Below are 72,089 nucleotides of genomic sequence, written 5' to 3' on the forward strand. Positions count from 1 at the left end.
ACATTAACACTTGTCCATATAACACGTACTGATTTTCCAAATCATATACACATTGTGTGTGTATATATATATATACATGTATATATATATATATATATATACATATATATATACATATATATATACATATATATATATATACATATATACATATACATATATATATATATATACATATACATATATATATATATATATATATATATACATAGATTTAGGATCGGGTGAGAACGAACACTCAGTGAGAACGGTGAGAACGACCTTATTACCTCACACCTAACTAAATCTCCTAATAACATACAGAATACCAAATCTAATACGAAGTACTACCTATCTCAATCCACCACCACCAACAAACAGCGACCACCACGACCAGCCACCACCACCAACAGACGACGCCAACGATACAACCACCACCAACATACGTCGGCGAGTCTGTTGCACGTTAAGGAACTCCATGATGTCGGCGACGTAATCAGAATTCGCGCACCTGCACAACCACTAACAGCAACAACTCAAACGACGACAACCAGGCCACCACCCCTACCCGTCGTCGACAACAAGCCACAACATCAGATCGACATCAACCACCATTTTCCGAATCCCTGATTTGCGACCAAATTTGCGGCGCCATTTACAATGACCACCGTTGTCACCCTTATTCCCATCCCACATCGCTCCTATTATGCATCCTAAATTGCCGGTGTAACTGATTGGAAACGAGAGAATCGTCCGTCGTGATTCAGTGTGGCAGAACAAGATGAAGATTGCGGATGAGTTGGTTTTTGAGGTGTGAGAGATCTGGAATGTGTAATTAAAAAATGGGGTGTGCGTGCTTATTGTGGATTTGAGAAGTTGGAGATGCCGGCAATTTCTCGCTCCAGACTGTCCGATAACATCGTCGGCGAGTTGTTTCCCAACTATTTCAATGTATCTACTATAATATTTTATGTATCCAGCCACTATTTTAATGTATCCAATATAGATACACAAAATTAGTTATTAGGTACATTAAAATTAGCTTGAGATACATCAATAAAGAAACCAGGTACACTAATTTCGTGTAGCGTAAATTGATTTTGCAGCGAATTTTGTAGCTCAAAGTGACGATGGTTAGGAGGATAAAACAAAGTTGATGTTGAAGAGGATGGAGTGTGATCCAGGAAACCTTCCACCGCCGGCGAACACACGTGACAGCGGCGTGACATCTGAAAATCCAGGAAACCTTCGTCGAATACCGGTGACCAACTCCGACACCGCATCACCGGACTTACCAGAAATCGCCGACGACATCAATTGGTTCACCTGACGAGATCGACGACAGTAGCCGCCTAAACAACCCCAATTTATCCGATGGAAAACATTGACATTGGACATGGAGAAAAGAAATGGGCGAGCTGACGCGGCCTCTGATGAGTGTTAGGTTGTCGAAAGTTGAGATTAATGGTGGTGGTGGACTGGTGGTCGTGAATCAGGGAGAGGGAGATGAAGCTGATATCAATGGTGGTGAATTAGAAAGAGTGAGAGGAATGGTATAAAGGGATTAGATGAGGGGAGAGAAAATGTAAGGTTGGGTTTTGATTTGGGGGCAGTAAAACATACGCGCGAGTTTGTTATTAAGTTCAATAGTTAGTTCGTTCTCACCGTTCTCACCGAGTGTTCGTTCTCACCGGATCTTGACTCTATATACATATATATATATATATACATATATATATATATATATATATATAATACATAAATATTATTACCTCTTTTTCTTCCTCCTCCTCCTATGCTTCCTTTATGACTTCTTGAACCATATCCAACTCTTTTTCTGATGGCTTTTCCTCAGTTTCCAACATTCTTATCATCAACCTGGGTATTTTATGTAGCTGTGTAGTAGAAATTAATGTCAGCATAGTTATAAATTACGTTGGTTCAAATACAGTATTTATAGATTACTTTCTTGGAATCATCACCACTTCGAGTAGTTTTCCCAAAATACTTAGTGATACCAACATGTGTCGATACCCCTCTCACACGACCTGGATGCTCTACTTTGCCGATTTCCCTAGCAAGAATGTCATCACGTCCTTCAGGCTTCCATTTTCCTTCCTGTACCCCCTTCTCACAGATCCTCTACATACACATAAAACCATTAAGTAACACACAATTACATAACTCCGATTACCAGTGGTAAGAGTGACATATTTATTCAAACTTACAATATTCTCTTTGATGTCCTTATCATATTCAGTTTCTGTCTTTCCATTCTTAGGAATGTGACCTTCCTCCCAAGCGTCGTGACGACTGAATTTTCCAAGCTTTGCCTACAATTCATTCATCACATTGATATCCTCTCAAAATATGTATGATTACTATGAACATATATAATATCCGACTAAAACACCTAATAGTCTAATACTATAAGAATTATGTACTTACAAGTTTCTTCTTAATCAATATATAACCATCTCAGGAGCCCTACAAGACGGTCTTTTTCTTTGAAATGTTCGCCTTGTTCCTCTCACTCATAGCCTTCATCAAATAAATTGTATCAAGAAACGTAAGCATGACCAAACACTAAACTAAGTATACTTCTTTAGTTATTATTATTAAGTTATCTTAAACTTGTCAGACTGCCCATAAGCGATATAGCTATCCCAATGATTTTGACTGACATACGGATAATTCTTTTTTGGTGGGTTCTAGTTCATCTCCCCGGTTTCCGTGTTGAACAAGTGCTTCTCAGCAATCTTTAACTTCCAAGAACCGAGGGCTTCCCCTGTCTTTGTTTTTAGGTACTTATCATACTTTTCGGGGACAACGTAAGCTAACTACATATATGATGAGCATAGTTGGTACAAGTGTTTCGGCTAATACACATATCAAGTAGTAACTTAATTTCATCAAAAACATTTATTATTGTATATACATAACTTTATTCTGTTTATTAGCATGGTATTCCGTATTTTACTCAGTTCACTGATACGCGGCGTACCGAGAGGCACATACTGTCTTACACAACAACCAATCCAACTCGTAAAATACCCGGCATACTCACCATATGGAAGCCCCGTATCTTTATCCCATTGTAAAGGATTAGGTATCTTTGAATTTATTGCTTCCAGGGAAACCCTGTGGCGCATTGGACCCGCAGTGTGTTGCAAATTTTTCTCATCACCTGAGTCATTGCCTAACGCATTTCCATCGTTTCTTTTTTGATTTTGGACCATATCTAAAGCAGAAATTAATAAACAAATAATAACAATGCATACTTATAATAATAAACAAATCTCTAGAGAGGATGGTTTATTACTTCATTAAAGAGGAGAATTCCGATTGATCTGGCGGCAGCAATGGTGACGATGACGATGACTGCGATGGCGATGGGGTAGTCTGGTGGTTGAGGGGAAGCTCAATGTTTGAGGATATTATGTGGGGGAGGGGAAGCTCGCAGTATATATGTGTGAATAATGACACTTGTAGGACCTTGTTTATCGGAAAGTAATAAACACGGTAGAAGAAAAACTGTTGTATTTTGTTCCTAAACAGACAACGGTTTTGTATGAAACCTTAATTGATTAGTAATATCTACAACGGGTTTGAAATAACCGGTATCTGTAATATTTTCATGTTGTTTGATTTTTCTGCCAAGAAATAAAGCATCATTTTTATATACATAACAACGGCCTAAATCGTTTTATTTTATATTTCATTGTGTTTGATTTTGCCCCCATGAAATAAAGCATCATTTGGTATATGCCAGCTAATTACAACATGTTTCTTAGAAAATCTTGCTTATTTCCATTAATTTAAAGGATTACAAGTTTACACATAAAGAGTACAAAATAACAATTAGAAGAAGAAATTTGACAATTAACTTAAGTAACGCCTCATTATTTTTGAGTTCTACGATATCCATGGTTAACTTCTTGCATTCTTCTTTTGCCTTCGATATTTCACTGTCATTTCCCCGCTTCGATTCTTCAAATTGATATAGTACACTTCTCACTTGAGTAATCTCGATATCCATGCTCTTTTTCTCATTCACTAACCAGTTTATAACCTTCCTCTGCCACTCAGTCATTGGTTCATCAACCCACTTGAATTAATTGCATCCACGCATTTTAGTCTTGAGATTATAGATTTTGCAAGTAAGAAACTTTCTTCCCGGATTTTGCAAAGTCCAAGAAGTCCGCAATGCTGCCGAAACTGAGCAATCACATGTCCCTGTTGAAATAAAGGAAGAAGAAGAGCTACCACTTGATATAATTTGAGTAATAAGAGAGAGAGAGAGAGAGAGAGAGAGAGAGAGAGAGAGAGAGAGAGAGAAAGAGAGAGAGAGAGAGAGAGAAATGAAGAAATAAAGGAAGAAAGAAGGTTATTTAAAATAATGTTATTCAGCAATTGCATAATTTAACACGGTTCTTATAAGAACCGTTATAATTATCTTATTAATATCTTCCAATTTCCATTTATTTTTAGAGGTGTTTGTGATCTAACACGGTTTCTATGCACCACCGTAGTCATTATATTATATGTTATTGTTTCATTCATTTGTCTGTTCGCAAATTATTTAAACTCTATGTTAATAAGCATTTGCATGTAATAAAGAGTAGAACAATATAATAAAACGAGCATATTATACAATGGCGTAAAAAAAACAGTACAATAAGGGGAAAAAAGGAAACACAATAAAAAATAAAAAACAACAAAAACAAACAACTAACTAATTAGTATATTAATCAAACACCCTAACAAGAGTTTGATTTCGAGGTGGGTACTGAGGATAAACATGATTATAAATGAAACGTACTACATCGGCATCAAGACGGGGATCAAAATGAGGCACTTCTTTGTCTTCCCATGATTTCGGTACATTAATAAAATTGTACGGAATGAGCCTTCTCATTAGATGAGTGTCCTCAGCGGTGGCAACCATAACTGAAGCCCAGCGTGAACATAACGATCCTTAGGGTCGTCGCTCTAATAGTCACTTTTGCCCCTTTGATGGTCACGTGATGCATACCTTGCAGCGAGTTGTTTTGCTTGGCGAAAATCGTCAAGACCATCCCCTCGAAACACGATCAGAACATATCCAAGAAACCCAAGACCAGACCAAGCCGGGTAGATTGCCCTAACATTTGAAAACCCATTCTCAATGAGGATGTCCCTCAATGGGTTAAGAGACTTAGAAGATGGATTCCCAGGCCAGTAGCATCGCGTATGACTGGGAGATTGTGAATTATGCACGTAATCGGGTTGATATAGTGGGTTACCGATTGCTGAGGAGGTGCGACTACGGATGATGAAGACGACGACATTCTTTTAATTATGATATTTATGTATATGTAGATTATTTAAAAAGTGAAGTAGAAAGGTTAGTAATAATAAAGTGATTCTTATTGTTACTGGAAATGTGATGCTATTTATAGTATAATAAAAAGCTATAATTATTTGGATTAATTTCATCTATACGTTTCATTCAAAATTGTAATAATTGTTCATGCATGCACGAGGTGAATAATGGTAAAACAAACAATAATAATAGGGCATGCATTGGTAAAACCACAAACTTTTCAGCTTTCATAGTGGATCTGTATTTACAACGGTTATAAGAAAAACTGTTGTTTATTGGTGTAATATGACAACGGGTTTACAATAACCGTTGTTGATCTATGAAATATGATAACGGCTTAACAAAGAACCGTTATCATTTTGTTATACATACGGTCAAACAATCAATACTACAACTTTGAGTTAGAAAAAGTAAAAATTACAGGGCATTCATTAGTCAAATCAAAAACACTAGAAAATCACAGATAATTAAACAATTTGTTTTAAAACGGGTTTTGTCCAACCGTTGTTGGTATATGTAATATGATAACGGCTTAACAAAGAACCGTTATCATTTTGTCTTATACATATGGTCAAACACGCAATACTGCAACATTGAATAAGAAAAAGTAAAAATTACAAGGCATGCATTAATCAAATCAATACTGTTGTGTTTTTTATTCATTGGACATCGGTTTTTTGATAATCTTTTTATTGCTACTAATTGGACAACAGTTGTTTGATAACCGTTGTGTTTTTAATCATTGGACAACGGTTTTTTGATAACTGCTGTAAGTTAATATGTTTAACACGGTAGAGTTTACCAATTCTTATTTAACTTGTACCGTTTCCAATACAACCCAAACTCATTATAAGTAGAAATATAATTTTTCACAATCTTAACTTGTATCGTTTGCACTTTCCAATTCTTAACTTGTTAAGTCCTCCATTAATTTTCCACATCGATTATGTCGTCAAGTTCATCAACTTATAGTGGTTCATGTTATTCATCCGCTGATGATGATGATGAAGCATCATATGAACCTCTTGTAGGACCTCTAAGTAGATTTATGTACGCTAAACCCTTTACGTGCATCATTCACAATCTCCCGTATATAGAGGGCGGGCATGGAAAGGTTATACTCTCGTATAGCCATGACTGGTTAATAGGACTGATTCGGTTAGCCGGATTGAATTTGGTTCAAACTATCTACCCGGACAATGATGCGCATCATGGCTTCGGGCGGTGCGCCCTCATCGAGTTTGGCGGGGGTGAGGAGCAGGAATGCTTTCGTCAGGCTCGCAAACTTGAGCGGGCATTCTATAACAATGACTCTTCGAGACGCTGGTTTGATCAGGATGAACAGCAGGTAGGCCCATATTTATGGGCTGCGAATGAATCTGACCGTCTCCTACTATTTCCGATTCTGCACCGCCAAGGTCGCATTGCCGAGCAGTGGACAGTACCGTTGCAATGGGAAAACAACTGTGTGGATTGGCCTAAAGGTGAAAGAGTCATATATGGTGATATTGTCTCTTAATTCTAGAGGATGGGATAACAAAAAACATACTCCCTCCATTCAACTCCACACTACACATTTGCTTTTTCACGTTTGTCAACGCTTGTTTTACGCGAATGTTTTTCTTTATCTTGATATTTTAATGTACTACTAAAAGCTTAAGTCATTATAATAAAATTTTGATATTTTTCTGGTGATATTATCTCTGAATTTCAGAGGATGGGGTAACAAAAAACGTAACAAAAAACATAAATAATTAAACTTTAATTCAAACCACCACCATAATCCAAATACAACTTACAATGCCAGATAATAATTAAAGACTTAATTATTAGAATCTGATGAAGTATTAGGATACTCATTATGAATTTCGGTATAGAGCAAACCGTAGATCGGCCCTTCATTATCACCGGGAAGCGCAGGTGGAATGGCCTCTCTCTCCCATGACATAGGCACGGTGGCAGGAATGTGATGCTTCCTCCAATGTTTCAGCAGATGATGATCAAGATGGGTCGCAACCTATAGATAAGGGCCTTGTTGTTTATCATCCGAATAGAAGTCCTCTTTCCCCGTATATTCCCCCGCAAATCTAGCCCCTAATTTCCTTGCCTGATGAAAACTATCATGGCAGTTGGCTTCGTCAAACATGATAAAAGCGAAGCCTACAAAATCTTGCTTGTTTGTAGACACAGGGTACACTTTTTTTAACCGCGGTGAAACTGGAGTTATGAAGCATTTGCGTCAACCACCGAAGATTAGGGTTTAAACCCTTTTTATTCACACCATAATGAACCGGGAGATTATGGAGAATGCAAGTAAAAGGCTGTGCGTAACAAGAATGTGATTGTAGCTCCGATACACCAGCCATATTTTTTTTAGAGAGAAATTTAGAAAGAACTTAAAGAGTAAATGTTTGATAATTTATAATTTGACCTAAAACATTATGAAGACATATTTATAGAATTATTTTGGTCAAATTGAATATTATTAGTCAAATTGAATATTTATTAAATTTCAGTTTTGAATGCAGTAATCAAATTTAAAAATCTAATCAAATACTAACAACGGTTGAATTTAAAAACCGTTATCTCATAATAGAAAATAATAACGGTTAACAAAAATCCGTAGCTATAACATAACAACGGGTAACAAAAACCGTTTCTGGTGTTAATTTAGTAACGGTTTTCGAAATGTCGATATCTTAATCTGGTAACGGTTTTCTAACAACCGTTGATAAGAGTGATTCTATAATGAGTTTTTGGAAACCGTTAAAAGTTTTTTAAATCGGTTTGTTAAGCAGCCGCTGTCCAATTATAATAACAATGGTTTTCGAGGGAAACTGTTATTCCTATTAGCGCGGTCTAGGTTTCCGCCAATATTTGGAAAACGGTAATCTAAGTATCGTTATTAAATGCATTAAAACCGTTGTGATAATCTCCTTATTGATTGCCAGATTTGGCGTAGTGGTAGTTCGGATCGATAGACTCTTCAAACAATTAAAATAGGCCCGCTATAATGCACCCATGGCAATTTCAGTGTAAGCCAGTTCATCACGCTGCTACGTTCACTGCTTCATGTTACTACCACGAATTTTATCAAATGCACGTAACCATTTACACATGTATGACGTCATACTCATTTAATCCCTTCCATTCTCATGTCAATACCATTGTTAATTCACTATATCACAAATCCACGGTAACCTCTACTGTAACACCCCCAAACTCCAAGTGCCTTACCAGGACCACTTAAGGTATGAGAACGTCACCCTCTCGATTACCCGAGGCAATGATAATCAAATGACAATAAAGAAACATACATAAAAGTAAATACGGTTTAAATAAGATTACATGTCAACTCCAAAACTGGCAAACCTAAATACAAAGTACTCAAAAGGGTCTACTGGTAAAACTATCAAAACTATGAAATATCGTCTGACACAGCGGAAGACTCTTCTAACTGCCACGTGATGACTCAACCCAGCTATCCCATATGCGTCATATCAAACCTGCTCAATAACTGCTCACCATCCCCGAATGGATCACCACAATTTTTAAAACAAACAACGGGGTCAGTACTAATTACACAACACAAAATGCAAGCAATCAAATTTATGCTAGTGTCACAATTGATGGGGTTTGTCGCAAGTCGGAGAATTGGAATTAAGTCCAAAATGCAAGCAATCAAATTACGAGAATTGTCACAATCCAATTGGTCAAAGCAGAATTTTATTAGCATTTTGTCGCAATCCAAGGTCAACTTGCAAAAATCATAATCAACTTGACCACAAATAAACATTACAACATTACCCAAGCTTATGTCAAATTTACAACTTTCTCCTTGACTCAATAAACTCATCAACTTCACTTCCTCTTCACACTACCCATCACCATCACATATAAGGATATGCCTTTGTCACAAGACCATACCAATTATAAGGTGGCACCCTCCACATTATAAGATCCGGCTAACTCATGCACAACGACCAATACATATGTAAAACAATGCATTAAGAAGCAAAAGAACACCTCTGAAACCAACATGACATGCGAAGGGGTCAAAAGGTAAGCATCTGGAAATAACAGGGGTACTAGGTCGAGTGCCCACTCTACTCGACCGAGTATGGGGAGATCAGAACCTCGTACAACAGGTATTCAGGCTGCTTGTCTGAGTGAAAAGGTGCACTCGGTCGAGTATGGGATACTCGGTCGAGTACAAGCTGTACTTGGTCGACTATAGGGTACTCGGTCGAGTACATAGTGTACTCGGTCGAATACCCTACTGATGAGAGTGTCATTGAGGCTCTCAATCAAACACATTTATAATTTTCAACAAACAACTAGTTAGTGGTTAAGTCGAGGTCGATCCATGGGACGGTGTGCTTTGGGTTCTAAGTCTATCTATCTCAATTTATGCTAGTGTCACAATTGATGGGGTTTGTAGTTGTGTTCTAAACTAATGAAAGTAATAAAGTGAAATAAACAATAAACTAGAAGATGTAAACAAATGACTAAAAGTACTAGGATGTCATGAGGTCATAGGGGATTTATGGTGTTGATCATACAAAATGTTTACAAAGTTGCAAGCAATTAATGTTGTGGAGGAATTGAGTTGGTTTATGTCTTACGTTTCATAGGAAGAGTTGGATCCCAGAGCCGAATCGATTAGATTGTACAACACCTACAAGTCGACTTACTTTCCTCCTATTCAACTTCTATGCATGGTCTAACAAGACTCGAGTTGGTTTATATCTTACAAGTCTTGTTGAGTAGATAAGAGATGGGTAAAAATGCAAGGATTCATAGGCTTAGCATTTCATCAAACATAACATGTGCATAGGTTGACATCACAACAAGCAAGCAATTTAATTATGAAAACATATTAGATTAAGCATGATTAATCCCATGTTGGTTTCCCCTAATTACCCACTAATCCTAGTGAAGAGACTACTCACTTATTATCATGGTAAACATATCATTAGTGGTGTCAATCATCACAACAACTGTAAACATGATAAGAGAATGAGGAAATAAACAATAAAGAGTAAAAGGGTAAAAGAATTATACCAAACTTGAGATGATCCAAATAATAATGCAAAGAATAATAGAAGTATTTGATGATTGATGGAAGGTTGTCAATCTCCCAATAAACCCAAATGATCTTCTAATTACCCAATAATAAACATGAACAATAATTAAGGAAAGATTAATGTGTAATTTGTGGAAAGATTAAAGGATAATCTATTCTAGTCTACTCCTAATCTAATCTAAGATATATGATCTATTCTAAGGAAACTTGGTGGTTTGATTATTACAAATGGAGTATATATAGTGGTACATCATTGGTGATGCGTGTCTTTTATATGATGTTTTACATCCCATTTTACACGCATTTCAGAGCTCATTCTTGTAGTTTATACTACATTTCTCCCTATTTCCGTCTACTTCCGTATTTTTGTACATTATTGCAGAAATGTGAAGAATCCAACGGAAATCAAGCTAAATCCGTCCCCGAGTATCCTGCATTTCATTTTGACGTGAAGTATTCACCCGAGGAACGAGCTTGGTGCGCAATTCAAGGCCCAAAAGACAAGTCCACGAGTTTTAAGAAGTCATGTAGCAGCTTGTTCAGTCGATCGACCACTCCCATAAGTCGATCGACCAATGTTCGGGTTCCAGAAGCTACTGTACAGTGAGGACCAGTCGATCGACCACCATGATCAGGCGATCGACCAGGCTGCTGTTTCAGACGAGAATTAAAGGACCGTGAATCTTGACGCCCAAAGTTATGCTAGATTTAGGAAATAAAGTTACGTTAGTTGCTATATAACGTAACCTAGAAACATTCAGTTTTGGATCTAGTTTTTACCTAAGTTTTATTATCAGTTTTACATTAAGTTTTACATACGGTTTTAGGAAGAATTAGGGTTTGGAATATTGTAAGCATTGGAATTTTCGCTCTTGTTCTTAATCATTCTTCTGCTATTCTCGGTATTCTTCTGCCCTATTTCAATTCATCTATCTCGTTATTAGATTAGAATTGCTTGTAGCTTCCCAAACCATCTTTATTGTTGCATGTTAACTGTTTGCCCTATCGCTTTAATTATGAATTCAACTCTTTTATGCCCTAGTGTTATTGTTAGTATCACTTTCAGCATGAGTAGCTAAATAGTTTGTACTAGGATGTAGGCGATTTATGGCATAGGCGGCAATAGATTACACATGGACTGAACCCGCGTGTTGGTCGATCGACCACCCTACCCGGTCGATCGACTGACCTCGTGAGCTTTATTTCGTTTTAATTGATTTTAATGTTGTATTTAACGAATCGAATGCATGCGACCGGTTAGATACCTTATTTGTGACTGACCCATTAGATCGAAAGATAGGGAAGGTTGTTAGATCACCAATTAAATCGACTAAACTGTGCTAAGATCGAAAGATAGGTATAGTTTAGACCGTTAGTCACTTTTCAGGACGAGAGTCAGTATTAGTGATATTAGGGACCTATAGCGAGATCGAAAGATGCTATTTGTTAAGAGTGGACCGAGAGGACCTCTTGTTTCCCGCCTCACTTGTGTTCGTTTCAGACCCGTTTAATATGCTGCCGCCGAAGCTTTAATGAACCGATCATCCTAGTACCCCCTTCTTTATCTGTTAAACCATCTTTTTAGTTTATTATCTTTATTTGTTCTTAGCTATAGACCATCTCAACTCAACCCCCACAATTGTTACCTTAGACTGAATATAAATCAACTAGAATTTACATCTGCCTCGTTGTGGTTCGACCCCTGTTACCACTAGCCTAGGTTAGTCTTAATAGGAAATTATAAATCTTATTTTTGGTACTCACAACGACGGGTATCAAATTTTGGCGCCGTTGCCGGGGAAGCAATAGTCCTAATTTTAGTTGTTTTAATTTTAGTCTTTCTTAGTTTAAGGGACTTCTGTTCCTTAAACGTTTCTTATATTCTTTTTGTAGTTTCCTCTTATGCGCAGGTCACAGGGTGGTGAACTAGTGCCATTTGACCCTGAGATAGAGAAATCTTTGCGCGAGTTGAGACGAACACAAAGAGTACTACCGACAGAGGAAGAGCTGAGTACTCTGTCAAGCTATTACGAGAACGATCTGTTCGAAGAAGACCCACAGTCTTCACCCGTTTCCACTTCTTCAGCCGAGACAGTTACTTCCAGTCATGGCCGAGGAAGCAAGTATAGCTAGTCATTCTGAGCCGACAGCTGAAAACTTATATAAGGGGTTCGAATTACCAGGAGATGCCAGGAAGTTCGAACCAAAGCCTTCATACATTAGCATGGTTGAGAAGAACCAGTTCGGGGTAGCTGCCAATGAAGATGCAGCTAAGCATATGGAGACCTTTATTGACTACTGTTGTTCCATACCCCCACCAGCCGGCGTGACCCAAGACCAGATCAAGGAGACCATGTTCATCTTCTCCCTTCGTGATGCTGCAAGGGAGTGGTATAGAGATTTGGAGCGAACCGTTCAAGGGATCACCGATTGGAATTCATTGGCATTGGCATTCTACAAGAAGTACTTTTCTGCTTCAAGAACGATTGCTATTAGAGCTCAAATCACGGGCTTTAAACAAGGGCCGGATGAGAACTTCCACGAAGCATGGGTCCTTTTTAAGAAGTTGGTGCGAACCATACCGCACCAGCTTGTTTAATCATTTCTATAATGGGTTGTACGACGATCAGAGGGCCATTTTGGATGCTGCAGCCAATGGTCGATTTGCTGAGAACTTGGGAGCAACCAAGGGGTGGAAGATCATTGACGATCTAGCTACCTACAAGGCCGAGTATGGGAATTCCAGAGGGAACCAGAGGAGAGCTGCTGAATCTTCCTCTGTCGCTGCGCTTGAGGCTCTCACTGCGAGATTTGATAAGTATGAACTAGGAGGAGCTTATAAAGGAGGGATGTACCAAGTAAATGTTGTGTCAGACGGTCCTTTCGTCTATGAAAGGTGTGGAGCTGAGGGACATGTCTCGAAAAACTGCCCTAGTCCCTTTGAGTCTTGTGCTGCCTTTCAACACTATAGGCAGACCAACACCTACTATGAGCCGAATACCCATCCAAACCTGAGTTGGAGGAGCCAAAATGTCCTGAACCCAACTCAAGCTCCGCCAAAGAAGAACCCTATGTGCCCCCTCATCAAAAGCAAAGAACAATATCGAAACCTCTCTATGTGCCGCAGCAGCAACAATCGCAGAATTCTGAATTTTCCGAGCTTAAGAACTTGTTGCTAAAGGAGTCCCAAGCAAGAGAGGCCGGGATGAAGCTACTAGAGAGCCAAATTGCTCAATTGGCTAGCAAAAGCAACACTCGAGCTCCCGGACACTTGCCGACCCAAACTGACCAAAAGGAGACCTTAAATGCCATCACTTTGAGGAGCGGGTCCACCCTTGAGGGTCCTGCCATGGTCGAGGACGCTGTTGAAAAAGATGAGCCGGAAACAAGTCAAAAGAAAGCTTCAACGAATAAATCAAAGAAACAGCCGTCTACCAGGTATATCAGTCGATCGATCGATATACCCGATCGATCGATCAAGCACGGGTTCTGAGCTTCGGATTTGTACATCTCGGTCGATCGATCGAGGACGGTGGTCGATCGACCGAGATCGGCTAGCGATCTTGAGGAATTTCGTCCTTTAATGCCAAATAATCTGCGAGACCACTTGTTTCGGGGTACCACAGTCCCGAAAACTTTAGGACAAGACCCGAATGCTGATGGGTCAGTCCTGGCTCCGAAGTTCGATCCAATGTCGGTTAATGGTTCTCATTTGAGACGATCTGAGGAAGGGTCGAGCTTCAACAAAGAGAAGGTGACGGACTTCCAGCCAAAGTCCAAGGATGCCGGCACGCGTAATTTAGAGGAGAGGGCTAAGGTACTTCTTACAGCCCCTTACCCGGAGAGGCTAGTGCCGACCAAGGAACAGTATCTTTCAAAAATTTGAAAAAGTTATCCGTAGTCCAATGTACGGTTCCTTTTCACGAGTTAGTTAACCAAGTGCCCGCTTATACTAAATTTATGAAACAACTTTTGTCCAAAAAGCGGTCACTTGAAACGGTGCACACTGTCGCACTTACTAAGGAGTCTTGCTCTTATCTGTCTCACACTGCGCCCCTTAAGTTAGAGGACCCGGGCAGTTTTTCTGTTCCTTGCAACATAGGTACCTTCTCAATTGAGAAGGCATTGTGTGATTTAGGAGCTAGTATAAGCGTCATGCCCTTGAGTCTAGCTAGGAAGCTTAAGTTGACCCGGTTTGCTATCACAGACATGACAGTTCGGATGGCTGACCGATCTGCGATCGAGCCTATAGGAGTCCTAGAGGACATACCCGTCCAAATAGGGAAGTTTTTCTTCCCTGTTGACTTTGTTGTCCTTGACATGCCTGAGGATGCCCATATACCAATCATCCTAGGTAGGCCGTTTCTGCACACTGCTGGTGCAGTTATTGACATAGGCTCTGGAACTTTGACCTTCAAAGTTGGGAAACATTCTATCATTTTTGCCCAACCTGCTAAAAAGAAGGACCCCATGTGGCTGTTACTTGTAATACGGTTTCGAAAAGAAATCGTACTTTGTGCTTCCGACTTACCCGTCTCTATTACTACTCTGTGCTAACCCCTCCGCCCCAGATTAGGAGCAAAAAGGAGGAAGAATCTGTTGTTTTAGATAATGCAGGAGCTGGTTTGGGGAAGGAAGTGCTACAAGTTGTGCCAGCTGTAAAGAAGCCGATCATTCAAAGAGGAGGCCTTGGTTGCTTGAGCTATGGAATTGATGAGATAGTTGATGACGAGCCAGTTAAAGCCAGAAAGTTTGATCTGGATTTTAATGAGCCCGAAGAGATCCTTGACTGGGGAGATAATGAGAATGTTAATCCGTTGAGTCATACGGATGTGGAAGCTAAGAAGGGTGCAGCCGCTCAGATAAGCACCATTGAGGCTACCTCTAGTAGCCAGAAGCCGACGAAGTGGGCCATACCGTGGTCCTTCTTGATCAACTATTAGTTGATCGAGTTCGTTATAAACTTCATTTTATTTGCTTTGTTAAGACAATTTTTATTGCTTTTGTGTGCGCGAAAACTTCTCATTTTATTTCGCTTGTTTAGGATTTTTAAGTACTTTAGATTTTATTCTGGGTTTTGCGCAGTTTTGGGCGCGTTTTATTGTGCACTTGCAGGTATTTAGAGCTTGATTAGCTCAAATCATTGAGCAATTACGAAGAAATATGAGGTTGCAGCAGTGTTTTCAGTCGATCGACTGGGTTAAGTGGTCGATCGACGATCCTGCAGTTCCGAGCGACACTTTTCATGTTTGCCTGGTCGATCGATCAGGTTAAGTGGTCGATCGACCGGCTTTTCTTCTTGTACTTATTCACGACCTCTCCCCTGCTGTGTTTGGTCGATATGCGGACTTAAGGGAGTTTTTTACTCCACTTTATTTTCCGTCCAATTTATTTATTTCTTCTGATTTTCTCATTTGTGCACAATCTTACCGTTTCAAAAATTGTTTTCTCGGTTTTATGCGTGGTTTTGTTTGTCCTTTCAGGTACTTATTAGTAGCACTGCTGGCTACTGAAACCTCCTAGCTCACGCTGGTTTGGGGAGGTTTCCTTTGCTGCGCTTAAAGTCTTGTGAGTTCCTGATTTCTTTACTTCATGTCGTTATATTTTATTTCTTTTCTCGCAAATTCCCATTTCTCTTTCTTCATTACATGATTTTGCACAATGGGGACATTGTGCGATTTGGTTTGGGGAAGGGTTTTGCGTCGCATATCATTTGCTTGCATTCACGTTTAATTCTGTTTTGCATTGTTTTATTCCATTTCATCCGTTTATACAAAAATTCAAAAAAAAATTGCAAAAATTCAAAAAAAATTGCAAAAATTCAAAAAAATTGCAAAATTTCAAAAATTTCCAAAAAAATGCACGTTTATTTTAGCATATAGGTCGGGTCGGAACGGTAGTATTTCCATGATGATTTTGCATTTGCACCTGTTTTGCCTGAGCCTTGCTTGATTAACATGTTATTAGTAGAATCATATATGCATAGTCTACGAGTTTTCGTTACATTCTTGCTGAACTTGAGACTTGACTTAGATTTTTGGCAAGCTACATCATATTTCTGAGATTTAGAGCCTATAACTGGTGTTATCTGTGACCAGTTCATCTAGGAATGTGAGTAGTACTCCTTATGAGACATGTTTCCTTAATTTGCATAAATATGAACTTGATCTGCTTAATACCTGTATGCATTCGGTTTGCGGTTTGTTGACACATGTGGTAGAGGTTTCCCTTTTCTCGTTTTACCCATAAACTCCACACTGCCGAAAATATCCCTTTTTGTCCCATTTACTACATCCTACATATAGCATGTCCTTTGTCAAGCTAGTAGTTTAGTTTTTGGGATTGTTACTCGTTTTTGGTGGCATATGCTCTGTTGAGATGATGATTGGAAAATGAGAAAAGAAAGAAAAAGAAAAAAAAAGAAAAAAAAATGATTCGAAAAAGAAAGAAAAAAGAGGTTCTGTACTGTCCAAAGCCGTCGATCGACTGACAATTATAGTCAATCGACTGAAGATCCGAGAAAGAAAATCAATTCGCATAATTCAAGCCTTTATCTTATGGCGATTTTTGCTCCCATGTTGCATTAGTATCTTATGGGGAGTTTATTGATTTAGTATTTTGGAGATTGTGAGTTTTGTGCTTGCTATAGCACCGTTTCGCTTGATTATGAGCAAGAAGTTGGATGTTGCCATTTGGTTCCGATTTGGTACTAGCTTGATCATCTGTACCTCCACTTTACCATAAAATGCTTTGCCTCTTCTTACCCATACCTCACATATCCCATATATACCTCGGCATGTGTCATTGGTCATCTGTTTGGTTGGAATGCATATGTACGGTCATAGAGATCATTTTCATATTTTATTGCTGGCATGTTTTCCTAAGTCGTAGTTAGGTGAGAGTCACTACAAAATTAATTCTTTCTATCTTACATATATTCACCTGTACTTATTGAGTGATTTGAGTGACCCGTGAGAGCCCAATTTGATAAGTCTCTACAGTTGACGGTTCAGCGGTTGTTGACGGCTTCATAACTCGTTTGCATGATTCATTTGCTAGTTGATTGTTGGTTGTGCATTAAATTGGTTTAGGCTTAACAGGTTGCATTTCGCTCTGAGATTGAACTCGTTCCATTAGGTCATTAGATCAAGTCTAGTTCTTGCTTGGGGACAAGCAAGGGTTTGGTTTGGGGAAGTTTGATGCGTGTCTTTTATATGATGTTTTACATCCCATTTTACACGCATTTCAGAGCTCATTCTTGTAGTTTATGCTACATTTCTCCCTATTTCCGTCTACTTCCGTATTTTTGTACATTATTGCAGAAATGTGAAGAATCCAACGGAAATCAAGCTAAATACGTCCCCGAGTATCCTGCATTTCATTTTGACGTGAAGTATTCACCCGAGGAACGAGCTTGGTGCGCAATTCAAGGCCCAAAAGACAAGTCCACGAGTTTTAAGAAGTCATGTAGCAGCTTGTTCAGTCGATCGACCACTCCCATAAGTCGATCGACCAATGTTCGGGTTCCAGAAGCTACTGTATATTGAGGACCAGTCGATCGACCACCATTATCAGTCGATCGACCAGGCTGCTGTTCCAGACGAGAATTAAAGGACCGTGAATCTTGAAGCCCAAAGTTATGCTAGGTTTAGGAAATAAAGTTACGTTAGTTGCTATATAACGTAACCTAGAAACATTCAGTTTTGGATCTAGTTTTTAACTAAGTTTTATTATCAGTTTTACATTAAGTTTTACATACGGTTTTAGGAAGAATTAGGGTTTGGAATATTGTAAGCATTGGAATTTTCGCTCTTGTTCTTAATCATTCTTCTGCTATTCTCGGTATTCTTCTGCCCTATTTCAATTCATCTATCTCGTTATTAGATTAGAATTGCTAGTAGCTTCCCAAACCATCTTTATGGTTGCATGTTAACTGTTTGCCCTATCGCTTTAATTATGAATTCAACTCTTTTATGCCCTAGTGTTATTGTTAGTATCACTTTCAGCATGAGTAGCTAAATAGTTTGTACTAGGATGTAGGCGATTTATGGCATAGGCGGCAATAGATTACACATGGACTGAACCCGCGTGTTGGTCGATCGACCACCCTACCCGGTCGATCGACAAAACCTCGTGAGCTTTATTTCGTTTTAATTGATTTTAATGTTGTATTTAACGAATCGAATGCATGCGACCAGTTAGATACCTTATTTGTGACTAACCCATTAGATCGAAAGATAGGGAAGGTTGTTAGATCACCAATTAAATCGACTAAACTGTGCTAAGATCGAAAGATAGGTATAGTTTAGACCGTTAGTCACTTTTCAGGACGAGAGTCAGTATTAGTGATATTAGGGACCTATAGCGAGATCGAAAGATGCTATTTGTTAAGAGTGGACCGAGAGGACCTCTTGTTTCCCGCCTCACTTGTTTTCGTTTCAGACTCGTTTAATATGCTGCCGCCGAAGCTTTAATGAACCGATCATCCTAGTACCCCCTTCTTTATCTGTTAAACCATCTTTTTAGTTTATTATCTTTATTTGTTCTTAGCTATAGACCATCTCAACTCAACCCCCACAATTGTTACCTTAGACTGAATATAAATCAACTAGAATTTACATCTGCCTCGTTGTGGTTCGACCCTGTTACCACTAGCCTAGGTTAGTCTTAATAGGAAATTATAAATCTTATTTTTGGTACTCACAATGACGGGTATCAATTAGGTTAAGCAAGGGTAGATTAGTAAATAACAATGCTAAATGTTGAGTTGAGGAAGTGCTCCTCTCCAAGGAGATGAGCATCTCCGTTTTGGTGGTCTCCAAGGAATATGCTCGGATCACGTAGCAAGGAAAAGCTTTCTGTCAAGCAATACGCTCGTCCCGAGCTGAAAACGAGCATCCTGAGCCTCAACCCGAACGGGTTGAATTTGTCCCGAGCGGGTTGACTTCCTTCTCGTCATCCTTGATTTTTTAGCCTATGATCCTTCTATATACTCTTTATTCCTACATCCTTGGTCATCATTCTTGCCTCCTCTTCATACTAGTTCATCCAATATCGTCAAAAAGCTTCTAAATATGCACGGGAGACGGGAATTTACGCCTCATTACCTTCTTTCCTACAAGACATATGAAATGCACTAGGAAAGCAAAATAGAAAGCATTTGACGAATAAAATGGTTATGGAATGTTATAATAGTATGCAAAATAGGCTCAATTAGGGGACTAAATATGCGCCAATAATAGTCACATCAAATATCCCCAAACCGAACCTTACTCGTCCCGAGTAAAGAGGTGACTAGAACTAGACCTTTATTTAAACTATCCTACTAATATAACCGATATGAGACAATTAGCGGATCTCACTCCGCCCCTTCAACTCACAACAAGGCAACCATGAGGTAGGATGCCTTCTTTCAAGGCAAGGTGGGTCTTGCCAAAATGGCGACACATTCAATCATTAAAGCACACAAAATCAAGTAATGGATGCATCTACAAAAGAATAGCCACTTTCCTTATCTAAGTGGCGGAAATTATCTAAAGGGGAAACAATTCAAGGGTACACATTCCATCATAGATACGGTTTCTTCAAACTACTAAGCCTAGAAAGATATCAATAAATCACCTCCAAGTTGTGTCAAGCTAGGGTACCTTTGTCCTCAATCGTTAAATGCTTTTATCAAGAGTAAACTCCCTTTGGTGTTAGAAACACTGGAGGATCGCGGAATTCCTCTTCTTGCCTAGACAAGAAGAAGGGTCGTCCCCTCTCTACCATGCCCAAAAGTGGATACGATGGAAAAGGGATCAATAGAATTTGAGTTTCATATGGGAGTTTGCTTTTGTTGTTATTTTCCCCCCAATTTGTGGCATTTGACATTTGAGAACATTTTCTTTTGCCATTTCTTTTGATGTTTGGCATTTTCAACACTTGACAATTTTCAACTTTTTGCATTTTCTTTTTGAACATTTTCAAAGTCACCCCAATTAGTAACGAGGGTGCCTTATATTTGAAGTATAGGAGTTTTCATTTTTGTTACTCCTCTTTTCTTTTGATGCAATTGCAAACTTTTTCTTTTCTTTTCATTTCTTGAACTCAAATTTGAACAATTTTTGTACCCATTCCCTTTGTTGAAAAAAATGTGGTAAACATGGATGATGGTTTCATGGTTTCAAGGGTCACCTTGGAATAAACGGTGGCCAAGGAGTTATCACACCACAAGGTACACTTGACTAGGCCTTAATCTATGGGTCAAAGGATACTAGTATGACACATCCTAGGGTGTTTTACAAGTATTTTAACAAGCAAAGTCTTAAGAAGAAAAAGTATCTACAAGGGCCTATATACACTTGTCAAGTTTCCCAAATAGATGCTTTCACAAAAATTTTCCTAAATGCGACTACATGCCATGATGCAACTAACATTTATACAACCTAATGCATATGCTTCTACCAACTAGTATGCCAAATAATCTAAATACAATCCTATAATCACATTGTTTCATACCGCATCAATCAAAATAAAGCCACATAGTCATTAACATAAAGAGGAAAAAGGAGATTGGAAAGATCATACCATGCGGTCTTCAATATCCTCATGTCTCGGATGTGGCGTAGTCAATCAATGTGAAAAAAGATGAACAAACACAATATATACAAACAATATATACAAGACTACACTACAAAGGAAATGAACATGTTTTTGGGTTTTTAAATTTTTCAATTTTTTTTAGTTTTTATGTTTATGAAACAGAAAGACATGTTTTTGTATTTTTCGAAATTTTTAATTTTTATCGTTTTTGGAATATAAATTCCCATCCCCCACTTTATTTTTGACATTGTCCTCAATGTACATGTAGGAGTAGGAAGAAAAAGGGAAACGCATGTTTTTGGATTTTTGATTTTATGGAAATTGAAGTACAAATGCAATGATGTGATATGAATGAATGCATGCTCTAACTAAATGTAATTCTATATGACATATATAATAAATAAATACAATCTACATTACACTAAATGATGCATGATTTCTAGTAAACTATGGTCACCTATGATCAAACCTCCCCAAACCGATTTAAGCACTATTTCTAGTGTAGAAAAGAATAGGATTGGTCATTAGTGACTATGCATGAATTCTAGTCTATATGCAACTATCTACATGAATCATGTGAGATATATTACAATGAAATTATACTATATGAACTAACTAATGTAAATGCAATATGAAATATAATACAAATGCAAGTGAAGTTTAAACTAATTGCAATGCACTATACATAGGAGAAAGGGAGAGAAGAGTATCATACAATTGGAGATGATGAGGTAGGCATCTCTCACTCGTCATCATCATCACGGCGGTAACCATACCCGCTAGAACTTCCTCCTTGGTCATACCCTCATTCTTGACCAAAGTATCCTCCACCTTGACCGCCAAAGTTCCCGGCTTGGTTCCCTTAATTAGGGAAAAAAAGGTGTGGTTGAGCCCAAGATGGATGAGGGCCATTAGGGTCGACATACCCTTGTTGTGCCATTTGGTAGTATTGAGGATAAAGGGCCAAGTAGTTGTCGACCCTCCCATCATGTACTCCAAGATCAACCCTCTTCATAAGATCCATCAAATCATTCATATTTGGAGCATCGGGGACTTGCGGTGTGAATGGCATATGAGGAGTGGGGTACGGTGGGATGGGCACATAGGAAGGTGGGGCATTAGCCCTTGCCGATATCCCGCGAGGTTGTGGAGGTTGGCGGGGTGCTTCTTCTCTTTGAGGGGGATTGGGGTAGATCTCAATGTTGAGGAGGTAGCTTGGCCTAGGCGAATACCGGCTTAACCTCGGGTCGGTACTGGGTACATTCCATCCCGAATGAACAATAGAGGAACACCCTTTTGTGAACCATTCTACACTCCCGTCTTGAGTGTAGGCACACCACCGGTGGTGATTAAAGACGGCGTCCTCATCAATCAAAGTACTACCCTCAAGTGGCTCATAAGTCCCATGGATGTTAAACCCGGGACAATGATTGTTAGCCAAAATAGTAATTAGACCTCCCATCACGAAGGTCTTAAGTTGGGAGTTCCCTTGAGAAAAGTCGAAGAATATTGTCTGCATCTCAAGGGGGGTATTGAAATTATATTGCCTTGTCCCACGAATATTTAGATAGGACTCTAGAAAGGTCAAATTGAGGAGAGTGCACCTATCTTGCTCAAATCTCCCATTAATGTTGCGGGCAATGAAGCGTTTGGTGATCCGAATCACCGGATGTTGGATAGCGAAGGTATAACATTGTTTTTGGTGAATGAAATCCCTCCCGGAAATAGCCCTCCAAATTTGGTCCACATCAAAGTCGATGGGTTTATTGGTGTTACTTGTTGGTACAACAAGACCAAAAATATGTGCAAATTGGTCAAGTGTTAGACTATGGTTAAGGTTGCACAACCGGAACTCCATACCAAAGGATCTTTGCGTGTTTGAAACGATGCGAAGGCTACTCAAAAATTCCAAGGTAAGGCTAAGGTATGTTTCTTCATGGGCATGGAATAATTTTCCAATCCCCAAACCATCAAAGAACATTTCGGTATGATACGTTATACCTAGGACTTCTAACACCTTAGTATCAATGAATTGACTCGGTTCGTAATGCTTACCTAGCAATTTGACGAACTTGTTGCGGTGCTCATCGGATGTGAAGAGTACCTCCGGAAAGTACTCAAGTTGCTCCACCCCTCCTATTATCACGGGGCGGAAGCTTCTTGGCGGCATCCTTTCTTGACCGGATGAAGAAGATGAGCCCTTTCGTTTCTTGGTGGCGGATTCAACGAGCTTCTTGGCTTTTCCCTTGAGGTTCATCATTTTTGATTAGGGAGAGTTAGGGTTTGGTTGATTTTTGTGATGGGAGTGTTTGGAGATGAAGATGTGAGGATTAGGTTTAGATAAGGTAAGGAAATGAGGGATGGTGGGGGTGTTTTTATAGAAAAAGTGGTATGGGACGAGCGGCTGAGGGATGGGCTTGGGCGGATTATTCGAGGTGTGCACAGGAATCCGAGCGTCCTGGCTGTCGGGACGAGCGTCTTGCAGCAGGGGTGTTACACCCCGTAAATTTGAAGACCTTTATTATATTTTAAAAGTAATATTTTAATCCATTTTAATTTAATATTAATTTATTTGAAATATTAATAATTTAAAAAAATATAATTTTATTTTAGTTTGAAGTAATGTAATCACTTTTGATAGTTTAGAAATATTTTAAAGTAATTTAAACTATATTTAAACCTTTTACTTTGATAAAATAGATTTCTGATAAAAGTCGTAATATTGGGATTTTCCCATTTCTTACGGTCGTTGGGTAAACGAGTTTGTATATTGGGCATATGAGTACTTAATCTTTTAGTAAAATCGTGTTTAAGAACTTTAATATTTTCGGAAATCGCGTTCGACGAATATTTCTAATTACCGTCGAAGCAAACCCAAAACGTAAACAATTGACCAACCTCCCCATACTATTTGGACCGGCCATCTCCCTCCATTTGTCTCCTCTTTCAATTTTCTTTTCCTCCATTCTCAATTTATCTCCTCCTTATCTCAAACACCAAAAACCTACCAAAAATCCTCCTTACAAACCCTAAATCCTTCATAATTTTTCCATTTCTCCACCAAATTTCATAAAAATTATATGCTTGGAATCCTCTTTTCATTCCTCATCTCCTAGTAAGCTTTATTTTCATTTCCCTCAATTTTTGTTTTAAGGCTCATCTTTTAGGGTTTCGAATTTAAGCTTAATAATTGTGTTTTTGTTGTTCTTATAGGTGAAAAATTTGAAGATGAGTTAGGTGACTCATATGTAGTTGAAGATGAAGGGTAATTTTGGGTTTTAGAAGCTTTCTCAAGTTATTACTTGTTTCTTTGCTAGCTTAAGGTAACTATTCCGAGTTACTCGACGATTTAATGTCACATAGATGTTGTGTTTGTTGTTTGTTAAGTGTTTAGGTGATTGATAATGTGTTAGTTTCGTTTTTCACATGACTTGTGTTGTTAAAGTTTACTAATTTGTTGTTATTTCATATACTTGAGTATTGAAACGAAATGGGTATTGTTGATTGTTGCTTGAGACGGTATTAAATTGAGCTTGAAATGGATTTTGGTAGGAAAAAGGGAAAAGGGGCGGAAAAACCGCCTAAAACAGCCCATAAAGGGGCGCGGCAGACCCGGCAGGCCCGGTGGGTCCGGCCCGGATTTTGACCTGTCACTTTGGGTCGGGTCTTGGGTCTATTGTTTGATGTTTTGGGCCTATGGTTCATGTTTTGAAGTATGTTGGTATTTTGGCATGTAGGAAATTGTTTAAGCTAATATTTCCGTTGAATTGGTTATTTTATAAGTTGGCATATTTTCTCTATATCAATAGTTTTCACATGATAGAAATTAAAAATGGCAAGAGTATGACATTGTGGCAAATTCCGTGATGTGGGCCAAAATGGGCCAAGACTCGAAGTCACCAATTTGACCAAATTAGTTTGGTCAAGCTAGGTTTAAACCGGTCAGCCTCGATTTGACCGATGACCCGTCGCGGGACTAGGGTCGAGGATTTGTCTTTGAGTATGATTGTCTTTTCATATGTTGGTTGTTGGATGAATTGGTTGCCTTATACTTGAGTCTTCTTGCCTTGTTGCCATTTTAGCTTATTCTCATGAATTATGAGATTAACGGTTCGCTGAGTTTTGGATTACTAATGAGATTGTGGATATTGTTGGATTGTCAGCTGAATTTACATTTTTGTAGTCTTTCACAAGGAAGGATGTTATCCTAGAGTCCTTGATTTGAGTATAAGTATTTATGTTGCCAGTTTGGACTCTTTACCCCTCTTATGGTTAAGTGGGTGTCCTACTTGTCTTGTGTGGTGTTGGTATCTTAGACCATCGTCATAGATTGGCCCTTATAGTCTTTGACGAGTGTATGTTCACCGCTTAATAGCCTTTGTGTCTTAGCTTGGTGGGTTTATATCCAAGTTAGGGTATGACTTCGTGACGTACTCTTAGAAGTATGTAGTCAGCTTAAGTACTAGCCAACCCTTTGGTGGACTCCTTAGGGGTACTCATGTGTTGTTATCATGGGTCTTGGATGCGGTAGTTTTCCGCATGTCGCTAGGTCTGCGCAGGTTTAGGACTAGGGTGTTTACCTTACCTCGTGGTATAGACTCGAGTTACAGAGTGACTATTGACTTTACTAGGAACTTATGCCTGTCTCTAGATATATTGTCCTTTCTTGTTTGATGATTCTATGAATCATAGAAGGTGAGATGCAAGCCGGCTATGGTTGATAGAGTTTGGATTCCTGGATGTTATGTGATTCACATGATAGTGTAGTATGAGTCGGTCTAGTATTCACATGCTAGGACTATGTGTTGTTATATTGTTGTTCACATGATAAGCACGATTGTCTAGCATCTATATGCTAAGGCTATGTGTCATTCATATTCATATTCATATTCTTATGTTTACATGTTATATTAATTATGACATTTCGTGGCTGGGAGAACTCGGAGTTACTCCCCACTGACCGTGGCTTTCGTATTTGTATAAAATGCGATCGACAGGTATGGTGATGCTTATATGGGGTTCATGGACGAGCTAGCGAGCAAAGTAACCTTGGGACTTACTTAGATTTGGTTTTATTTGTAGAGACTCTTATACGAGTTTTTATGTCACATACATTTTAGGGACATATGTCTCCCTCTTTACATTTGGTTGTATAACTTTGCTATTCGGGACTTTAGCGATGGTTTTGTTATGAAACTTCTATTTAGACCTTCTATGTTTTGACACCTTTCAATTTGGATATCTTTATAACAGGTTCAGGTTTTAAAAATTACAGGTTTTTACCCAAATGAACCTATTACAAACATATCCATGCAGTTTTATTCTAGAATTACGTGTTTACTTTTCCGCAATGAATGAGGGTGTCACAAGGGGTCCGAGCGTCCTGGGAAGAATCCGCTCGGATTATATTCCAGTGATTTTGCCTCATCTGTTGTGGGCTGAGGACGAGCATATCGTGCAAAAGTCGAGCGACTTGGACAGGATGAGCGGCTTCATCAGAATCCGCTCGGATTCTGTTCCAGTGCAAAATTATTTTCGAGTTGCTACACAAGACGAGCGTCTTCCCCATAATACGATCGTCTTCACCTGGACGAGCGTCTCGTCTGATAATCCGCTCGGATTTCAAGTCAGCATCAAAAGGTACTCATAAAGAGGCTGAGGACGAGCGACTTGCCTTTGGGACGAGCGTCTTCTCCATGATACGAGGGTCTTCACCTTCGGGACGAGCGTCCCGTGCCGTTTTTCACACTTTTCATTCTTTTCTTTCCCATATTATACCCTTGCACCCTTTTGTTGTTCCTCCTTATCTTTTTATGAAATTACGCTCAATAAATGTGTAAGAAAACTCTCTCTCACTACTCTAATGCAAGAAATTGTAAGTAAAAGTGCGAAAATGTACAATAATATACAATGCAAAGGTTCAAGAAATATCTTACAAATGGTGGTTTGAGATAGGACTCCACCAAACTAGTTCAATTTGTCGAAATTATTTGTCCATAGAGATCAAGGCTCTTATTAGGAGATCGAAAGCTTGTGAACAAGCTCCAAATAAGCATAAGTATGGGTTGCTCCATTTGAACGTGAAATTTGGCCAAGGAAGTTTGTCATATATCGTCTCTTTCATCTTGTTTTTAGCACTAGAGCTTTCCCAATGCTTCAACCCAATAAGCCCATGATTCTCGTCAATACTAGGTATGAAGTATGGTTCATATTCGTCCGAGGACTTCCACTCACCACCTTCCTCTTCAATTTTGGTGATGATAGCTTTTTGATTATTCAATCCTTCTAAAGTAGAAGGAGAATTCTCACAACTTTGATGATCGGGTTCTTTAGAAGTTGATATTGTGGATGTCAAATTTCCACAAGTAGCTTCATTTGCAAGTTTCCTCTTGAGCTTTTCCACCAAGTACCCTTTGTATGATGTCTTGCACTACTACAATAATAGGCTTAGAGAACTGTTGAAATAATCTTTAGATAACGCCTTAGAGGCGTTCTTTAGGTCAGTGTTCTCTAAAGCTTATAAAACAGTTGGAAGAGGCGTTTTCTATTCACAATCATAGAGAACTGTTGAAATGATATTTAGAGAACGCCTTATAAGCGTTCTCTTTTCATAGGAATAGAGAACGGTGGGCTTAGCCAACAATTCTCTATTCTTCTTATTTTTTTTAAAAAATAATACTACGTATATAATATAAATGGCGAAATACTGAAAATTAAAACAAAGACACAAAACATGAGAAAGTAGTCACTTTTATTACTCCAAAAGTGGCATACACCGTATCACAAGTTTGTTTTCAGTATTTACAAAATGAATACTATCCATCTACTATGAACATACGATATTATACAACTTCAAAATGATGAATGCCCAAAGATGCTTCTTCCTAAAGCTGATGTGATTTTTGAAGGAATTGAGTCATTGCTGTACTATACTTGGAATGGCTTTCTTGGTGTCGATGTTCGGTTCTCCAATGACTGCAATCTCTGCTTAAGATGAAAAACTTCAACCTGCAAGATATTTGCATCAAATAATTGCAGCACTCAACAACTAAATGCCTAAATCTGTACGCATCTTAACCATTTTGTTGAAAACGCAAAAAGCTTGTGTCCGAATGACCCATAATAAAAACTGCACCTAGTTTAAAATGAATACGCCACATCTGATACAAAATAAGTTGTTAATAGTGTGTCTGACATAGATTTAAAGCCAGCGTCGTGAAAGAATATGTTCGAACCAGTTCGGGAATCACTAGGCGCTGAGTAACAATTATGAGTAACATTGTGAATTAAGATCCTTAGATTGTATCGTCTTCAAATAAGTCCAGTTGATTGATAACTTTGGATGAAACCAGAAATCAAGTTATACCTGAAGTTGGAAAGCTCTTGCTCTTTCATTGGCCACCATACCCCTGGTAGAATGCAGTTCCTATATACGGAGTACAATCAGTAAACAGGAAAAGAAAACAAACCGCCGTAAAAAAAACCAAGGCCTTCTTTCACAAAAACTTAAATGGGACGGTTTAAGGATAATCAACAATTTTAGAGATAATTGAGAAATATTAGTAAAGATTGTTAAGGAAATTAAAGTAATGGGAAGATAAGAATCTACCTAAAGCCAACTATCACTAATTGAGAGATGTGAATATGTGATTGCCAGCATGAAAAACATATCAAACAAATTTAGTGAAAACCTTCTTCACTTGGTCCACAAGTTCATTCCTCATGCTTAACACTCCGATGCAAAGAATCACCTGTAAAAATACGACATAAATATTCATACTTAAACGAGAAAATTACGGTTAGCGAGGTCATGGTGAGCGTAAGATACAATTCTAGTGAACAAATTAGCGGTATATTACGTACACATCTCTTGGATCAAATTTAGAGGTATATTAACTAAAGCACTGATTTTTTGTATCCATGAATTATCAAAGCATGTCTTATGTGAGACGGTCTTGTCATGATACTGTCCGAGATATTCACTATCAGCAGCAATAAGTGCGGATTTCGGGTTTACCTTGTACCAGGTTAGAGGCTGGTTCTTAGGAAAGACAGGTGACTCCCAAAGTGATGAACTTCCACTGGAAAGTTCCGTGTCTTCACCTTTCAGACCGATCTGCAATTCAAGCAAAATTTTTAATTTCATTGACGATTTCACACATTTTTAATTACTCGATTAAGTCATATATTCTGTAGCTGACCTGGTATGTCCAGGGTTGAGCGGAGAGATCAACGGTGAGACCACCATTCGAGCCGGAGTGACACGGGACCCGATGAACGCCAAAGACCACAAATCGAAAAATGCTCCATAGTTCTACATAGTTAAAAGCGCCGATAAAAGTCAGTTAAAGCACTTGACATAATGTAGCATTGGATTCGGAGAAATGCTCGGCCAGATCTTTGATGGTAATGTTATACTAACCTCAAGTCCGACAGTCAAGCTCAAAAATCTATCGTGTTGTCTCCGGAGTTTAGAGTTACAGGGAAATCCACTGAAATGTGATGATTTCCATTGGGAGAGTATCTGGTATCTGCAGCGGCAATTATCTGGTTTAGACTTGATTCGAGTCAGATACGGCCAGAAGACGGGAAAGGTGTATTCCTATTTTTACCTGCAAGCTTCCCATTGATAAAAGTATGAAGGCCATGCCCAAGGGATGATACATGTAGAACAGTTTGAGATCCATTCTGAAGAACTTGTTCATCGCCTTTCATTACAATGCTGCAATTGACAGAAATGATGGTTATTGACGGAAACTGATATTGAGGTAATATCTAACATAATCAAATGAGACCTATAAAATCTATACAAAAAAAGCCCAATAATTGCAGCACATATATACAGAATACTGAGGAAAGCACATGGAATACGAATATATTGAATACAAGAGATGTGAAACAAGAAACAAATCTCAGTTCTATCCATTTTCGTCAATTTTCCTCTTTATTATAAAATCCCCAATTTCTAGGGTTTACTAAAGTAAAGACCTTAAACTAGCAAAACCAACCTGCAACTTCCAAAGAAACAAGTAAGTTTCTCGATTAATATGCGAAATTCAAAACCTGACAATAATAAATCCTCAAAATTTTGGAGTAATGTGAGCAAACCCTAGAAATTTCGGACCAGATGAAGAGGCGGAAAGTGGTGGTGCACAGTTGAGATGCGATCTACGATGTAAGACGGTTGATGGCGGTTGATGGCGGTTCTCGACAGTCGACGAAAGACGGGTGATGGAGATTAGTGAGGGTGATGGAGATTAGTGAGAGAGAGGGATTGAAGGGGTTTGTTTACTTGTTCAGTTAAAAAACATGGAAGGTTGTATCATTTAGTGAAGTACGGTGTATAATACTCCGTAGATTATAGGATTATTATTATTATTATTATAAAGAATAAAGGAAAAGTCAGATGGGTTTTCGATTATTTTTTTTATTTTTTATTTTTAATAAATGTAGAGAACTGTTTATATAAAAGGCGTTCTCTATTGTTTTTTTACATAACGCTTATCTAAGAAGAACGTTCTCTTTATTTCTAGAGAACGGTTACCTAACTGGGCCGTTCTCTATTAGGCGTTACTTATTCCTATATTTGTAGTAGTGTTGACCTTTTGGAGGAGATCCACCATATCGTCTTCAACAATCATAGGTTCCATAGTGGGTGTAAAGTAGTCTTCATAGGCAATAGGGAAGGGACATTGTTCTTCTTCATGATAAGATATTTCAAATTTCTCAAGAATAGGCTCCTCAAGTAGAGCAACCTCACAAACTTCCGCTTCCTTACCCCATGAGTTCTTGCAAAACATGATTTTATCATCATAGTTATCTTCATAAGAATCATAAATGGGGGCTCCATTCAACTCTTTCTCCAACACCTCAATATTCACATCAAAGCACACACCGTCATACTCACAAAGGCTAAGAGTATTTGGCTTACTCAACCTCATGTCTTCTTCATTGAATACAACACTTTCATACTCACAAGAGCTCAAAAGAAGTGGCTCTTCCCACTTCTCATCTTCCATATCAAAAGTTACTACTTCAAATTCACATTCATGGTCAATGTTTAAGGATTGGTGGGGAGTGGTTTCTTGGATGGTCTTTAATTTGGCAATTTGAATTTCCAACTCCTCACCTTGGGTGACAATGCCTTGAAGAACATTTTCCCTTTTTTGGCTCTCTTCTAGCATTTGTTTGAAGAAGTTTTGTTGGTCTCCCATCATTTGGAGAATCACATTTTGAATGGGCTCATTTTCTTGTTGTGGGTGGGTGTGAAAGTGGTTGTATTGTGGCAATTGAAATTCATTGTGAAGTGGGTATTGGGTGGGTGGTTGTTGTGGATATTGGATGTGGTGATTTTGGTGGGAAGAATTGGGGTAGTAGTTAGGATTTTCATTGTATGAGTTGTAAGGTAGGTTTGTGTTGACTTGCTTCTCAAACTCCCCATACCCATATTAATACTCAAAAGATCCAACATATACTCCATGTGTAAAGTCTTGAATCATCATTGTCAAAATAAAGATACAACAACAAACAAGGAAACTACAAGAAAACGGTAAAAACGAACCTTGAGGAACAAGTTCCTCAAGGTTAAAGCACAAATAAAAATAGACAAACAAGTAAGAACTTAATCACATAACACCGTCCCCGGCAACGGCGCCATTTTGATGAGAGTGTCGTTGAGACTCTCCATCAAACACATTTATAATTCTCACCAAACAACTAGTTAGTGGTTAAGTCGAGGTCGATCCATGGGACGGTGTGCTTTGGGTTCTAAGTCTATCTATCTTAATTTATGCTAGTGTCACAATTGATGGGGTTTGTAGTTGTGTTCTAAACTAATGAAAGTAATAAAGTGAAACAAACAATAAACTAGGAGATGTAAACAAATGACTAAAAGTACTAGGATGTCATGGGGTCATAGGGGATTCATGGTGTTGATCATATAAACATGTTTACAAAGTTGCAAGGAATTAATGTTATGGAGGAATCGAGTTGGTTTATGTCTTACGGTTCATAGGAAAAGTTGGGTCCCGGAGCCGAGTCGATTAGATTGTACAACACCTACAAGTCGACTTACTTTCCTCCTATTAACTTCTATGCATGGTCTAACAAGACTCGAGTTGGTTTATATCTTACAAGTCTTGTTGAGTAGATAAGAGATGGGTAAAAATGCAAGGATTCATAGGCTTAGCATTTCATCAAACATAACATGTGCATAGGTTGACATCACAACAAGCAAGCAATTTAGTTATGAAAACATATTAGCTTAAGCATGATTAATCCCATGTTGGTTTCTCCTAATTACCCACTGATCCTAGTGAAGAGACTACTCACTTATTATCATAGTAAACATATCATTAGTGATGTCAATCATCACAACAACTGTAAACATGATAAGAGAATGAGGAAATAAACAATAAAGCGTAAAAGGGTAAAAGAATTATACCAAGCTTGAGATGATCCAAATAATAATGCAAAGAATAATAGAAGTACTTGATGATTGATGGAAGGTTGTCAATCTCCAAATAAACCCAAATGATCTTCTAATTACCCAATAATAAACTTGAATAATAAACTTGAACAATAATTAAGGAAAGATTAATGTGTAATTTGTGGAAAGATTAAAGGATAATCTATTCTAATCTACTCCTAATCTAATCTAAGATATATGATCTATTCTAAGGAAACTTGATGGTTTGATTATTACAAATGGAGTATATATTGTGGGTACATCATTGGGTTAAGCAAGGGTAGATTAGTAAATAACAATGCTAAATGTTGAGTTGAGGAAGTGCTCCTCTCCAAGGAGATGAGCATCTCCGTTTTGGTGGTCTCCAAGGAATATGCTCGGATCACGTCGCAAGGAAAAGCTTTCTGTCAAGCAATACGCTCGTCCCGAGCTGAAAACGAGCATCCTGAGCCTCAACCCGAGCGGGTTAAATTTGTCCCGAGCGGGTTGAGCTATATCATGCCTTACTTGAACTCGGATTGTAGTGATTCAAAAGCCTAGACCGCTTGAGTTTTCGACGCTGTTTCATCTACCATACTTTCAGAGCCAATGGAACAACTCTCAGTTTGGTTCCGAGTAATTTAGTCTTGCATTGACTTCCTTCTCGTCATCCTTGCTTTTTAGCCTATGATCCTTCTATATACTCTTTATTCCTACATCCTTGGTCATCATTCTTGCCTTCTCTTCATACTAGTTCATCCAATATCATCAAAAAGCTTCTAAATATGCACGGGAGATGGGAATTTCCGCCTAATTACCTTTTTTCCTACAAAACATATGAAATGCACTATGAAAGCAAAATAAAAAGCATTTGACGGATAAAATGGCTATGGAATGTTATAAAATTGGTAATCTTAGCCCTCAGCTGATTGATGCGCTGTGAAGGGAAATATCTCTTGTAAAAGGCAAGAGCAAGAGACTCCTAATCTGTAACCCCTGCAGCTGTGCGGTCCAAGTCAGTCAGCCACTCCCTGGCTGAGTCGGTCAAAGAAAAAGGGAACAAAACCTCCTTAATCTTGTCTTGAGTTACCTCCTTTGTGGCGGGGATAGTAGAACAGTAGTCTGTAAAGACCTCCATGTGCTTTCTCGGGTATTCACCTGCCACACCTCTATAGAGATTTCTTTCCACCAGATTGATGTAGGAAGGATGGATGTCGAATGTATTCCCATCCTCAGTCTGGAGATTGAAACCCTTTGGAATTGAGGATGCTTTAGGCACCGAGTGACTAGAAAGTTTTGGCATCTTTACTTGTTGATCGGCAAAAATAGGAATGTCTTCTGCGAAAAGAGAATGATGTAGCTCTGGCTCGAAAGTACTCAAGTCTTCCTTTCGTGATTTTCTCTGCAGACGGAGTCTATGCCTAAATAGTCTCTCTGGCTCTGAATCAGCTGAAACTAACTCAAACCTGTCTGACCTGGGCATAAACAACACTGAAAGAAAATAAGTAAGAATTGCCTCAAGGAATAAAAATTCCCTGAGACAGATAAAATAAACGAAACAAAGACAGATAGGGCAATTGCCTCCCCGGCAACGGCGCCAAAATTTGATACGTCTGTCGTGTACCTATCAAAAAAAACTAACTAAACTAACTATATAACTAGAGAAGTCAGGTCGATCTCCTCAGGGAGGCAAGATATCTGTAGAAGTCCGTCTAATTGGTCACAAATGGGGGGGTTGTTTAAATTGTTTTCTAAACTAAAAGATTAAAGGAAGAGAAGTAAAGACAAGAGCACTAAAGGCAGAGAAATAAATTTAGACTATCAAATAGAGAAGGGACATGTCAGGATTTCGGTTCACTACAGTAGTCAGTGACTCAGCTGTAAATAACTCAGACGAATTAATACAAGACGGATATGGAAAGGTCCTTTCGGTCCACTTTCTACCCTAAAAAACCACTAGCATAACTTTCATTCTCGTCAGGGTAGTCTACTGTTCATAGCAGGCCTATTTAGTCCAATCTTTCGATCCAGAATTAATTTTAGCCAGATTAAAAGGGTGACTCAGAAGCGTGCACTCAACTAAGTCGGTAAAATACAATTAAATTGCTATGGTGACAGAATCTCACAATTAATTCATCTAACCTATTTACTATATCGTCACATTTCTACCGTAGATCCCCTAATCCCAACATGAAAGAAGTTTAGCTACTCATATTGCTATTAATACTATCAAAACTAACAGCAGATAAATAACCAGCATTCAACATATTAAAGCGATAATTAAATTGCATAAAAAGTAAATTAGGGCAAAAAGTAAATAAAGCAAGGAGAAGAATTAAAGCAAATGAAATGAAGTTTATTATTAAGAAAGGAGGAAGAGATTACAATCGTGCGAATCCGGCGTAAAGAACAATCAAGTCCGAGCGAAATAAATCCCAAAATAAAGTTACAGTGAAGGAGAAAATAGTACGCAGTCTTGAATGATAGATGAACTTTGATAGTAGGAAAATTAGATAAAAGCTAAGTAAAGAAAATAGATACTAATGACCTAGCTAATGCGTGCTTAAATAGGAAAATAACTAAGTCCATAAGCTAAAATAAATTCACGGGCTAATTAAAGCCCACGCCAGCAGAAACCACTCGATCGAGTGGAATAAAACCACTCGATCGAGCAAAACTCCATAAAACCTACTCGATCGAGTAGAATAGTTACTCGATCGAGTAACCCCTCTTTACAGCACTTCTGGATCGAGTAATTAACTACTCGATCGATCAACTGAGGCTATAAAAACTGCTCGATTGAGTAATAAAACTACTCGATCGACTCTTCTTCCTTCAAATCAGCCTAAACTCGTCACCGACTGCCTCGTAAACCGTGCATTCACGCTTTCCAATGCAGTATCTCACTCTGAAAAGTCCAATCTCCTCTAAATGCATGCAAAAAGGACGAAAAATGGTACGATCCAACTACTTTCGCGTTCGTTTCTACAAAATGGACAAAACGAACCAAAGTAGCCAATTCGGGGCAAAATGCAATATAAACAGTACAAAAATGTATGGAAATACGTGCTAAAATAGGCTAAAAAGACTATACAATATGCACGTGCCCTTCATTTGGCACACATCTAGTTCCTAAACAGGACCATATAAGACCATCCGAATCTCAACTGACTGAAAAATAGAATACAAGTGCCCTTCATTTGGCACACAGCTCAATAAACTCAAACACAATCTCCTCAAAAATATGGAATAAAAATGGAGGAGTTAGACGGTCACAAACTTCCCTTTTTTAACACCGTCTAAATGTATCACATGAAATAAATCAAACCTTTTTTTTCAACTTTTTCTTTCTTTTTTTTTTCGTTCACTGTACACGTGAATCAGCTTCTTTTTTTTTTCTTTCACGTTTTCTTTTTTTTTTCTTTCACGTTTTTTTTTTTCTTTTTCAATTCTTTTTCTTTTCCTTTCCTCCTTCCTTTATTTTCACCAACTCCATACAAAAGATACGGGCTAAACTGCAGACGGAAAATCGTACCACAAAAGACATACTAAACTAGCTTGACTGGGCAGGCTTAATTTTGGATGTAGCTAATGGGTCAAAAAGGCAAGTTTTGGCTAAAGTGGAGCAAAATGGGTGAAAAGTATAAGAAAAGGGGAAAATTTGCAAGCACCTCCCTGCATGTGACACCAACCACAAACCCGAATATGTGCATTTGACAAGAAATTGAATGTCATAAAAGTGCAAAAATGATGAACATGTTATGCAAGGAGTACTACTCTCAATTACTAATGAACCGGTCATGAATGTTACCAGTTATGGGCTCTAAACCTCAGAATTTATGGAGTAGTTTGCCAATTTATCAGGTCAAGTCTAAATAGTCAGCTATATTTGAACAAAAACTCGTAGACTATGCGTATGACAAAGCTAATAACTATCAAAAGAAGTGCAAGGCTCAAGTAAAATTGACAAGTTATAGTGCATTATCATCACGGAAATCTACCGTTCCGACTCAACCTATATGCAAAAATAAACGTGAATATTTTTGGATTTTTTTGAAATTTTTCTAATTTTTTTTGGAATTTTGGAATTTTAAGGAAGTAAATAAATACAAATGCAAGCTGGAAAATAAACGTGAATGCAAAACAAATGCAAATGCAGACTCAAAAGGATGCAATACCCTCCCCAAACCAAAACGGACAACGCCCTCGTTGTCCTCCAGCATACACCAGCAGATATATACAGGGGAACGGGAATATACAACCAATAAAGAATAAAAGTAATAAAAAAAATGAGACAAAAATAAAAGAGTAAGATATACATACAAAACACGAACTTCCCCAAACCAGTCAGAAAACTGGGGAAGTGAGTAGACCAGTAGCTACCCATCAGCGTCGTCGTCGTCGTCTACCAACGTGAACTCCGGATCCTCCTCCTCCTCTCTCCTCCTCCTCTCTCAGCGCGAGCTCTCTCCGCTGCCACCTCTGGGTCCTCGTCCTCGTCCTCCTCCTCCTCCTCTGCAGACTCCGGGTACCCCACAGCTGGGTACCGGTAGAAGGAAGGGTGTGGCCAGCCCTCTGGGATCGGACGGTATCGCCTCAAGTGGTACTCGTACAGAGGGTGTAAGGTAAGAGCTAAGTCCCTCTTCATACGAACCTGTCGCTCTGCAATCTCAAGCAACAAACCGTCACGGCGCCCTTGGTCCATGACCGCGGATGCCACAAAGGGTGGAGGTAGTACGAAAGTAGCCGGTAGGACCGGCTGTGCCTGTGTCTGGTCGGTGGGTGCAGGTGTAGGAGTGGGAGTAGGGGTCAGGATGGGAGTAGCCGTGGAAGGCTGGGCACTCCCAGAAGGTGTGGACTCCTCTCCAGTATCAAGTCTACGCCGCTTCTTGGCGGCGGGTAAAGTGGGAGGTGGGCGGAGTGAAAGGTGGTAAGCAGGTGGAGGTGGCAGTCGGGCGCCCCGTGCCACAGTAGGCAAGAGGTCTAGACGAGGGAGAGTGGTGCAAGGTAAGTCCACAGACAAGGAACCGTCTATCTTCCATGTCTGGTAGTCCGCGGTCAGCCAATGCTGAGAAAGCATGGCATCTAGACTCAAATACCTCTCTCCCCGGAGGTACGGTAAGTCACGAGGCCAGACGGGGTAAAGGGAACGGGCAAGAATGGTGGCTATGCCACCGCAGGCAATAGATCCCGTCTCCTTCAGCCCCTGTTCCTGAAAGTACTGGGCGGTCAGATAGGCAATGTTGAGGGTAAAAGGTCCCTCACAGTCAATGTTCAGGTAACCGCCCAAGATGGAGAGGTCGGTGTTGGTGATGTTGTTTGGCGCCTTTCGGCCAAAAATGGTGCTCCCCATCAATCTAAGAAAGTAACGGGCAGGGGGAAGGTGGACCTGTGCGAGCTTTCGCTCGGGAAAGGTGGTCTGAGCCAAGGTCCGCCAAAACTGACGAATGACCCTCCTAGGGGCGGTAGCGTCTCCCGTAGAGAAAAGGCCAAGTCTGCTACCAAACTCCTCCAAAGTCATCGAAAAAGTCCGGTTGAACAACCGGAAAGACACATAAGAACTAGTGGGGGCAGCGTCGTGTGCCCCGGAGGAGAAGGTGAAGGAGCTGAGGAACTCAAGACTCAGCTCCAGAAAGGTACGGCCACTCATAGTAATGAGGTCGGTCATCCCCATACCCCGTAAAAGCTCACAAACTGACTCGTAGATGCCGAGTCTCTCAAGTGCCGGTTTATCTAAAAACCGGGAAGGTACAAATTCACAGCCTAGGAGGTGATAAAACCTCTTACGGTGTACACCGTTAATAAAAATTACCTGCGGGTAGTCTGGGTGAGACTCGAGGGAGGTGTCCCCTCGAACAGTGACCGTGCCAGAAGGAGCAGCTGAAGTGGAGGGAGCGGCAGAAGTAGAGGTAGCAGGAGCTGGTGTAGAACGGGAACATCCACGACCTCGGCCCCGGCCTCTAGAATCCGAAGTAGAAGCCCGTCCAGTGACGGTGCTAGGAACTAAGGCCGCTCTAAAGGCAAACAGAATCGCAAGTGAGTCCGCCACGTGTGAAAACAAATGGCCGGAGTAGTGGTGTGGGGCTCCATTGTGGCCACCACTGAAGAAGAAAGACTAGCAGCAGTGCTAGTAGTGGAGGTGGCCGTAACTGAAGTGGCAGCCGAAACAGAGCTATCAGCAGTGCTAGCTGGCGTAAAAACAGTACCGACAGCTGAAACTAAGAACACAGGGGCTGCGGTACTAACAGAAGTGGAGGCGGTGGTAACAGCAGGGACCACCGTCTCAGTTAGGGACGGACTAGAAGTCGAGCTAGTGGAGGGCAGTGAGCTAGAATCCATCCTGTATACAAAGGGCAGGGGATTTGATAAGAAAAACAGCTAAACAGCATGAAAATCAGCATGGTAACAGCATGACAAATCCCCAAATAATCGAAAAATTCGACTACAGCCCGGTAATTCCCAAAATTTCCTCAAAATATCGAATTAAAGCATGTAAAAAGCGATAGGGACGGGGTAGCAAGCATCAACAGCAACTAAACAACAATTGAAGTTGACTAAGCAAATGACAGCAGCAAAAACCAAGATTACAGTCGAAAATTTTGACTGTCCTGAACCCGTATCACATATTTCTAGCAAAATTCGAAATTAAACATGTAAAAGCAATGAGGAATGGGGATTGATCATCAAGTAATACAAATAAGGGCAAGCAATAACAGTTATAGTCGAAAAACTCGACTAAGCAAGGAACTTCGAAGCCCTAAGCTAATTTACCTCATAAAAATGCGAAATAAAAGAAATTAAAATGCAATGAGGTGTAAGAATTACTTACTTGATGGTAGATGTCCTACAAAGAAGAATTAATCGACAATAAATAAGCAAATAAGGCGATTTTGGAACGAAAACCGCGGAACCCTAATTCCTTCAATAAATCGAGTAAAGCAACACGAATCAAGGGAAAAATAGAGGGCTTTTGTCAATTAATTAACAATGAACACAATGTAGGAGACGAATTTGGTAAAAAGGGCAAGAAAATTGGGGATTTGGTGGTGTTTTAATCGCAAAAAGGGAGATTAGTCGAAATAATGGGGGAGAATGAAAAATAGAACCAAAAACAAGGAAGTTAAGGAAAAACTCCCTGCGTCCCTTGCGATTTCACTCGATCGAGTGGTTTAGAACTACTCGATCGAGGACTCTGTGGATCCATCTACTCGATCGAGTAGAATTTTACTCGATCGAGAACTCCCCATTTCTGCTTTACTCGATCGACTGATATGGCGTTACTCGATCAAACAGAATCCACTCGATCGAGTACAAAAAGTACTCGATCGAGCTCTTTTTCTCGTGTAAGCTCTTGAATTCGTCATTCTTCCTTTATATTTGCGTAAAAATTCCCCGAACCTGCATAGAAACACTCGCAAAAATATCCCAAAATACCAAATACGCAGAGTAACAGTCTATAGTCTCTATCTACGCTAAAAATTGTCTAAATTATAATTGTCCTAATTAAAAGCAATAAAAGAAATTCAACGGAAATTCAAAAATTTTTTATAGAAGATGGTACACGGGGCATTTCCTCGCTCACTTCCCAAAGCAATTCAGTAGCCTCTCGGAGGGCTCCTGACTGGAGGACGTCACCTCAGCAACATTGATCGTCGTCTTCAGCTTCCATGAGCTTGAACTTGAATCATTCGGAGGAGAATAATTCACATCCACATATGCTCGAACTTTTCTCACCCTCGCTCCTTTCTCACCGGCTCTAGCGCCGTCATTCCTAATTTGATTGACATTAATTGTAAAATGCCCTTTGACAGCTCCTTCATTGTCTTCATCTGTACCTGCAGCAAGGAAAACAGACGAACTTTCCTCCTTTTTGCTCTCAACCTGAGGCGGAGAGGTCATAATAGTAGCACAATGTTCCAAATTTTTATTTGGAGTGTCAATAATAGGGTCAATAGAAGAGAGGGCATTGCAAGGCTGAGCTTGCATGGGAGCCCTCCGGAACTTAGATTGATGGAATATCAGCTCCTCGTCCCCAACCTGAAAAGTCAACGTCTTACCCCCGACATCTATCACTGCACGGGCAGTAGACAAAAATGGTCTCCCTAAAATAATAGGGGTATGTGCATCTTCGGGGATGTCTAATACAACGAAGTCAACGGGAATAAAGAACCTCCCGATCTTAACAGGTACGTCTTCTATTACACCTAGTGGCCGTGATATGCTACGGTCGGCCATCTGAACAGTCATGTTAGTGCAATTAAACTTTGTCAAACCAAGTCTCTTAGCCATAGACTACGGTAAGACACTCACGCTAGCGCCTAGATCGCATAACGCGTTATCAATCAAATGGGTACCAATATGACATGGAATTGAGAAACTACCCGAGTCTGACTGTTTGGGAGGTAGCTTATTCTGAACTAGGGCCGTCGCTACCTCAGTCAAGGCTATCGTCTCATTATCACTAGTATGCCTCTTACGCGATAAAATTTCTTTCATAAATTTAAGGTAAGAGGGTACCTGTGTCAGCAGTTCGACGAATGGTACAGTGACCTGTAAGCTTCTCAGGATCTCGGCAAATTTGCCGAATTGTTGAGTAGTTTTAGTACTCTGCAGACGCCTCGGGAAGGGAACCGTGATGGGTATCTCGAGTCCCTTGTTTCTCTCTTCTAATGTGTCAGCCGGATCAAGCTCTGTATCCTTTGGACGCTTCTTTCCTCTCGAACGAGGTCTTTCAGGCGATTTCTCACTTAATCGAGCACTAGCAGGCTCTCGATCAAGCTGCCCATTATCCATACTACTCGATCGACCAAAATTCCCATTTGATCGAGTAGTTTCTTCAACAGCATCACTCGATCGAGTAGAAAATTCACTCGATCGAGCAGTTGGCTTTTCCTGTTCACTCGATCGAGTATAAATTCCACTCGATCGAGCACTTTCTTCAACAAATCTACTCGATTCACCTCCAGAAACTAGTCGATCGAGCACTTTCTTAGCCGTCAGCTCATCTCGTTTGACAGAACACTGTTCATCAGCTATTATTTCCTTCCTCGAGTCTGATTTCAATACTCCCGGTCCCTCATATGAACGACCGCTTCTCAAATTGATTAAATTTACCGTCTCATGTGGATTTTTGTCAGTTTGTGACGGTAAATGACCCGGTTTCCTTGCAGATTGGTTCGCGGCTAATTGGGCAACTTGAGTTTCAAGTGCCTTGATGGATGCATCTTTCTGTTGATCACTCAATTGCCACTGCTTTGTGAAAGATTGCAGCATAGTCTTTAGCTCACCAATCTCACTCACCCCTCCAGAAAATGATGCTCCATGATTGGGAGGAGGGAAGGAAGGAGGCTTCTGAAAGCCTTGTTGATTCTTATGTGGAGGAATATACGGCTGCTGCTGGTGCGGAGGAGGGGTAGGATTGAGCACATTTTAACTAGTCCACCTCAAATTGGGATGAACTACCCCTTGGTTGTTGTATAGGAACCCCCTCCTTGCCTATATTGTTGAAAGGCAAGGACTTGTTCCTTCTCCGTAAGACAGCCAACAGCAGTGTGACCGTCATTGCTCTCACACCTCTCACACGTGACGGTCTCCCCTCTAGTAAGCATATGGACCGTCTGAGGCTCCCCAGCAGAGTGTAACTCCAACTTGTCAAATCTAGCATTCATGGCTTCCAGCTGAGCCACAACCTGCTTATCAACTGCATGAACTGTTCTAATACCATCCCTCGGGTTTCCATACTCAGCACTGTGATTCGCCATCTCTTCAATAAGGGCTCATCCCTTATCATCGTCGGTATTTTCCTGGAATCTCCCATTAGATGACGCATCAAGTATGGCTCTGTGGTCATCGTACAGCCCATTCTAGAACTGGTTATATATAAACCATGGGTCAAAACCATGGTGAGGAATAGACCTCACCAATTTCTTGAATCGAGACCATGCCTCATATAAAGTCTCATCGGGAGCCTGCTTAAAATTGGTAATCTTAGCCCTCAGCTGATTGATGCGCTGTGGAGGAAAATATCTCTTGTAAAAGGCAAGAGCAAGAGACTCCTAATCTGTAACCCCTGCAGTTGTGCGGTCCAAGTCAGTCAGCCACTCCCTGGCTGAGTCGGTCAAAGAAAAAGGGAACAAAACCTCCTTAATCTTGTCTTGAGTTACCCCCTTTGTGGCGGGGATAGTAGAACAGTAGTCTGTAAAGACCTCCATGTGCTTTCTCGGGTATTCACCTGCCACACCTCTATAGAGATTTCTTTCCACCAGATTGATGTAGAAAGGACGGATGTCGAATGTATTCCCATCCTCAGTCTGGAAATTGAAACCCTTTGGAATTGAGGATGCTTTAGGCACTGAGTGACTAGAAAGTTTCGGCATCTTTACTTGTTGATCGGCAAAAATAGGAATGTCTTCTGCGAAAAGAGAATGATGTAGCTCTGGCTCGAAAGTACTCAAGTCTTCCTTTCGTGATTTTCTCTGCATACGGAGTCTATGCCTAAATAATCTCTCTCGGCTCAATCAAACAAACTAACTCAAACCCGCCCGACACAGGCATAAACAACACTGAAAGAAAATAAGTAAGAACTGCCTCAAGGAATAAAAATTCCCTGAGACGGATAAAATAAACGAAACAAAGACAGATAGGGCAATTGCCTCCCCGGCAACGGCGCCAAAATTTGATACGTCTGTCGTGTACCTATCAAAAATAAACTAACTAAACTAACTATATAACTAGAGAAGTCAGGTCGATCTCCTCAGGGAGGCAAGATATCTGTAGAAGTCCGTCTAATTGGTCACAAATGGGGGGGTTGTTTAAATTGTTTTCTAAACTAAAGGATTAAAGGAAGAGAAGTAAAGACAAGAGCAGTAAAGGCAGAGAAATAAATTTAGACTATCAAATAGAGAAGGGACATGTCAGGATTTCGGTTCACTACGGTAGTCAGTGACTCAGCTGTAAATAACTCAGACGAATTAATACAAGACGGATATAGAAAGGTCCTTTCGGTCCACTTTCTACCCTAAAAAACCACTACCATAACTTTCATTCTCGTCAGGGTAGTCTACTATTCATAGCAGGCCTATTTAGTCCAATCTTTCGATCCAGGATTAATTTTAGCCAGATTAAAAGGGTGACTCAGAAGCGTGCACTCAACTAAGTCGGTAAAATACAATTAAATTGCTATGGTGACAGAATCTCACAATTAATTCATCTAACCTATTTACTATATCGTCACATTTCTACCGTAGATCCCCTAATCCCAACATGAAAGAAGTTTAGCTACTCATATTGCTATTAATACTATCAAAACTAACAGCAGATAAATAACCAGCATTCAACATATTAAAGCGATAATTAAATTGCATAAAAAGTAAATTAGGGCAAAAAGTAAATGAAGCAAGGAGAAGAATTAAAGCAAATGAAATGAAGTTTATTATTAAGAAAGGAGGAAGAGATTACAATCGTGCGAATCCGGCGTAAAGAACAATCAAATCCGAGCGAAATAAATCCCAAAATAAAGTTACAGTGAAGGAGAAAATAGTACGCAGTCTTGAATGATAGATGAACTTTAATAGTAGGAAAATTAGATAAAAGCTAAGTAAAGAAAATAGATACTAATGACCTAGCTAATGCGTGCTTAAATAGGAAAATAACTAAGTCCATAAGTTAAAATAAATTCACGGGCTAATTAAAGCCCACGCCAGCAGAAACCACTCCATCGAGTGGAATAAAACCACTCGATCGAGCAAAACTCCATAAAATCTACTCGATCGAGTAGAATAGTTACTCGATCGAGTAACCCCTCTTTACAACACTTCTGGATCGAGTAATTAACTACTCGATCGATCAACTGAGGCCATAAAAACTGCTCGATCGAGTAATAAAACTACTCGATCGAGTCTTCTTCCATCAAATCAGCCTAAACTCGTCACCGACTACCTCGTAAACCGTGCCTTCACGCTTCCCAATGCAATATCTCACTCTGGAAAGTCCCGTCTCCTCTAAATGCATGCAAAAAGACGAAAAATGGTACGATTCCACTACTTTCGCGTTCGTTTCTACAAAATGGACAAAACGAACCAAAGTAGCCAATTCGGGGCAAAATGCAATATAAACAGTACACAAATGTATGGAAATACGTGCTAAAATAGGCTAAAAAGACTATACAATATGCACGTATCAACGTCCATTTTTCATAAAACAGTCATATCTCACTCGTTTCTTGGTCATTTTGGGTGTGTGACCTACCGTTAGAATCGTAAGAGAACAAGCTATCACTTACAATTAGAATCACATCTATATTATATCTGGAACTATACTTATGACAGTTTTAAAACAACCCTCCCACAATCGGTCTCATACAAATCAAATTTTCTTAACCAAACGACTTAGGCATCAATAAGGCAAACAATGGCAACTAAATACTTATAAAACCAGTATATAAGTGAGCTTTTATCATAACAGCATTTAATGAAATTCAAACGAAACATATAACATTTCGGTACTATTCACATAGTTCCACCACTTACTCATGCCAATCATATTACTCAACAAAATGACCACATTACTCCACATACCCATATTAATGCAGATAAACTACAACATTATACAACTTTCACATCACTTACCACCAATCCACATAACAACACTTCCTATCCAAGATACACATACACCACTCTATTCATGCACATATAAACACACACACACACACACACACACACACACACACACACACACACACACACACACACACACACACACACACACACACACACACACACACACACACACACACACACACACACACACACACACACACACACACACACACACACACAAACACACGCATGAAACGATCCCCTCAACACACCCCGTAGTGACCGGCTCGAAGTTTTATGGGCTATATTATGGTTTTATGACGTCTCCCAAACCTTTGCGTTAGCTCCAAACAACTCCTACCCGGGTTCATTTTATTTGGACACTCTATATTCCTAAATTCATTGGTTTTAGTTTCCAAAATCGTCGCTCGGATACCACTTTGTAACACCCCCATTTACCAAAGAGCCTTACAAAGACCTACCTTAGCAATGGAAGCATTACCATCTTGTTTGCCCGAGGTAAAGTATATCAAATATATTATAATGAAATATTCAAATAGATAAAAAGATTAATCTGATTACAAGTCTTCGAAAACCAAAACAATTACAAACTAATCTAAAAGTAAATCTGTCTAAACTAAGCGGAAGCTATGAAAAATGACGAATCATCGGTGCCCCATCTAAACCTTCATGCTAGCTCAAATATCCACGCCTCTCAAACTCACTGCTCACCATTTGTCGGCAATATGAAATGGATCACAGCAGAGCACATAAGAAAATGCCACATAACCAAACACACATCGGCACATATTCCCATATCAAACTATCATGCTAAAGTAACCATGCAAGGTGAGTAATCGACTACACACCAAGGTGAGTAGCCCTACCAGGTTACCCATCACAACAGGTAACCCACACCGCTAGTGGGGACCTCAGCCGTACCACCTAAGCCCCACTCATCGTAACTCTCATCGTAACTAGAGAACCCGTGTCCATTAATGTGCACATCCCCCATGATCGAAGGACACAAGAGGCGAACAATGAGGGTGAGACCATTTCTCAATATGGTTCACAATCCAATCACAATATCACCATCACAATATCACAATCCAATCACCATATCACCACCACACTATTGCAATCATATTCCATAGTAATCACAATCATAGCAATAATCACACAATATCATACTAGGTAGGGAAACCTTACCTTTTCGCAATTCAAGCACACAAACAAGTAATCGCAATAACAATCTTCCATGAAACCGTCACCTACAAATAATTATCACATAATAATTACTAACTACCCTTCATTAGTCGATCTAGTATACAACCATTACTAATGGCCCCAATTCGCCCAAATTAGGGTTTGTACAAACTGAAACAATAAACTAATTAAAGACTAGAGACTTACTAACACGATTGGTAAGGAAACGAGAGATCCGGAACCCATAATAGCTTAATCCTTGTTTAGGAATTTATAAAGGTTATTGAAGAGAGTTTAGAGAGTGATTAGGTTTTCTCAAAATGAATCAGAAACTAACGAAATGTTTTAAATACCTCTCCAGTCATTTTAATCAAAACCGCTCAATTAATCCGTTTCAGACCGGTCACTCGGTCGAGTACCAAAGGCACTCGATCGAGTATGCTCTACTCAGCCGAGTGTGCCTAAACTCAGCCGAGTATACCCAAGGCAGTAGCCTGCTTAAAACGGACAAGACACTTACTCAGTCGAGTACAACCCACTCGACCGAGTACGCAAGGACAAGAAAAGCGTAGTATTACACATATTCTTCCAAACCAGCTTCACGGCCATGCTACAGCGAATAAGAGAAGTTCCGATCTAGGTCACTGCTGAATGTCCTAGGAGCAAACTAACGCTTAGGCGGCGATACATGTACTGTAACCGATGCACCTCCCTCTAATAGATCCTACCTGACGAACTAAGGTTGGAAAACTCTGCCATAAGCTCCATAACAGTCTTAGGGGACAACTCACGTGGAGATGGAGATTGGCTCGGCATGCCAACAGTAGACGGTGAAGAACTTCCCGACAGACACGGAACGGATCGCCAACAGACCGAGTGACCACCATATTACCGGTGTCGATCGATATAAAAATAAAACAAGAGGGTACAATGTAAACTTCAAGTAGCACCCATAGAGTGTTCCCCAAGAAAGAGTAAGACAAATCCTTTGATAAATATGCGGCATTCATAAAAGGGAAAAAATCTATATTCATGTCTCACGAGCAAAAGGGATGAAGGTACAAAGATTACAGAAGAAGCTACTCGACCCCTAAGTACAGGAAGCAGTTTGTTACAAATAAAAAGACGAAAACTCCTACACTAGGACTCCAACGACATAGGCACTCCGACCGCCTTGGACAATGATAACTCGATCTCGGCGAATCTCGCCTCTGCTACATCGAAGTCCTCATCCGTAGCAGTCTCGGAAATTATCCGCATAGCCTCGGCCTGCACCACGGCTGACCTCTGATCTCCAAAGAGACGATCCCAGAATTCCTTCCTTACTCGATTACGGTTATCCCCCTGCCGACTCCGAACATATAGAAGAGCATCCAAAACATGCTCCCACTCAGGATTCACGGGCTCTGAAGTTTCCTCACTTTCCTCCGGTTCCGCCACCAGAGAATACACTGGAAAGGTGAGAGACTCCTATGATCCGACTGGCTGCCTTCTCCTGGGCACATTGCTCCTCCTCGACAACGACATAAGGAGAACTCCACACCCTAAACTCTTTGTAACCTTAACAGGCGAAACGCGGCAGAAAATCTCAAAAGATACCCCTGAACTCGCATTCCAAAGGCATTTATAAAGGGACTGTGCGAGGAGTACGTAGACCTCCTCTAAGCCTCCACCTATCGCAACATCGTTCGCAACAATGAGACTCCCATAAAATTTCCTGCGCATCAAGGCCATGTTAACCCATCATCAAAGGGTAAATACACTCAAGCGCCTTGCTCCGACGCCTTCTTGTCTGGGGTAAATTGATGGCGCATGTCGAGTCGACCTGACCCGCATGCGAATCGGCAGGTCAAATGGGTCTGAATGGTAGCCAAGTCAAAAAGTAAGGTACACATCCTTCAATATAAAATATCTTCCTTGGATTTCTTCCAAGGGAAGTCACTTACTTAGGGACTAAGTTCGTTGTAAGGAAAAGGAGAATCATTCCATCAATAGCCATAAAACAAAAACTACTTTATCTCTGTATAAATAAGGCTACCTTAAGCAACTAAGAGAGAGATCGAGACTGAGCCTCACGCCAAAGGTCTCGGATAATATCTGAGGTTACCTAACTGACTTAGGCATCGAAGAGAGCCCTCTCGGGACACCCCCACGAGGCCCTATGTTTTATGTGTGCAGAGACAGTTCAAAGGTAGAGGCAGAGGGACATTCATCCATCAAATATCCGAAAGGAGCGCGTTGAATTGACTCTAAGCCAGGCAACGCTGACTTTATTTTTTTCAAACCGAAACAGAAGGAAACTAAAATATACAGTTCCTCACAAGACAAATTAAATCTCCTAATTAGACACGATAAACTTCTTCTACTAAATCATTCAAATATTATAAGCAAACTAACGATTAATAATCTGTAATTAATTGAAAAATATAGATGTTCGGAAATTACGGGAAACTGATTACCTCTTTGATTGGGAACTTGTAATCTCTTGAACCATGGTGTATTGAACAAAAAGAATGAATAAATTGCCAGGATGATGATAAGAGAAATAAGTAGAGGCTTGAGCTCTATTTAGGGCTAAGCGCTCTTATTAAGCGTAATGTTGGGTGGGAATACTCTCATTGAGCTGACACGTGTTATGGTATGTCGTTATATGTTTGGTTTATAGTTTAGTATTGATAGATAGATAGATAGATAGATAGATAGATAGATAGATAGATAGATAGATAGATAGATAGATAGATAGATAGATAGATAGATAGATAGATAGATAGATAGATAGATAGATAGATAGATAGATAGATAGATAGATAGATAGATAGATAGATAGATAGATAGATAGATAGATAGATAGATAGATAGATAGATAGATAGATAGATAGATAGATAGATAGATAGATAGATAGATAGATAGATAGATAGATAGATAGATAGATAGATAGATAGATAGATAGATAGATAGATGAAATGATAGATAGACAGAGACAGGATAACAGGATAGACGGATAGACGGATAGACGGATAGACATAGATGAGATAGACAGATAGATAGATAGATAGATAGATAGATAGATAGATAGATAGATAGATAGATAGATAGATAGATAGATAGATAGATAGATAGATAGATAGATAGATAGATAGATAGATAGATAGATAGATAGATAGATAGATAGATAGATAGATAGATAGATAGATAGATAGATAGATAGATAGATAGATAGATAGATAGATAGATAGATAGATAGATAGATAGATAGATAGATAGATAGATAGATAGATAGATAGATAGATAGATAGATAGATAGATAGATAGATAGATAGATAGATAGATAGATAGATAGATAGATAGATAGATAGATAGATAGATAGATAGATAGATAGATAGATAGATAGATAGATAGATAGATAGATAGATAGATAGATAGATAGATAGATAGATAGATAGATAGATAGATAGATAGATAGATAGATAGATAGATAGATAGATAGATAGATAGATAGATAGATAGATAGATAGATAGATAGATAGATAGATAGATAGATAGATAGATAGATAGATAGATAATAGATATATAGATAATTGTTATATAATATTATATAGACGTCCATATGTTAGAGTATTCTAGAATAAAGTGTCTTATGGAACTCTGACTCTATTGTATGTATAAATTAGAGGTGATCATTAGCGGGCTTAGGCCAGACATGAAAAGGCCTACACTCGAAAGAATTGTCCAGCGGGCCTAATTTTATTACTCGTGTGCATTATGGCGGGCCTATTTTAATTGTTTGAAGAGTCTATCGATCTAAAATACTCAAGAGGGGTACATGCCTGGTTTCAAGAGGGGTACATGCCTTATAGAAATTGTCTTATGGCAATATGAGATTATATATATAGTAGGAGGGGTATTGGGCCAAGTAGTTGTCGACCCTTCCATCGTGCACTCCAAGATCAACCTTTTACATGAGTTTCATCAATTCACCCATGGATGGAGCTTTTGGATCTTGGGGAGTGAATGGTACATGCTTTGTGGGGTAGGGTGGAATGGGTACATAGGATGGTGGTGCATCACCCCATTCCGGCAACTCACGAGGTCTATGAGGCACTTCTTCCCTCGGTGGTGGGTGGTAAATGATTTCGATGGGAAGGAGGTAGCTTGGCCTTGGGGAGTACCGGCTGAAGCGGGGCTCGGTAGGCGGTATGTTCCATCCCATGAGTACAAGTGATGTTCATCCCCTAGTGAACCATTCTATACTCCCGGCATCATTGTAGCGACACCACCGGTGGTGGTAAAAGATAGCATGTTCATTTATCAAAGTGCTCCCTTTAAGCTTACCATATCTCCCATCATAGTTGAACCCGGGGCAAAGTTCATTGGCCAAAATTGTTATTAGACCTCCCATCAGAAAGGTTTTGATTGGAGAGTTCCCTTTTGCAAATTCATTAATTCTTATAATTATCTCAAAGGGTGTGTGGAAGTGGTAGGGTCTTGTCCCTTGCATATTTAAGTAAGACTCTAGAAAGTTCAAGTCGAGAAGGGTGCATTTGTCTTGTTCTAACCTTCCAAAACTAGTCCCGGCCACGAATCGTTCACTAATTCTAATCACCGGATGTTGGATTGCAAAAGTCTAGCATTGTTTGAAAGAACTAAATTCTCTCCCGGAAATAGCCCTCCAAAGGTGGTTGACAATAAGGTCGGAGGGCTTATTGGTGTCATTCCTTGGCACCTCAAGACCAAAGATACTTGCAAATTGGTCTAAGGTCAAGCTATGTCCCTATTACAAAGACGGAACTCCATACCGACATCTTTTCGTCGATTAGTGACAACACGGAGGATACAAAAAAACCCTAATGTGAGGCTCAAGTAAGTGTCCGCATAAGCATAGAACATCATCTCAAGACCCAAACCTTTGAATATTAACTCCATTTGATGCCTTATACCAAGTATCTCTAACACATCAAGATCGATGGATTGAGTATAAGCCTTACCTAGCAATTGCTTAAATCGTTGACGGTGTTCATCTTTGACGAAATATACTTCCGGAAAATGCTCAAGTTGTGCAACATTCGATATCATCTCATTTTCTTGGCCCCTTGCCTCTCTTGAGGCGGTTGAAGTGACGCTTCGGCGCTTGGGTGCAGCCTTAGCGGTCTTCTTGCCTTTACTCCTTAGAAGCATCCTTGCTTGATGTGGTTGGTAGGGACTTTGATCAAAAACCTTGGATTGATGATTGTGATGGGGTTTTTGTGATGGAGATTGTAAGGAGGATGATAAGATGTTGTTGTAATGTTGATAAGATAAGGAAATAGGGATGGGGGGGGGGGGGTTATCCACAAAAAACGCAGGACGAGCGGGCTGGAGTCAGGTTCGGGCGTCCAGCAATAGAGCCCTAGGTATGGATCGGGCGTTGAAGAGAAGCAAGCCAAGATTACCCGAGAAGCCACGGTTTTCACCGCGTCACGCAAAACGAGGTCAAACGAAAAATCAGTCTAAGAACTCATGTCAAACAATGTTACTACTCAATTCTAGAGAGAATTTGGAATATTTTTTTCTAAGGACACTTGCCTAATAGAGCCACTAATAATGAAACAAAATGCAACAAAACCGAGTGATAGGAACATCTACACGGTTTTTGAGGCTTAACAAGGGGTCACTTTCAACCTTTCCTCATTTGATCAAGCAAGTTCTAAAACACCTTTGGAAGGCTACCAAGAGCATGTACCGGTTTTTGTGAGCTTCTAAGAGGTCCACTGTAGTCATAAATAAGTCAATAGAACAAGCCAAGGGAAGGTTGTATTTTTATGCTTTTACTTTATGTCATTTTCTTATGTGAGAGTGTGTAAGTCATGTAAGGCCTAGAGGGCCGTTTTCTTTGTTGTTTTTTCAGCTCATTTGTGAACCCTTAGATCATAGTTAACTTTTGAAGGTCAAGATTGTATGTCTTCTAGTATAAAAGCCAAGCTTTAGAAATGGAAATTTTTTATTTTGAATGATAAAAAAACTCAAGATTGAAACCGAGTTTTCATCTAATCATATTCATTGCTTAGTGCTTGAATAGCCCTCTTTGCTTTGAGCTTGAGGTTGGACGAGTCCTTTACTTAGTGTTAGGATTATTCTTAGTTTTAATCTATTGCTTCGTGTTCGGATTAAAACGTATCTTTTTCGAGTCACGCCATTCAAGCGGTATTTGTCGAGTGCAAAGCCGGGCTCAAGTGTCTCTTTTCTCTTTTATTTCCTACGGTTTTCTTGAGAATTGAACACTGATTTCGACTGTTTAGTTCTCGTTTCCTGTCCAAAATTCGAGTCTTAAGAGGTTTTACTTCAATTGGTTATCAGAGTTTTGGTTAGTATAACACAATACTATTGTTGTGTTAGTGTCAAGCCTTTGTGAGTTCATCATATATCTTAACCACATCAAAAACAACAAAACAACCATGAGTGAAACTACCGAGGAGAGAATACTTGGTCTTGAGACCAAAGTAGACCGATTAACAACAAATTTGGATTTAATCTTGGAGTCCATAGCCACCTTGATGACCAATGTTCAAACACCGCCAAGGAACCGGGGAAGACCACCAGCTCACCATGCTGGTAGAGGGCGTGGCCGAGGGGTTGGAGCAAGGGACCAAGAGATTGACCATAAAGAGGAGGACTTGCACTCGGATGAAGAAGGTTCCTTTGTAGAAGCCGAGCATGAAGAGCATCCTAAAGATCTAAAGGTAGAAATTCCGGACTTCCAATTTTAGTTTAAATCCCGATGACTTGATTGCTTTAGGTCAATTGAGAGAGTCTTTGAATTTAAGTCATATTCAGATGCTAAGTCTTTCAAGGTTGCCACTTTAAAATTCAAAGGTTATGCATCTCTTTGGTATGAAAACATGAGAAACCAAAGGAAGAGGGATGGTAAAGAACCCATAATGTCTTGGTTAAAGTTGAAAAAGAAGCTTAATGACGAGTTTGTTCCCAAAGAGTATAATCAAGATTTGTTCATTAAACTCACTCAACTAAAACAAGATCAACAATCACTTGAGTCTTACATTACGGATTTTGAACAACTCACTTTGCAATGTGAAATCAATGAGAAACCGGAACAAAAAAATTGCTAGATTTGTTGAAGGTTTAGATGATAAAATTGCTCAAAGGGTCTGTTTACAACATGTGTGGTCATTTGGTGAGGCCCTGAACTTGGCCACGAGGGTGAAAATGGCGGGAAAGAGTAAAACCCACACGGCCAAACCTAAGGCCAAGACTAGCCACTAACCCAAACCAACCATATCTGAGACCAAAACTAATAACAACCCAACCACACTACCAAAAACACCCTACTTTGACAAAGGAAAAGCACCCAAATCCTCACAAAGAAAAACTATTGGCCTTAAAAAATATTTCCAATGCCAAGGTTATGGTCACTTTGCCAAAGATTGTCCAACTCAAAGAGCCCTTAGTAGCTTTGAAGTGGTTCATTGGGGAGAGGATGAGATTCTTGTGTGTGATGAAGGTGAGGCCGAAGAAGAAAGTGAGAAAACCGAATTGATATTGCCAGATTCGGGTCTTAGCTTGGTCATTATGAGGGTTTTGCATACACAACCCCAACCTTTGGAGATTGATCAAAGAAAACAACTCTTTAGGTCTAGGTATACAATTGGAGAAAGGGTGTGCAATCTAATTATTGATGGAGGAAGTTGTACTAATGTAGCATCAAGTACATTGGTTGAGAAACTCTCATTGCCTACCATAAACCATCCTTGCCCATATAAACTAAGGTGGCTCAACAAAGGGGCCGAGGTTAAAATGGATAAACAATGTTTGGTCTCCTTCTCAATTGGGAAGAACTATGTTGATGAGGTCCTTTGTGACGTCTTACCTATGGATGCTAGTCATTTGTTACTTGGGAGACCATGGGAGTTTGATAAAAACTCGGTACATCATGGTATGGATAACACATATGCCTTAGAATTTAACAAAAGAAGCGTTATTCTAGCACCACTTCCACCATCAACCGTGTTTGAACCTCCTAAGGGGGCAATGTTGATCCAAGAAACCGGGGAAACCCAAGAGAAGGATGAATTGGGAGATGCTCACGTTCTCCATTCCAAGCATATGTCCAACGAACAAGATGAACCGTTCACCAATATGGTTCAAGCAACGATCAAAATCTATGAGAATGTTCCTCCAAATGCCAACTTAAGAGAAAAGGCCGAGGTCCCTAAACCTCTTTTGTTCAACCATGGTGTTCACAAGTCGAAGGACAAATTAGGGGAGTGTTCAATTGTACAAGAGAGGTTCAAGTGGGATGGTATCAAGGAACGAATTCAAGAGGAGCTCTTTTTCAAGAATGGAACCAAGGGTAGCATTGATAAGGTGCAAAGTCATTATCCCGTCTCCTCTACCCCTAGTCCCATCGGGAATGAATACAAGGTTAAGTCAAGTGCCTACTCGAGCAATCAAGGAAATGGGGTCAAGAAACGGAATGAACAAGAGCTTTTATTTCGTGCTCAACTCAAGTGCAAGGGGAGGTCCTTAAACCCTAATCAAGGGACTAAATTCAGATTTGGGGACCAATTTTGGGTATGTTTATGCAAGCTAGGAGTCCTCACAAAAGGGGATCAGCTCATGACAAGAGAAGAGGGTCAATTCAAGGTCCTTGGTCAAGTTGGGTACAACAAATACAAGGTCGATCTATTTGGGAACTCATGCCACCTTCAATGTTGGGGGGGTTTAAGTCCTTGTGATGCAGAACTTGATGATGACAATGGCAAGGATCTGAGGGAAAATCCTTTTCAAGAAGGGGAGATTGAAGAGAAGCTAGCCAAGATTACCCGAGAAGCCACGGTTTTGACCCTGTCATGCAAAACAATGTCAAACAAACAATCCGACTAAGAAATCATGTCAAAAAACGTTACTACTCAATTATAGGGAGAATTTGTAGTATTTTTGTCTGGGACACTTGCCTAATAGAGCCACCAATAATGAAACAAAATGCAACAAAACCGAGTGGTAAGGACATCTACACGGTTTGTGAGGCTTAACAAGGGGTCACTTTCAACCTTTCCTCTTTTGATCAAGCAAGTTCAAAAATACCTTTGGAAAGCTACCAAGAGCATGTGCCGGTTTTTGTAAGCTTCTAAGAGGTCCATTGTAGTCATAAATAAGTCAATAGAGCAAGCCAAGGGAAGGTTGTATTTTTATGCTTTTACTTTATGTTATTTTCTTGTGTAAGAGTGTGTAAGTCATGTAAGGCCTAGAGGGCCATTTTCTTTGTTTTTTTTTTCAGTTCATTTATGAGCCCTTAAATCTTAGTTAACTTTTGAGGGTCAAAATTGTATGTCTTTTAGTATAAAAGCCAAGCTTTGGACATGGAAATTTTTATTTTGAATGATAAAAATGTAACACCCCGTGTTAATTAATCACTATTTTTATATATTTTATTTTAATAAATATTGATTATGAAATTTTTACGATGTTTTAAACTATTCTTTTAAATTTTAAAAATAAACTTTAAATCTGATTCATATTTTAATGTAATAAAATAATATTAATTTTATATAATTTCAAACTAATAAGATTGGATGATTATAAAAATCAAATTTCTAATTTCGTATAATTTACCACACTTTACTTTTTGACATAATGTCATAATTTATTATTTATTTCCGCTTTAAACTGAACCGATTAAATTTCAATTTATTTTATTCTTTAATTTGTGAAATACTTTAAGATTACTAAAGTCCGTATGTATTTGATATTTTAAGGCTATTAACTTTTAAATATGAGTTATTTTATTAACCGCTAAATTTTAATTACAGACTATTTCGGACCCGTTATTTTAAACGCGTATTTGTTTACTAAGTTTGGCCCCCAATATTCATGTAATTTTCAAGTGGCAATATGTCCCTTCTGCAAGTTTCTCATCAAATTACCAACATTCCTATTCCCTCATTATCATTTACACTGTTCAATCGTTATCGTTCTTTACTTCTCCTCCCTATAAATAGCCTTTCACCATTGTCACCTTTCTCACCCATCATCATCTCCACATCCCTTAAACTCCATTAGAAAACACAATATGATGTCGAAATCGTACTCGACTCACCATCCTCCTTCACCTTTACCAATGTTCCCTATAAACCAATTCAAAAACAAACCCGATATCGATAAGCCGTAGCCTTACCACACTTCACCATTCACCAGCAACGCCCACAATCACCATGGTTCACCCACTTCTTTTCGACCCCTCAGGACTATCCTCACCATCGTTTGAGATAGCCTTTATCGCCGTCGACCGGAGCTGCTTTCTTGGCCGGTCGCCGGTCGGTTGTGGATCGTTTTAGAGGATTGCTTCAGTTTTTGTTTTTTTTTTATATATAAAGAGAAAAGCAGCAGGAGATGGAGGAAGTGGGTTGGACAATTGATAGGGATTGACTTTTATATACGCGGACCTTCAATCATTTAAACTCGGGTTGAGTTGTTTACGTTTCGTTACAAGACTTGCATCTACGACAATAGACCTTAATAATTGAGACGGTTACCTTTGACAAGTTATTTTTATTTTAAGACGGTAACCTAATCTTTCTCTTAACCTCCTTAATCTTACAAAACTTATTTATGCTAATTATATTAATTATGTTTAAATTTGTGTTCCATAAGTATGTTTGATATTAAAAATAAACTAGAAACATTAGACCACTAAATTTATTTATATCTTGTGATAATACACATTCACTAGCTTATTTTTTAAATGAATTAATAATTTAATTATTTATGACACACTTTATAATTTTCTCATTAACTTGATAAATATATAAATCCCAATTTAAATTATTGTTTGCTATACATTTTCTTTATTCATTAAATTTTATGCATTTTCCATATTCGTTAAGTTTAAATGATAATAATGACCTTAAGAGTGAAATATTAAAATACAATGTTTGTTATTTTATGCCATGACATGTTTATTGTTATTTGATGCTTTATTATTAACTCGTTAATTTTATATGGCTATTATAATCTGAATTCTATTTATGTTATGTATGTCATTCCCAATATTATAATTATTATAATTATGAAATGTTGGAATAAATATCCTATGAGGATGATAATGAACTTTAAATTTATTGTATTCTAACGATTCGTGTCGTGACACCGTCACACGAGGTAAGAAATGAAGTGTGATAGTTATGTGCAGTTACATGGGCGCATGTGCCATAATGATACTTAAGAGTCTTAGTATACGGGATAGCTCGAGAGGTGTTCTTTATGGGGCGTTCGAGTATAGAACAGCCAACTTCTTGATGGAGTTGTCTAATGAGAAGTGTCGATTGGCATACAAAGGACACAAGATGTAGCGCCGGATAGGCCGGGTACAGTCGCTGGTGTGCCGAGAGTAGCGAGTGTTTGGCCATTCACAGACATGGACTTGATCAGTCTCGTACTTCCTTTAGATATCACCAACACTATGCTTGATGCTAGTGTGCACATTCGCGATCTTTATGGCCGGGTGTGCGAGGTGTCGTGACTTGTGGGCTATCAGGTCACTTGCAGTTCACTCCTTTATGCTATCAGATATGTAAGTTGATTTATACTAAGGAGTCCGGCCCTGCCAAGCCCTCTGGTGTGAGATGTAAACCATCTTAGGATTGGCACGGTCTACGAGTATGGTGGATAATTGTATATGTCAGATGAGATGCAAGCCAGGCATGTTTAGTTATACACTACGAAGCCACGACTCGTGTATATATTGGATGCTTATGTGAAAAATGATTTTCAAAATCAAATGGCTACCACAAGGTTTTATTATCGTTCTATTCACCCATATGATTAAACAAACTAAAATATGAGATTTATGTGTTATGGGTATTATGTGACTCTTGTTTACGCATAATTGATCTAATTTGCATGCCAGCTTTTGAATTATTAGGGATGTTAATAGAACGGTTAGGTTGTTCACGCTCAGCGTGTTGTTGTTATATTTTTTAGGTACCAAGTTGATTAGGAGATGACACATTTATGGGCACTATGGGAATCCAAGAGAGATTTTAATATTGTCTAAGTAGTTGTTTTGTAATTTGTATAACGACTAATTTAATTAGTCATGTATAAGTGATCCATAGCGATCCGGATTTCGCATAATTGTTTATTAGACTTCGTTAATTTTCCGCCATTAGTTTAATTAAGTCTTGTGAAAATCCGGGTTGTTACAGTTGGTATCAGAGCGACCTTGTGACCGTAATAAAGAATTTAGTCTCCATTACCTAACAAGGGACGCCCCGGGAATACTCTGACTTATGGGACTAATAATTTGTTAATAACTAGAACTACTTAGATCGCTAAAAATGTGAGATCACCTAGACACAAATAAGGCCTTTTAAATAATATATTGGGGTAGATGTTTATCAAGGGTAGATATGTTTGAAACATCATGATAGAATTGTAATCTTTTACATTACCAATACGCTCTATGTTAAATGTTGTTTTCGAGCCTAATATTTACAAGACTCTAGTTACTCTTTGACTTAAGAGCTTATCTCCTGCCCCCAACATGAACCTTAGAATATCACTAGTCCTTGGACGTAACCTTAAAACCGTTACTGACGCGGATTTCTCTGTTATAGGATATTATGGCAGACCTTCCTCTTCTACACCCAGACAAATTTGTCTACGATCCATTGGGAGTACCTATGGCAGATCATATTCATTACATGGGAGAATACATGAATTATTATGGGACAAGAGCTGATCCACAATACTTAGTAGACTCATATGTTAGGGGAGCAACACTTGTTTTCACATTACCTACTACTGGGGATTGGGGGTTACGTACGTAATTCGTACGTGAATGCATATTATGACCATATTACTCAAAGACTACAAGGACGTCCAGACTACTATACCTTTGACAACGTGGCATACACCTTCCTTGCCCATGAGGCTTACCTAGTAGAACTTAAGATAAGAGCACTGTCAGTTCCTGGGAAAATCTCCATTATGTACGATGAGATCCCACCTATGGACTAGACTCAAACCTAGAGAAGTTGAACCATAGTAGTAGCAAAACTTGGTTGTACGAGTTTCTTTTCTTTAAGATCTATGTCAGTTGTATTAGGAGTGTTAGTTGCTAAACGAGCATCTCCTTATGTATGAATAATTTGCAAGGAATAAAACTTTCTTTTTCTATTATGCATAATGCTATTTATTCTTTACTGATATGCATATCTTTAACTGTTGTTTTTAGTTTTACATGGTGTTAGCCAATATTTTATTAAAAAGCACTTTTAATAAACGCTTAAAGAGATGTTTTACATAGACGTTGTTACATCAAAAGTAGTGGTACAAAGTACTAAAGCTTAATCTTCCCCTGAGGATGATGAACCCCTGCTTCCATAAGCTTCTTTCAGTATATAATCATAATAGATGTCCATAAGCTTGAGGTTGTTGTTATCTCAGACAAATACTCTTCCATCACCTGAGTCCATATCAACCAAGGCATTCCACTTGATGAATTTTTCCAAACGACCAAACAACTTCACTAACTCGTCCTCCAAAATCCCTAACTCTTCCCTTTTCTGCTGCATGGTTTCTGTAAACAAAAAGGTTAATACTCGGCAAAATAGTACATCAATAATATATTATAAGTTAATTAAGCACTTGCCTCTTTTGATATCAGCCTCCAAAGCAATTTGAGAACGTCGTAAGTCTATACCCATACCTAATATATTTCTTATCATCGACAACGATGGTGCTCGATCTAATAACCTCGTTATGGCACTTTCTGTTAGTATTACCCTTAATCGAGTGAAGAATAATTGAATTCGACTATTAATGGAAGCAATCTTTCCCTCATAACGCCTCACCTTCTCAACGTATGCTCCAACAGGCATCTTGTGAAACCGAAATAAAATTTCGGGAATAAGTAGAATGGAAAGGTTAAAGTGGGGTGTATTAAGGTTGTGAAGGCTTTATTTAGTACCTATTCCTTTATATAGGGGAGCCAATACTCTTATAATAATTGGGGAAAATCTTGTAAAGCAAGATAGTAACAGTATAGGGATAAGTGATTGCTGGTTTGAAATGACTATTCGAAATTTAAGAGAGTAATGACAGAGTAGGACCCTACCAGTGGACGCGTAAAATCCGGTGATAATTATTTCTAGGAGTTATTAGCAATTCGGAGATAGTTGATAATTTATGGGTGGTTAATAAGACAATAATCACAATTAAGGTGATACATATTTGAGTTACGAATTTATTCGTTAAATTCACTAAGGATATGAGTAATATGATCCCTTACCAATATTCGAATAAAGGATATAAAAATCCGAGTATAAAGGATTAGAACCCTATATTAATAACGGTCCATCATTTTATTTATTGGTGATTATTACAACCATTTAGCATAGATGGACGAATAACATTACAAAGAAAGCAAACCTAACAACCAACACGGCCATTAGCAAACTGAGCATATTTTTCAACTCGTTGAGAGACTTCTTAATGGGCTCGTGTAGCTCGTCTGGTGGGTTGGCCCCGTCGGAAGTTGATGGAGTCGAATTCATTTGTAATTTTGAGGATTATGAAGAAATAGGAATGATGTAGTAAGTATGATATTAGGAAATTGAGATTTTATAAAAGAGGAAAGTTACTGTAGCAGAGCCGTCTGAAATGGTTTAAAATAGGATAGGTGTCCGTTGGAAATGGTTTAAAGTAGGATAGGTGTCCGTTGGGAATAGTAATAAAGGAAAATAGACGTTAACTAATCTGTACATATTAAAGGCCTGTCCTATGATGGAAATTGTGAGAATAGGAAACCTCATAAATGCCATAATAAGTGAAACCTTCGAGCCCATTTCGCTCAGCCTCTCCCTTACGAATGTAAGGAATTCCACCATATCAAACTTTTTATCTGAGTCCCATCTACAAGTTTCGAGGACGAAACTTTTTCTAAGGAGGTATGTCTGTAACACCCCGTGTTAATTAATCACTATTTTTATAGATTTTATTTTAATAAATATTGATTATGAAATTTTTACGATGTTTTAAACTATTCTTGTAAATTTTAAAAATAAACTTTAAATCCGATTCATATTTTAATGTAATAAAATAATATTAATTTTACATAATTTCAAACTAATAAAATTGGATGATTATAAAAATCAAATTTCTAATTTCGTATAATTTACCACACTTTACTTTTTGACATAATGTCATAATTTATTATTTATTTCCGCTTTAAACTGATCTGATAAAATTTCAATTTATTTTATTCTTTAGTTTGTGAAATACTTTATGATTACTAAAGTCCGTATGTATTTGATATTTTAAGGCTATTAACTTTTAAATCTGAGTTATTTTATTAACCGATAAATTTTAATTACAGACTATTTCGGACCCATTATTTTAAACGCGTATTTGTTTACTAAGTTTGGCCCCCCAATATTCATGTAATTTTCAAGTGGCAATGTGTCCCTTCTGCAAGTTGCTCATCAAATTACCAACATTCCTATTCCCTCATTATCATTTATACTGTTCAATCGTCATCGTTCTTTAATTCTCCTCTCTATAAATAGCCTTTCACCATTGTCACCTTTCTCACCCATCATCATCTCCACATCCCTTGAACTCTATTAGAAAACACAATACGATGTCGAAATCGTACTCGACTCACCATCCTCCTTCACCTTTACCTATGTTCCCTGTAAACCAATTCAAAAACAAAGCTGATATCGATAAGCCGTAGCCTTACCACACTTCGCCATTCATCAGCAACGCCCACGACAATCACCATGGTTCATCCCCATTCGCCGCTATAGCTGCCACCCCACACTAGCACGGTGTTAGAGTCAAAATTTGCAATTTTGGTCAGGCGACACGTGGCGTAATCCAACTGGGCGAAACCGAGGAGTGAGGATCAGTGACATGGCAAGATTAGGTCCACATGATTAAAGAAGAGAAAACACACATAAAGAAAAACGCATATGGTCAAACAGGGGAGAAGTTCATAAAACCACCCCCTATTTTCTAGGTAACGGCTGCTAGAAATCAGGAGCCTAACCCGGAGGAGCCTGCTGAGGCCAAAACCCTAGAAGGATAATTATAAAAGGAAGGAGAAAATTATAGGAGAGGCATCAACGAATCAGTGTCACAAAAGCTACGCTATTACTTTGAAACGTATCATTCCCAATTAACTGCCAAAAGTCATTGTAATTCCTCACTTGCTACACGATATTCCAATCATAGTGAAAATTATTGGAGGGATTCCGACTCCCCCCGCGGTTGTTCCCACAACGGGTTTTCCGCGTCACCAAAAACTTCGTGTGTCGATATCTCTCTTTGTTTTTCATATTGCTTACATATTAGTCTCTCAAATCATTCGTAATAATTGACGATCACTTTGACCCGATAAATTATTAATAGGTAAATTTTTACCAAAACAATTTGGCGCCCACCGTGGGGCCTCAGTGATCAATCTCTCATAAAGTTGAAATTCAGCAATCCGTTCGTCATCATGTCCGGAGCCAGTTCAAGTTCCTCCAGCACCCAGGGGGTATCCTCTCAATCTTCTGGGGGAAGATCTCTTCCAGCAAGCGCAGGATCAGTCACCGCACCGTCAGCAGCCAGCCAGATGGCCCCGGTCAGCGCATCCCCGAAGGCCATGCCACCACCTTTCAAGCCACCCCAAGCGCCTAAGGCGTCGAAGACCAAAGTGCTACCGAGATCCAAGAAGGAAAGCAGCCCCAAAGAGACCCGATTCGAGAGACTACATCAGGAGGAATCCCGAAGAAGTCAGGATCCTCATCACCAGACCCAATGCGAGTGGTGTTGGAAGGGATGGATACGCTGCACCGAGCCATCGAAAGCTTGAGGAAAGACAACCAAGACCTCAGAAACCAGATCGCAATAGTAAACAGGTCCAGGACCTCGCAAGCTGCGTTGCCTCCACCTTCTGAGGCCCCAGTTTCGGTCACCAGCGCGGGCCCTAGGCAGATCCCATCAGAGTTGATCACCAGACTGGATCTTGAAGGAATACCACCCAGAGGAGCCATCGAGCCCAGTGGATTAGGATTCCTGTCTTTTGATCGACCACTCAGCTTGCAGCAAACCCCAGGTAGTGCTTTGTCTAATAGTCAACCAGGGACTAACTTGCAATCTTTTGCAGGAACACACGTCCAGCAGGTGGCAGGATGGAATCCAGGACCCAGCACCGATATGATGAACCCAGCAAGCGGGCATTTCTCTGGAGGGAACTGGGTGGGAGGAACCTCTTCCCAGCAGGTACCAGAATGGCAACCAGGAACCATCATCCATGCCACACCTTTAGCGAGTCAGCCAGGCAGTCAAATCCCAGGAGGAGCCTGGCTTGGAGGTACACCTGTTGGCTCCTATCCGCCTGTATCTAACCCTCTCGCAGGAACAGGCAGCTTGCTGGAACAACAGTATCAGGAGTTAAGGGACCTGATGTACAGGATTCCGGGTGTAGCACGACCCCTGGAGAAGGCAACACGTGATAGCTACGTGGACTCCCCTTTCGTGGATGACATAGCCCTTGTTGGCGTCCCCAAAGGGTGTGTGCCTCCAGCCATGACGCTCTACGACGGGACCACGGACCCTCTTGACCATGTCAACCACTACAAGCAGATGATGATGGTGATCACCGCGACAGGATCCTTGAAAGAAGCCTACATGTGCAAAGGGTTTGGATCCACCTTGTCCGGAGCAACCTTGCAAAGGTTCGTCAGCCTGCCCAACAAGAGCATAACCTGCTTCGCCGACTTAGTCAATGCCTTCAACCAAAGCGGTTGCCACAAGACGCAGCCGTAAAAACAAACCAAAGGACCTATATCGAATAGTACAGGGGCCTGAGGAGGCCACCAGATATTTTCTGAACAGATTCAACAGAGAGAAGGTGGCAATTCCCCGGTGTGACATAGCCACAGCCATAGAAGCATTCCGCCAAGGGCTCCGCCACGACTCAGACTTATACAAGGACCTGACCAAATACCCATGCACTACCTTCGAGAAAGTACAAACGAAGGCAATTGCAGTCATGCGGTTAGAGGAAGACTCAGGACCCAGGAGAGCTGCCTATGGCACAGATAGTGTATCCAGCCTGTGGAGAAGCAAAGCAAAAGAGCCAAACCTTACAGCAAGCCTGTGAACAAAGATTCCGAGGGCCCAGGAGGAAAGAATAACTCTGAGCCACCTCCGAAAGTAAGTGAGTATAAATTCTCAACTAACCTTACAGGAGTACTCAAGGCCCTTAAGGAGATACGGGGAGTCAGGTGCCCTAGGAAGAGGACTGACGAGCGCCCTAATGATAAAAGAGATTCCAGCAAGAGGTGCGAGTATCATGACGACATAGACCATGACACCGACGAATGTTACACCTTGAGAAGAGAAGTCAAATTCCAATACGATCGAGGAAACCTGGACCATCTCTTGCCAGGAGGCTCCACCAAAGTCAATTCAACTAATCAGGTTCTGCCTACTCCTCCACCTGTGTGCACTAGAATTGTGAATGTTATTACAGGAGGCTCGGAACTGTGCGGCCTAACTTATTCAGCAGCCAAAAGACACGCCACACAAACCAAAGGAGATAAGCCAGAGTTTTCCTGCAGAATCAGCCGCCAGGACCTCCCAGCAGTCACCTTTGATGAAACAGACGCACAAAACGCCCCGGAACAACACCACGACGCTCTGATCATCACCCTCCCCATAGGAAACTGTGAGGTACGGAAGATCCTGGTGGATACAGGAAGCTCCGTCAACCTGATTATGCTGGAAACACTAAAGGTCATGGGGTTCAGCGAGAAGGACTTAACAACGAAAGAGGTACCTCTAGTCGGTTTCAGTGGCGAAACAAAGCACTCTCTAGGAGAAATCGTCATCCCAACCTATGCCAAAGGAGTCAATAAACAGGTAAGATACTTGGTTATCGATGGGCCCTCTACTTACAATGTGATTCTTAGCAGGCCCTGGATTCACGAAATAAAGGCGGTACCTTCAACCTACCACCAATGTCTGAAATTCCCAACGCCATGGGGAGTGCAAGAGATACGTGGGGATCAAGAGGAAGCTAAGAATTGCTACAAGATAGCCCTAAAACCAACAGCCAGACCGCCAGCATAGCAATTACAGAGCCAGCGCATCCAGGAAGAATATGTCGAGCCACCCCAGGCAGAGCTAGACGAAGTCAGCCTGGATGAGCTACAACCAGAGCGAACCATACTCATCGGGTCAGAATGCACAGGTAAAATCCGTCAGGAACTTGTTCAATTGTTGAAAAATAACATGGATTGTTTTGCTTGGTCCCACAATGATATGGTAGGGATAGATCCTAGTATAATAACACACAAGCTGAGCGTGGACCCAAGCTATAAACATATCCAGCAGAAGAGGAGGAAGATAGCTCCAGAGAGGAACCAGGTCATAAACCAGGAGGTAGACAACCTGCTCGCTGCTGGAAAGATCAGGGAAGTAAAGTACCCATAATGGTTATCTAATGTGGTGGTAGTCCCAAAAAAGAATGGCAAATGGAGGGTTTGTGTCGATTTTACGGACCTAAATAAAGCTTGCCCTAAAGACCCGTTCCTGCTGCCGCACATAGACGCTATGGTGGATGCCACAGCAGGCCACGAAATGCTCACATTCCTGGATGCTTGGAGTGGCTACAACCAGATCAAGATGCACCCTGATGATCAAGAGAAAACGGCATTCAGGTCAGAGCGAGGTATCTATTGTTATAACGTAATGCCCTTTGGTCTAAAGAATGCAGGTTCCACCTACCAACGGTTGGTAAAAACTATGTTCAAAGAGCAAATAGGCCGCACCATGGAGGTATACATCGACGACATGGTGGTAAAATCAAAGGAAGCTGCCCAGCACGTTGCCCATCTGGCTGACACTTTCAGCACCCTGAGAAAATATAAAATGAAACTTAACCAATCAAAGTGCACTTTCGGAGTCTCCAGTGGGAAGTTCCTAGGGTATATGGTCACCTAGAGGGGGATAGAAGCCAGCACTGATCAAATCAAGGCCATACTCCAGCTAGAATCACCTCAAAAGCCGAAGGACGTGCAGCGCCTGACGGGACGGGTGGCTGCTCTGAACAGGTTCATAGCAAGGTCCTCAGACAGATGCAGGTTATTTTATAACATCCTAAGGAAGAGCCAGAAGTTCGAGTGGACGGAGGAGCATGAGGCAGCACTCAGCGAGCTGAAACGATATCTGAGCACTCCACCACTCCTATCAAAGCCAGAACCCGGAGAGCCCTTGTCTTTGTACCTCTCAGTAACGGAGGTGGCTGTCAGCGCAGTGTTGGTTCGAGAGCAAGAAGGCGTACAGCATCCAGTATACTACGTCAGTAAGTCTCTGCTACCTGTGGAGACCAGGTACACCTCACTCGAAAAACTTGTACTTGCGTTAGTCACAGCTTCCTATAAGTTGCGACCTTATTTTGAATCCCATACTATCTCTGTGGTAACTAACTATCCTCTTAAGAATGTAATGAGGAAACCAGAGTTATCAGGTAGGATGGCCAAATGGTCCATGCACCTGAGTGGCTACGATCTGAAATTCGAACCTCGGGCAGCAATCAAGTCCCAGGCTCTAGCAGACTTTGTCTCCGACTTTTCACCCTCCCTCCAGACGCAGGCCGAAAAGGATATCCTTACTCTGGAGGAAGACAAAGGGGAGCAGATGTGGGAGCTGAATGTAGACGGAGCCTCCAAAACAAAGGGAGCAGGAGTTGGTCTATTCCTTAAGTCGCCCCAAGGGGACCTGCTAGTCCAGGCAGATCGGTGCGAATTCAAGGCTACCAATAACGAGGCAGAATATGAAGCCTTGATCTTGGGCCTGCAGCTGGCTCTAGACTTAAAAATCAGGCACCTCCAGGTATACAGCGACTCCCAACTTATTGTAAATCATGTAAATAACTCCTATGCAGCTAGGGACCCCACTATGATGGCCTACCTGGAAATAGCGCAAGAATTGAAACTCAGGTTCAAGACCTTCAACATTAAGCAAATCCCCAGGGACCAGAATGTGGAGGCTGATGCCTTAGCTGCCCTGGGGGCAACGTTCAAACCAGGTACAATCTCTACCATACCTATCGTCCATGTACTGGAACCTGCAATATCAAAAACAGGACAACACGACGAAAGCACAGCTGGCGCACTACAAACACAGGAGGAAGGGGTGTTAACCAACACCACCACCAGAGGAAGTCAGATTGGAGGAAGCCTTACCAAGATTGGTTACAAAATGACATACTTCCAGCAGATAAAAAAGAGGTAAGAAGCTTTAAAATGCGAGCTTCCAGATTTGTGCTGATCGATGGTGTCTTGTTCAGGAAATCCCTCGCAGGGCCCTACCTGAGGTGCCTGGATAAGGAAGAAACCCAGGCTGTTTTGCATGCTATCCACAGTGGCGAATGTGGAAACCATGCAGGGGGCAGGAGCCTGTCCAACAAGGCCCTCGGGCAGGGGTACTTCTGGCCCACGATGCGCAAGGATGCTATGGAATACGCGAAAAAGTGTGATGCCTGTCAAAGGCATGCGCCAGTCAGCCACCAACCCGCAGAACCTCTGCACCCAGTTATTTCTCCCTGGCCCTTTATGAGATGGGAAATGGACATAGTGGGACCTCTGCCCAAGGCACCAGGAAACAAGGTCTACATGCTTGCCATGACGGACTACTTCTCCAAATGGATAGAGGCAGAGTCATTCTCCCAAGTTACCGAGGCCCAGGTGATATCTTTTATTAAGCGCAACATCATCTGTAGGTTTGGTATTCCATCTGAAATAATATGCGATAATGGGTCTTAGTTTATTGGCAATAAGACAGAAGCATTTTGTGCTAGATGGAACATTTCATTGCAGAAATCTACCCCCAGGAACCCTCAATCCAATGGCCAGGCAGAGTCCAGCAATAAAATTATAGTGGAAAACCTGAGAAAGAAGCTGGAAGAGATTGGGGGCAAATGGGCGGAGGAGCTACCACTAGTTCTATGGGCTGACAGGACCACCCTTAAAGTGGCGTCGGGACAAACTCCTTTCAGCCTGGTATTCGGGGCTGAGGCAGTTATTCCTTCAGAAGTTAGAGTGCCTACCCACAGATACGGGTGCCTGACAGAAGAACGAAACCAGGTGGAAATGGCAAGCAGTCTAGACACTGTGGATGAACTCAGAACCAGCGCCCAGATCAGGATGGCTTCGTATAGGCAGACAGTAGCCAGGAGCTACAACAAAAACGTAAAGGTCAGGACCCTGCAAGTAGGAGACCTCGTCCTGAGGAAAGTCTTCCAGAACACTAAAAACCAGCTAGCAGGCAAATTTGCCTACAATTGGGAAGGACCGTACCAGGTAGAAAGTATCGTCGGAAATGGAGCCTACAGGCTCATGACAATGGAAGGGCAAATGGTCCCCAGATCGTGGAATATCATCCACCTAAATAAATATTACATCTAAAAGTGACTAGAGCAGTCAGCAACCAGACAAACAATACGACCCCACCAGGTTCCAGGTTTTGCTAAAGTGTTCTTATCTTTCTAAGAGCCTCAATTTTCAATAGAACTTTAAAATCCTTTTCAGAGCTTCCAATTAAATCTTTTGACTTCAAGATATCGGATTATAATTAAATTTTCAGTATGCTTTAACAAATTACCTTAAAATCTAAAGTTTTACCGATAATACACTTTGGACCTATTCTAAATTTTCGTGTTCTAAGAGATAGGAGCCTGCAAAAACTAATCTGGTGGAGTTTTGTATCCCTACACAGAGAAGCATGGACTCGTGGCTAAGTACCCACAGACCGGATGAACTAAGCTCCTGTAGTATTTAGTATCGACGCAAGCGGGGTTCCTCTGGACAGAGGGGCAACTAGATCCCAGAGCCTCCAATCAACGAAGCCGACAAATCAATAAAGGGCACGCATGATAAAATAAAGGTACGCCTGAAACGGCCGCATACTGATACGCCTGAAAACGGCAGCATACCCGTAATACGCCTTATGAGGCGGAGATACTAAAATACGCCATGCTCCCTTGAGCAGAGCCAAAATACGTAAACATATTATCCAAAAAAAACTAACAAAGTTTTATGCCACACAGGGCCCAGAAAATAAATACTGAAAATAGACAGGAAGCTGTTTCAGGAACCACATCAGTCCAGCAGAACATGCTCCACCTCTGTAGCAGAAGCTGGAGCATCTCCAGGAGCAGGCTGAGCAGCGGAATTATCTTCCGGATGGGTTCCTCCCTGAACCTCTTCCTCCTCAGCAGTGGAAAAGCCGTCATCATCCTCCAAGGCATCAATCTCAAAATCCGACAAGATTCCCAAATCAACTTTCTCGGGAAAAGAGTCAGCAAACAACCTTTCCTCCTCCTCCAGATCCCAGGACAGATGCTTCCCCTCCTAAAACTCCTTGATGCAAGCAATCTTCATCTCCCAAGAAGAACACGCAGCAGCATCAGTCAGGGCCTTGGATAGATTGGATTTCTTTTCTTTCAGGACCTTGTTTTCGGCAGTCAGGGAATTGTTAGCCTCCAGAACTTGGGCGAGCTACTCCTCAGAGTCCTTCAGGCTGATGCGCACCGAGTCAACCTCCCCGCGGAGACTAGCCTTCTCCTTTCTTTCCTCATCCAGCTGGTAAAAAAGCTCCTTCTTCTCCGTCTGTAGGAGGCATACGTCGTCTTCCATCTTAGCAAGTTTCTCCCTAATAAGGAGAGATATCTGCAGCGACTGGCAAGAAGAAGAAAAATCCTCGGTAAAAAAAAAAAAAAAAAAAAAAAGAAAGGGAGGAAAGAAAAGAGAGAGAGAGCTCTACCTCAAAAGCATGCTCAGCCTCCAGATCCGCCATCTCTTTCAGGGGCCTCTTCTCCAGCGATGAGCGAGGACCGGGAAGCATCAGTCGTTCCAAATAAGGCCAGTGACCAAGGGCTCTGGACCTGCCAAACCCTTCCGGGAGCTTCAAGGTCATTTCAGGGAGAGGGGCATTAGGAGCCTTAGGGGTAGGAGGTTCCTTATTCTCAGGGGGCAGCGACGCCAGAGGTGTGACTTCAACGGGCACAAAGTCAGAAGAAGTGGCAGGCCTTTTCGAGCAGGCAGCCTCGGCATCCAAAGGAGACTCGTTCTTTCTCTTGGAGGCAGGCTTGGGGGCACCTCCAGTGGCTCTCTTCCTCCTCTGAGCCAATATCATTTGCAAAGTAACTTTGGGCCTAACAGAATCTGAGGACCAGGAAAATTCAGGAACCAGAAAAAATCAGGAAGCTAGAACAAAGAGTGAGAAAGAAGGGGATCATACCAGATGACATCTCTTCTTCCTCTTCTTCCACAACAGAGGTTGGTGCACCAGAGGAAAAGCCAAGCAAACGGTTAAAAGAACGTTTTTCAGGAGACAGGCCAAAAAGCTTCGTCAGGGAAGCTACCTCGTCCGATGAAGGAACTAGACGGTTCAAACCTGCGCGAAAAAGCAAGTAAGGAAAGTAAGAAAGCAAAGAGCAAAGGAACAAACAATGGAAGGTACCAAATACCTGCAGTAGATCTCCACTCAGAAAACAAATAGTCAACTGGAGGAGGGAGAGAACTAATTTCCACGAAAATGAAACGGCGGAACCAGTCAGCGTCGTTGGGTTTTGGAGGAAAGATTATGCAGTGCTCCTCATTTTCCCTAACGCGCAAGGTCACTTGGCCGTGTCCCAGAGATCTCACAGTGAAAAGATGACCCAAATCCCCGAGATCAATCCCGGAATCATACAAATCATTCATAATGCAAAGAGGAATCAAGGTACGCCAAGCATAGGGGGCAACTTGGCACACGGCGAGGTTGTTAAAACGAAGGAAATATTGAATTAATTTTGGAAAGGGAAACCTCAAGCCTAGAAAAAAGGGATAATAGTACAAACAAGTCCAACCCGGCCTACGAAAATCCGCTCTCTGACCCGGTAGTGGCACATGCACCACCACCTCATCAGAGAACCCAAACCATTCCCTGATCAAGGCAAGGTCAGTCGACTCCAGTTCGGAATCACAAGAGTGTGCAAGGGTGAGAATCGAGGTGGAAGGAAACAAGTCATCAGGATTAGAACTTGGAATAGAAGAACTAGAAGAACGGGTGTTTTTTCGAGCCATCACAAAAATAAAAGGGAGGGAACGAAAAGTACCTGGTAAGAGGACGGATGGCTTGAGAGGATGAAGAAGAAGGAAAGATTTTTGGGGAAGATGAAAAGTGAAAGTAAATAAAAAAGGTTGAGGATATAAAGAGAATTATGGGAAGAAGGGAAGTAAGAGGGCGGGTTGAAAGTAAATGGGGTATAGCAGTTGAAGAGTCCAAGAAACTGTAAAGTCTCGTCTAGTCACGTCAGTAAATTTTTTGGCGGCTCAGGAGACTAAAATTCCCGCCCAAGTGTACTTGTCCAGGAATTTGGGGGCAATTGTTAGAGTCAAAATTTGCAATTTTGGTCAGGCGACACGTCGCGTAATCCAGCTGGGCGAAACCGAGGAGTGAGGATCAGTGACATGGCAAGATCAGGTCCACGGGATTAAAGAAGAGAAAACACACATAAAGAAAAAGGCATATGGTCAAACAGGGTAGAAGTTCATAAAACCACCCCCTATTTTCTAGGTAACGGCTGCTAGAAATCAGGATCCTAACCCGGAGGAGCCTGCCGAGGCCAAAACCCTAGAAGGATAATTATAAAAGGAAGGAGAAAATTATAGGAGAGGCATCAACGAATCAGTGTCACAAAAGCTACGCTATTACTTTGAAACGTATCATTCCCAATTAACTGCCAAAAGTCATTGTAATTCCTTACTTGCTACACGATATTCCGATCATA

The 72,089-nt window shown here is 40.3% G+C and overlaps 2 long non-coding RNA genes across 2 annotated transcripts; both read right to left on the bottom strand.

The window, feature by feature from the left end:
* Positions 1-27,748: 27,748 nt before the first annotated feature.
* On the bottom strand, positions 27,749-28,673 carry LOC141591073 (uncharacterized). The gene is made up of 3 exons (XR_012520634.1): positions 28,624-28,673; positions 28,381-28,440; positions 27,749-28,022 (listed from the first exon to the last, which is right to left on the bottom strand). It is a non-coding gene; the product is annotated as an uncharacterized LOC141591073 (long non-coding RNA).
* A 784-nt stretch (positions 28,674-29,457) lies between these two features.
* On the bottom strand, positions 29,458-30,372 carry LOC141591074 (uncharacterized). Its single transcript, XR_012520635.1, has 3 exons — positions 30,123-30,372; positions 29,627-30,022; positions 29,458-29,545 (listed from the first exon to the last, which is right to left on the bottom strand). It is a non-coding gene; the product is annotated as an uncharacterized LOC141591074 (long non-coding RNA).
* Positions 30,373-72,089: the final 41,717 nt, after the last annotated feature.

The sequence above is a fragment of the Silene latifolia genome, chromosome 7, assembly GCF_048544455.1.
Source record: "Silene latifolia isolate original U9 population chromosome 7, ASM4854445v1, whole genome shotgun sequence".
Taxonomy (NCBI): Eukaryota; Viridiplantae; Streptophyta; class Magnoliopsida; order Caryophyllales; family Caryophyllaceae; genus Silene; species Silene latifolia.